Source organism: Pantherophis guttatus, chromosome 4 (genome assembly GCF_059756535.1).
Source record: "Pantherophis guttatus breed Tessera chromosome 4, ASM5975653v1, whole genome shotgun sequence".
Lineage (NCBI taxonomy): Eukaryota > Metazoa > Chordata > Lepidosauria > Squamata > Colubridae > Pantherophis > Pantherophis guttatus.
Genome location: NC_142066.1, coordinates 5,286,842 through 5,339,095, shown reverse-complemented (window position 1 = coordinate 5,339,095; position 52,254 = coordinate 5,286,842). Strand labels below are relative to the sequence as shown.

The following is a 52,254-nucleotide window of genomic DNA, read 5'->3' as shown; positions in this document are numbered from 1 at the left end:
TTAACGTTATGGAAAAGTTGTAAAATGGGGTGAAAACTCCCTTCCCCGTCTCGCTCAACGACCGAAACGTCGGGCTCAACTGCGGGTCGTAAGTCAAGGACCCCGCCGTTAGGCTTCCTATCCTACCTATGTGCCGGGTTTCCAGTTTAAACAGAACGTAATTACCGAGTTGACAGCGAATCCCTCCGGCCAAACCAATTTAATTTTTATTTCGCTTTTCCGCTCCGTTGAGATTCCGCAGACCACCAAATCTGCTCTCCGCCGGCCGTGTTAGTTGGCACCGCCTTGCCAAGGGAACGGTTCAAACGCTCCCTCGCTCTCGCCAACCGCCCGGCCGGCTTTGTTTGCCGTGTTTCTTTTTCCCCGATCTTACTTTTTTATCCTGGAGGGACGGATCGGCTCCCGGCTTCAGCAAAGCTTCCTGCAAAAGCCGATGCAAAGCTTCCCATTTTAACCAGTTGGCACTGTGCATCTGCAATTCCTTCCTGGCCTGCGAGAGGAGAGGGGAAGGAGGGAAGGGGGGAGGGAAGGAGAAAAAGGTTTTAATAAGGGCAACGGGCACTTGCTCAATTACATTAAAGAGCCGCTGGCGGGAACGGCAAGCGAAGGCAGTTCCCGGGCTCCGGCCCAGATAATCATGCCAAGACGAGGATCCACCATCTTTGACCGCAAAACAGCAGGTTGTTGTTTTTTTTTCTGGAGCTTGGCTGGCAGCCACTTCTTGTTTTAGAGTGTGGGGTGTGCATATACATGGGGGAGAGGGAGGGAGATAGATAGATAGATAGATAGATAGATAGATAGATAGATAGATAGATAGATAGATAGATAGATAGATAAGGTAGGTAGGTAGGTAGGTAGGTAGGTAGGTAGGTAGGTAGATGATAGGTAGGTAAGATGGTAAGATAGAGAGAGCGGTAGGTAGGTTGGTAAGACAGACAGACAGACAGACAGACGGATGGGTAGGTAGGTAAGATAGCTAGGTAGGTAGGTAGCTAAAATGGTAAGATTAGATAGATAGATAGATCGGTAGGTAGGTAGATGATAGGTAGGTAGGTAGGTAAGATGGTAAGATAGAGAGAGAGAGGTAGGTAAGTAAGATGGTAAGATAGATAGATGGATGGATGGATGAATAGATAGGTAGGTAGGTAAGATGGTAAGATAGATAGATGGATGGATGGATGAATAGGTAGGTAGGTAGGTAGGTAGGTAAGATAGAGAGAGAGGTAGGTAGGTAAGATGGTAAGATAGATGGATGGATGAATAGGTAGGTAGGTAAGATGGTAAGATAGATAGATGGATGGATGGATGAATAGATAGGTAGGTAGGTAGGTAGGTAGGTAGGTAGGTAGGTAGGTAGGTAGGTAAAATGGTAAGATAGAGGTAGGTAAGATGGTAAGATAGATAGATGGATGGATGGATGAATAGGTAGGTAGGTAGGTAGGTAGGTAGGTAAAATGGTAAGATAGATGGATGGATGGATGGATGAATAGATAGGTAGGTAGGTAGGTAGGTAAAATGGTAAGATAGATGGATGGATGGATGAATAGGTAGGTAGGTAGGTAGGTAGGTAAGATAGAGAGAGAGGTAGGTAGGTAAGATGGTAAGATAGATGGATGGATGAATAGGTAGGTAGGTAAAATGGTAAGATAGATAGATGGATGGATGGATGAATAGGTAGGTAGGTAGGTAGGTAGGTAGGTAAAATGGTAAGATAGAGGTAGGTAAGATGGTAAGATAGATAGATGGATGGATGGATGAATAGGTAGGTAGGTAGGTAAAATGGTAAGATAGAGAGAGAGAGGTAGGTAGGTAAGATGGTAAGATAGATAGATGGATGGATGAATAGGTAGGTAGGTAGGTAAGATGGTAAGATAGATAGAGAGATAGAGAGAGGTTGGTAAGATGGTAAGATAGATAGAGAGGTAGGTAGGTAGGTTGGTAAGATAGATAGATAGATAGATAGATAGATAGATAGATAGATAGATAGATAGATAGATAGATAGATAGATAGATAGATGGATGGATGGGTAGGTAGATAGGTAGGTAAGATAGATATATATATGTACATATCTATAGATATATAGATATGTGTGTGTGTATACATATATACACACATATATGTATACATACATACACACATATGCCTATACATACATATACACACACATACATACATATACAAACATATATACACATACACATATACATACACATACATAGACACATAGACACACACACACATACATACATATAGTGGTGGGATCGTCCCAGTTTAACAACCGGTTCGGTGATCGCACGCTTTGTGTGCGCCCGCACCTAATGCAGGTTGCGCGCGCCTGCGCATTTCGAACAAATCTTCACTTCAGGGTTTCTTCGGAGGAGTAACACAGCTGATTCGCGCGGCAATCCGTTCTGCCACGCGAATCAGCTGAGAAGATAAAAGGTAGGAAAATAGCGCGGGTGGGCGGGCCCATCTGATCGTTGGGGAGAACCGGTTCGCTCCCTGGTGATCGTCGGAGCTACCAATTCACCCGAACCACCCGAATCTCTTTCTCTGTGTATAAATATATATATATATATATATATATATATATATATATATATAGAGAGAGAGAGAGAGAGAGAGAGAGAGAGAGAGAGAGAGAGAGAGAGAGAGAGAGAGAGAGATTACCCATCTACGTCTCTTTCTATCCACTTATCTCTCTCTTTTTCTGTCTATATCTATCTATATATACATAACTGTCTGTCTGTCTACCTATCAACTTTAGATAGGTACATAGACAAATATATAGGCAGAAAGAGATAGAGAGATGGATAGGAAGAGACATACACAGATGTAAAGGTTCCCCTCGCACATGTGCTAGTTGTTCCCGACTCTAGGGGGTGGTGCTCACCTCCGTTTCAAAGCCGAAGAGCCAGCGCTGTCCGAAGACGTCTCCGTGGTCATGTGGCCGGCATGACTCAATGCCAAAGGCGCACGGAACGCTGTTCCCTTCCCACCAAAGGTGGTCCCTATTTTTTCTACTTGCATTTTTGACGTGCTTTCAAACTGCCAGGTTGGCAGAAGCTGGGACAAGGAACGGGAGCTTACCCCGTTACGCGGCACTAGGGATTCGAACCGCTGAACTGCCGACCTTTCGATCGGCAAGCTCAGCGTCTTAGCCACTGAGCCACCACGTCCCCTATACACAGATGTAGATAGATATAAATTGATGGATAGAGATAGAGAGAGAGTGAGAGTAATAAAGACAGAAACAGGGGAGGGGGAACAGGCAGGTAGATAGGTAGATTACCTGTCTACTGTTACATCTCTTTCTATTCATCTCTATCTCTTTCTGTCTATATCGATCTACATCTGTCTATCTACCTATCTAAGTTTGTAGGTAGGTAGATATATAGATTGATATAGACAGAAAGAGATAGAGATGAATAGGAAGACATAGAGGTAGACAGAGATGGAGAAGGAGAGGAAGAGAGACGGGGAGAGAGAGAGAGAGAGAGAGAGAGAGAGAGACTGAGGCACCATGTTAGAAAGCAGGAGGCCATGAGTTCTAGTCCTGCCTTAGGGACAAAGCCAGCTGAGTGACCTTGGGCTAGTCACGCTCTTTCAGCCTACCTTGCAAGGTTGTTGTAGGTAGGTAGGTAGATAGATATTGATAGATTAGATTAGATAGATTAGAGAGAGAGAGAGAGATGATAGATAGATGACTGCAATAGATTATATATATATATATATATATATAGAGAGAGAGAGAGAGAGAGAGAGAGAGAGAGAGAGATGATAGATAGATGAGCGAGAGAGATGAGTGAGAGAGATGAGCGAGATGAGAGATGAGATAGATTAGAAAGAGACAGACAGAAAGATAGATGACAGAGATATATTATATATAGAAAGATAGATGATAGAGATAGATCGATAAATGAGAGATATGAGAGAGATATAGATGATATAGATAAGAGACAGATAAATAGATAGATGAGAGAGACATAGTTGAGATAGATAGATGAGAGAGATAAAGATAGATGAGAGATGAGAGATAGATATAGAAAGAGACAGACAGAAAGAAAGATAGATGACAGAGATATATTATATATAGAAAGATAGATGATAGAGATAGATCGATAAATGAGAGATATGAGAGATATAGATGATATAGATAAGAGACAGATAAATAGATGAGAGAGACATAGTTGAGATAGATAGATAGATGAGAGAGATAAAGATAGATGAGAGATGAGAGATAGATAGATATAGAAAGAGACAGACAGAAAGATAGATAGATGGCAGAGATAGATTATTTATATATATATATATATAGAGAGAGAGAAAGATAGATGATAGAAATAGATAGATAAATGAGAGAGAGATAATAGATGAGAAAGAGAGATAGATAGATATAGACAGACAGACAGAAAGATAGATAGATGGCAGAGATAGATTATTTATATATATATATAGAGAGAGAGAGAGAGAGAAAGATAGATGATAGAAATAGATCGATAGATAAATGAGAGAGAGATAATAGATGAGAAATGAGAGATAGATAGATATAGACAGACAGACAGAAAGATAGATAGATGGCAGAGATAGATTATTTATATATATATATATATATATATATATATATAGAGAGAGAGAGAGAGAGAGAGAGAGAGAGATGATAGAGATAGATCGATAGATAAATGAGAGAGAGATAATAGATGAGAAAGAGAGATAGATAGATGACAGAGATAGATAGATGAGAGAGAGAGGCAGGCAGGCAGGCAATGTATAGAAGCTGTAATAGACTATTCAGTTTAGGGACACTGAACACAGACTATTTGGCAAGCAGACACCAAAACACCTCTTTTTTTCAAGTTTTCTTGGAGTGCCAGCGGGGAGAATTAACTTCATTTCAGGCCTGCTGAACATCCTGAGTCCAAATATGCCCCCCCCCGCTTTTAATCCAGAAAAGAACGGAGCTACCCGATTCACAAAACCCGACAAGATCTCTGAACTGAATAAACACGCTGGACAAAAGGCACACAGATTTTCTGTCCGTCCTCAGGAATCGGATCGAGCGATTTAACGCACGATTTCCCCCGATGACTTCCGCCGTCTTCTTGCGTGGCTGGCTTAGCTGCTGTATGTACGTCACGTGCTATCATAAATGAAACATACGTCCGCCTCAAGAGAAGTCGAATCCCGCAGCTTACGTGGGTAAATATTTTCCTTTGCGGCGTTTGTTTTAATCTCTCTGTACTGCAGAGACGATCGACGGGATTTCTCACACGCCGAGCGGGGAATATGTGATCCATTTGCTCATTCTAAGCTTAAGATCTGCAATGCAACATAATCCCCCGTTCCCCTTAGGATCTTCCTTAAATTCTACCTCATCTCTTTCAACCTTGGTCATTGAAGAGGGATGGACTTCAATTCCCAGAATTCCCCAGCCAGCCTAGCTGGCTGGGGAATTCTGGGATTTGAAGTCCACCCGTCTTCAAGCGTCTTAAGTCGAAAAACACTGATTTAGATCCTAATCTTCCATTTCTACTAGGAATATTTACGAGAACATATACCAAAGAAATAAAATATCTGATTTTACACATCATTAACACATTTTACACATCAGCTTAACATATTTTTAAAATATTTTTAATTGGTTTGTTATTTTAAATTGGGGCCAAATTAATATATATCTTTTTAATTGTTTTTAATGTTTGTATTGTATGTTTTTATCTGGCTGTACACCGCCCCGAGTCCCTCGGGAGAAGGTGCGGTATATAAATTCAAAATAAAATAAAATAAAAAAATCATAACAGCAGCTCGGGCTTGAATAACATATGCACAAAAATGGAAACGGGAAGAAACACCGACAGATGAAGAAGTGATTAAAAAAAAGTTTTAGAATATGCTGAGATGGACAAGTTAAGAAAAGAAATGAAAGAAAAAGAAGAGATTACTATTACAATTTGGAACAAATGGTACGAATGGCTTGAGAGCAGAAATAAAGAACACCACAAATAGGGGAGAAGATAAAATGTAAAATATGTATGTAACAAATTTATATTTATATTTATATTTATATTTATACATACATACATACATACATACATACATACATACATACATACATATATATATATATATAATATATGTATTTTAGCTAATGGTTTTAAGGGGAAAAAAAGTTAAGCATTAATGGGAGGGCTTCCGGGTGAGGGGGGGTTGGGAAGGCTGTTTTCGTCCTCCCCAGGTTTCTAGAAAGGCTCTTGAGGCTGGGGAGAGTAAAAAACAGGCCTTCCCCACCACCACCCTGAGGCCCTCCAGAGGCAGGAAACAGCCCGTTTCCCTACTTCTGGTGGGCCCAGAAGGCCCGAAAATCAGCTGGCCAGCACGCACATGTACGCCAGAGCTGAGCTCACATACCCACCGATATGGCTACGCGTGCCGTAGGCTCGTCATCATGGGTGTAGGGTCTCTTGCTTGGGCGGGGGTCAGACTAGATGACCTTACAAGGTCCCTTCCAACTCTATTAATTTCTTAAAGACTACCTGTATGCCGACTATTATCCACTTCCTTGCTCTTCCCTCAACCCCCCCAGCCATCTCTCATCTCACCTCTTCCAACGGTTGGGCCAAAGCGATGGTCATCCCCGAAGGATCGATGTGTTTTTTCAGACCCGTAAGGAGGTTAGCCAAGCCAGGATTAGCCGAGAGATCATCATCCGTCAAAGAGCACGGGGGCAGCTGGCTCCTACAATCTGCGGAAACAGACATAGGCGGTGGAGGAAATAAAGCTAATTTCCCCCCTTTTTAAATTCTTTTTAACGTTCCCTCCCAAAAAGCCAGAGGGGGATGATCTGGTTGTAGGAAATTACCGTTCGCAGCTTCCGAAGTCGCCATTCCTTCCCGTTCCTCGGGGGAAACTGCCAAAAAAAAAAAAAGGAAATAAAATCGGAAACAAGATCTGATGAAAGAAAAAAATGGCCGGGAGATAAATCCGGCGGATTCCTTTCGGGTGTACGGATTTATAAAAAGCATGTAATGATCATATCAGATTTTTTTTTTTTTTAAATTCAACCTGCTGCCCTCCGGGTTAATTAATTCACCAGGGGAAAGGGGGGGGGGGTTAGGATTCGAACTCGTGCCCATTGGAAGGGGCTACCGATTAGAGAAGAAGCGGAATCTTATATTATAAATAGGGGGTGACGCCATGTTTTGGGGAGAGGATGACGGGTTGATGTTTCCCTCACAATTTGAGCCAAGCCTCTCCTTTCTCACATGGTACGGAAGATAGCTAGTTTAAGGCACCAGGCTAGAAAGTAGGAGACCATGAGTTCAAGTCTGGCTTTAACCATGAAAGCCGGCTGGGTGACTTTGGGTCAATCACCAGGAGACTGGGAGTTCTAGTCCCACTTTAGGCATGAAAGTTTGCTGAGTGACTCTGGGCCAATCACCGAGAGACTGGGAGTTTTAGTTCCGCCTTAGGCACGAAAGCCAGCTGGGTGACTTTGGGCCAATCATCAAGAGACTGGGAGTTCTAGTTCCATTTTAGGCATGAAAGTTTGCTGGGTGACATTGGACCAATCACCAGGAGAGTGTGAGTTCTAGTCCTGCCTTAGGCATGAAAGCTGGCTGGGTAACTCTGGCTCAATCACCAGGAGACTGGGAGTTCTAGTCCCACCTTAGGCAGGAAAGACAGTTGAGTGACTCTCTGGGCCAATCACCGGGAGATGGTGAGTTCTAGTCCCACCTTAGGCATGAAACTGGCTGGGTAACTCTGCCCCAATCACCAGGAGACTGGGAGTTCTAGTCCCACCTTAGCCAGGAAAGACAGTTGAGTGACTCTCTGGGCCAATCACCGGGAGATGGTGAGTTCTAGTCCCACCTTAGGCATGAAAGCCGGCTGGGTAACTCTGCCCCAATCACCAGGAGACTGGGAGTTCTAGTCCCACCTTAGGCACAAAAGCCAGCTGGGTCACTTTGGGCCAATCACCGGGAGATGGTGAGTTCTAATTCTGCCTTCGACACAAAAGCCAGTTGAGTGACTCTCTGGGCCAGTCACCGGGAGATGGTGAGTTCTAGTCCCACCTTAGGCATGAAAGTTGGCTGGGTAACTCTGCCCCAATCACCAGGAGACTGGGAGTTCTAGTCCCACCTTAGACACAAAAGCCAGCTGGGTGATTTTGGGCCAATCACTGGGAGATGGTGAGTTCTAGTCCCGCCTTAGGCACGAGAGCCAGCTGGGTGACTTTGGGCCAATCACCAGGAGACTGGGAGTTCTAGTCCCTTCTTAGGCACCAAAGCCAGCTGGGTGGCTTTGATCCAGTTCCTCTCAGCCCAGCCCGCCTTCTAGGGCTGGCCGAAGAAAGAACGTTGGGTACATTCGCCATCTTGAGTCCCATTTATAAAATCAGTAAGGGCAGAATAAAAACAAATCAGTGGCAATTAAAAAACAAACTGCCACCCCAGAGATCCAACCCAGGCAAGTGCACCCTCCCTGCCAATCCTAACAGAGATCAGAGCATCCCAGGGCTGCCAAGGGGCACCCGAGGTCATCTAGTCCAACCCGCTGCGTAGGGCAAATGGGGAAAGGGCTTTATTCTGATTTTTTTCCCCTGTCCCCAAGGAAAATCTCTCCCCCACCCCCAATAACTTTCAGCAAGCCTTTGCATCCTCTCCCACCCCCATTTCCCAAAGCCCCCCCCTCCCTCTCCTAGCTGGTCCTTTGCTATAATACCCTGCCAAGCAGCAGGCAGCAATGCAACCGGTGAAGCTCTCCTTACTCCCCCCCCCCCCAGGAACTGCAAAGCAATTGCAAAGCCAAAAAATATTAGATTTCAAGATTAACAAACTCCCCCCCCCAACGTGCATCTCCCCCCCCACTCCCCAAATTCTTGCCCCCCCCAGGACACCCCCCTCCCTTCCCTAACAAAGCCCTGGAAGGCCAACCTGTGACGTCACGGGAGGGCGTGGCCGCTCTACCCGCCCTTTTTTTCTTCTTCTTTTTTTGCCCCGCGCGCTCGATGAAACGCTCACCCCCCCCCCACCAGCCCTCCGCCTCGCGCGCGCCGAGAATTCCAACCGAAAGGCTGGCGGGGAGGGGATTGGTGGCGCCGAGGGAAAGCGGCCAATGGGCGAACGAGAAGGGGAGGCGTGGCCTTGGGCAACGAAGGCGGGTCGGAGCCGAAGGAGGGACTCCGAGCGTTTTTTTTTTTTTTTAAAAAAAGCATCCTGATTGGTCAGCGCCCGGGTTTATTTCCCTCCAGCCATCCAGAGGGGGCGCTGTCGGACTCTTTCCTTAGTCTTCGGCGTGGAGTTGGCTCGCCTTCTCCAACCGGGCGCCCGCCGTTCAATTCTTATCAGATCCGCCTTGCAAAAGGAAAAATAATAATCCGGATTTTTTTTTAAAAAAAAAAATTTTTTTTCTTTGGCTTTTTGAATGAGCATCGGGATTTTTTTCGCCGCTGGGACCTGGGAGCTCTGTCCTCCGTCGTCTAGATGCAAAAAAGACCCATCATCCCCAGCCAGCAATGGGCTTTGGCAGGGATGAATGGGACATTTTAAGAGATGAAATTTCTCTGCGCAGGAAAATCGGAATTCTTGCATGGAGAGTAATTTCCATTCGAATTAATATTACTTATATTAATTAATATTACTTAATTAATATTAATTAATACTCTTCCTGATCTCCCCAAAATCCTGGATTCCCCCCAAACCTCCCACTATTTTGCTTTTTCTGATGGATGAATTTGCAAAGAATCAAATAAATACAGAATAATTCGAGAGAGACTGGATGTAGCTGGAGAGCTTTTTTTTATCTGCCTTCTTTGGAATAGATGATGCTTGGCTCATCCGAAGACCCTTGTTTTCAAAGTCAGAAACTGGCTAGAAACCAGGAGACGGGAGCTCTAGTTCTGCCTAGGGCAGGGGTGTCAAAACTGGATGATTTTGGGGGGGGCCCAGAAGGAGAAAGTGAATTCTAGTCCTGCCTTAGGCACAGAAGCCGACTTTGGGCCAATCACCAGGTGACAGTGAGTTCTAGTACCGCCTTGGAGATAAAAGGTGGCTGGGTGTCTGGGCCAATCACCAGGTGACAGTGAGTTCTAGTTCCGCCTTGGAGATAAAAGGTGGCTGGTTGACTTTGGGCCAATCACTAGGTGACAGTGAGTTCTAGTTCCTCCTTAGAGATGAAAGGTGGCTGGGGGTCTTTGGGCCAATCACCAGGTGACAGTGAGTTCTAGTTCCTCCTTAGAGATGAAAGGTGGCTGGGTGTCTTTGGGCCAATCACCAGGTGACAGTGAGTTCTAGTTCCGCCTTGGAGATAAAAGGTGGCTGGGTGTCTTTGGGCCAATCGCCAGGTGACAGTGAGTTCTAGTTCCGCCTTGGAGATAAAAGGTGGCTGGGGGTCTTTGGGCCAATCGCCAGGTGACAGTGAGTTCTAGTACCGCCTTGGAGATAAAAGGTGGCTGGGTGTCTGGGCCAATCACCAGGTGACAGTGAGTTCTAGTTCCGCCTTGGAGATAAAAGGTGGCTGGTTGACTTTGGGCCAATCACTAGGTGACAGTGAGTTCTAGTTCCTCCTTAGAGATGAAAGGTGGCTGGGGGTCTTTGGGCCAATCACCAGGTGACAGTGAGTTCTAGTTCCTCCTTAGAGATGAAAGGTGGCTGGGTGTCTTTGGGCCAATCACCAGGTGACAGTGAGTTCTAGTTCCGCCTTGGAGATAAAAGGTGGCTGGGTGTCTTTGGGCCAATCGCCAGGTGACAGTGAGTTCTAGTTCCGCCTTGGAGATAAAAGGTGGCTGGGGGTCTTTGGGCCAATCGCCAGGTGACAGTGAGTTCTAGTTCCGCCTTGGAGATAAAAGGTGGCTGGGGGTCTTTGGGCCAATCGCCAGGTGACAGTGAGTTCTAGTTCCGCCTTGGAGATAAAAGGTGGCTGGTTGACTTTGGGCCAATCACTAGGTGACAGTGAGTTCTAGTTCCTCCTTAGAGATGAAAGGTGGCTGGGGGTCTTTGGGCCAATCACCAGGTGACAGTGAGTTCTAGTTCCTCCTTAGAGATGAAAGGTGGCTGGGTGTCTTTGTGCCAATCACCAGGTGACAGTGAGTTCTAGTTCCGCCTTGGAGATAAAAGGTGGCTGGGTGTCTTTGGGCCAATCACCAGGTGACAGTGAGTTCTAGTTCCGCCTTGGAGATGAAAGGTGGCTGGGTGTCTTTGTGCCAATCACCAGGTGACAGTGAGTTCTAATTCCGCCTTGGAGATGAAAGGTGGCTGGGTGTCTTTGGGCCAATCACCAGGTGACAGTGAGTTCTAGTTCCGCCTTGGAGATAAAAGGTGGCTGGTTGACTTTGGGTCAATCACCCGGAGACAGTGAATTCTAGTCCTGCCTTAAGCATAGAATATAGCTGGGTGACTGGGCCAATCACCTAGGAAACGGTGACTTCTAGTTCTGCCATAGAGATGAAAGCCAGCTGGGTCACTTTGGGCCAATCACCAGGTGACAGTGAGTTCTAGTTCCGCCTTGGAGATAAAAGGTGGCTGGGTGTCTTTGGGCCAATCACCAGGTGACAGTGAGTTCTAGTTCCGCCTTGGAGATAAAAGGTGGCTGGGGTTTTTTGGGCCAATCACCAGGTGACAGTGAGTTCTAGTTCCGCCTTGGAGATAAAAGGTGGCTGGTTGACTTTGGGCCAATCACTAGGTGACAGTGAGTTCTAGTTCCGCCTTGGAGTTAAAAGGTGGCTGGGTGTCTTTGGGCCAATCACCAGGTGACAGTGAGTTCTAGTTCCTCCTTAGAGATGAAAGGTGGCTGGGTGTCTTTGGGCCAATCACCAGGTGACAGTGAGTTCTAGTTCCGCCTTGGAGATAAAAGGTGGCTGGGTGTCTTTGGACCAATCACCAGGTGACAGTGAGTTCTAGTTCCGCCGTGGAGATAAAAGGTGGCTGGTTGACTTTGGGCCAATCACTAGGAGACAGTGAATTCTAGTCCTGCCTTAAGCATGGAATATAGCTGGGTGACTGGGCCAATCACCTAGGAAACGGTGACTTCTAGTTCTGCCATAGAGATGAAAGGCAGCTGGGTGACTTTGGGCCAATCACCAGGAGACAGTGAATTCTAGTCCTGCCTTAAGCATGGAATATAGCTGGGTGACTGGGCCAATCACCTAGGAAACGGTGACTTCTAGTTCTGCCATAGAGATGAAAGGCAGCTGGGTGACTTTGGGCCAATCACCAGGTGACAGTGAGTTCTAGTTCCGCCTTGGAGATAAAAGGTGGCTGGGTGTCTTTGGGCCAATCACCAGGTGACAGTGAGTTCTAGTTCCGCCTTGGAGATAAAAGGTGGCTGGGGTTTTTTGGGCCAATCACCAGGTGACAGTGAGTTCTAGTTCCGCCTTGGAGATAAAAGGTGGCTGGTTGACTTTGGGCCAATCACTAGGTGACAGTGAGTTCTAGTTCCGCCTTGGAGTTAAAAGGTGGCTGGGTGTCTTTGGGCCAATCACCAGGTGACAGTGAGTTCTAGTTCCTCCTTAGAGATGAAAGGTGGCTGGGTGTCTTTGGGCCAATCACCAGGTGACAGTGAGTTCTAGTTCCGCCTTGGAGATAAAAGGTGGCTGGGTGTCTTTGGACCAATCACCAGGTGACAGTGAGTTCTAGTTCCGCCGTGGAGATAAAAGGTGGCTGGTTGACTTTGGGCCAATCACTAGGAGACAGTGAATTCTAGTCCTGCCTTAAGCATGGAATATAGCTGGGTGACTGGGCCAATCACCTAGGAAACGGTGACTTCTAGTTCTGCCATAGAGATGAAAGGCAGCTGGGTGACTTTGGGACAATCACCAGGTGACAGTGAGTTCTAGTCCCACTTTAGGCATGAAAGCCGGCTGGGTGACTGGGCCGATCACCAGGTGGCAGTGAGTTCTAAATCCATTTTATAGAGGAAAGGTGGTTGAGTGACTTTGGGCCAATCACTAGGAGATGGTGAGTTCTAGTTTCACCTTAAAGTTGAAAGGAGGCTGGGTGACTTTAAGCCAATCACCAGGAGACAGTGAGTTCTAGTTCCGCCTTGGAGATAAAAGGTGGCTGGATGTCTTTCGGCCAATCACCAGGAGACAGTGAATTCTAGTCCTCCCTTAAATATGGAATACAGCTGGATGACTGGGCCAATCACCTAGGAAACGGTGACTTCTAGTTCTGCCATAGAGATGAAAGGTGGCTAGATGACTTTCAGCCAATCACCAGGAGACGGTGAGTTCTAGCTCCGCATTAGACATGAAAACTGGCTGGGTGACTGAGCCAAACACCAGGAGATGGTGAGTTCTAGTCCTGCCTTAGGCATGAAAACCCAGCTGATTACTTTGGGTCAATCACTAGGAGACGGTGAGTTCTAGTTCCGCCTTGGAGATAAAAGATGGATGGGTGACTTTGGGCAAATCACTAGGAGACAGTGAATTCTAGTCCTCCCTTAAGCATGGAATACAGCTGGGTGACTAGGCCAATCACCTAGGAAACGGTGACTTCTAGTTCTGCCATAGAGATGAAAGGTGGCTAGATGACTTTCAGCCAATCACCAGGAGACGGTGAGTTCTAGTTCCGCATTAGAGATGAAAACTGGCTGGGTGACTGAGCCAAACACCAGGAGACGGTGAGTTCTAGTCCTGCCTTAGGCATGAAAACCCAGCTGATTACTTTGGGTCAATCACTAGGAGACAGTGAGTTCTAGTTCCGCCCTGGAGATAAAAGATGGATGGGTGACTTTGGGCAAATCACTAGGAGACAGTGAATTCTAGTCCTCCCTTAAGCATGGAATACAGCTGGGTGACTAGGCCAATCACCTAGGAAACGGTGACTTCTAGTTCTGCCATAGAGATGAAAGGTGGCTAGATGACTTTCAGCCAATCACCAGGAGACGGTGAGTTCTAGTTCCGCATTAGAGATGAAAACTGGCTGGGTGACTGAGCCAAACACCAGGAGACGGTGAGTTCTAGTCCTGCCTTAGGCATGAAAACCCAGCTGATTACTTTGGGTCAATCACTAGGAGACGGTGAGTTCTAGTTCCGCCTTGGAGATAAAAGATGGATGGGTGTCTTTGGGCCAATCACCAGGTGACAGTGAGTTCTAGTCTCACTTTAGGCATGAAAACTGGCTGGTTGACTTCGGGCCAGTCCCTTTCCCTCTCTCTCAGCCCAGCCCACCTCACAAGGTCGTTGTTCTGAGGAAAATAACGGGAAGAAGGAACATGGTGTGTGTTTGCCGCCTGAAGTTATTTATAAAAATAATAAAGGTGGGATATAAACCGAACAAGTAAATAAAACCAGATTAAACAGGCTCTCCCACCAACGAAATATAGATCCAGGATGTCCATATCTTTCTAATGATCCAAAAATATTTTCTAATTTTCACCAAGAAAAGTAAATATAAAAAGACAAGAACGAAGAAAGAAAAGAAACACGGATACGGAGGGATGAGAGCCGCGGGATGAAAGAAAAAAGATTTTTGTTGGGTTTTTTTTCAACATTGAAAAAAATCACGAACAAAAGGTCCAGGTCCTTCTCATGATCAAAACGGTGACCGGAAATTTCGTTGTTAAGCAAGGAGGTTGTTAAGTGAGTCATGTTTAATTTTATGACCTATAAGCAAATCACGGCAGAGAACCAGGCCGTCATTAGGCGAATCTGGCATTCCCCCCATTGACTTTGCTTGTCAGAAGCCGGCTGACCAGGTCGCAAATGGGGTTGGACTAGATGACCTACAAGGTCCCTTCCAATTCCGTTATTCTGTTAAATACATTCTCTTTGACAAGTGCCCAAATTTTCAATCGTCTGACCGCGACGGTTGTAAGTGCGAGGAAGCCGGCTGTCGCTCGGTCCTTTTTTCTGTGCCTCTTGTAACTTCGAACGGTCACTAAACGAACCGTCGTAAGTTAAGGACAGCCCGTTTTGTACACTTGGACCGTTCCTCTGTTTGTAGTACTGACAAGAACCACCAGGGGGCAGCCAGGGCTCACCAAGACACCCGTCTGATTGCCGGAAACACGGAAATGATTTTAAGCGGATCCTTTTTTCTCTTATAAACAATTGATTTAATCTTTCTGCAAATAAAACGGAGATCTATGGGAATGCGGCCAAAAGGATTTGCAACTCGTTGACGGAGGTCATCCATCGGTGCCCAAAATCTGTCACAGCTACCATTCAGGAGGCACAAATAGATAGGTATTCCCCGGGTTTACGACCACAATGGAGCCCAAAATCTCTGCGGGACATTTGGTAAGGGACTTTGGCCCCGTTTTACGACCTTTCTTGTTAAGTGAATCGCAGCCGTGGTTAAGTTAGCCACCCGGTCGTTAAGCGAATCTGGCTTCCTGCCCATTGACTTTGCTCGTCGGAAGGGTCGCAAAAGGGGATCACGTGACTGCAACGACCGTCGTAAGTCTGAACCAGTTGTCAAACGTCAGAATCTTTGAATCCGGTGATCGCGGCGATCCTGCCCAGGTCGTAAATGTGAAAAAGAGCCATGAGGGACCTTTTTCGGGGCCATTGTAACTTTGAACAGTCACTAACCGCCCGCCCAGAGAGTCCTCGACTTAACAACACCTCATTCAGTGACCATTCATAGTTACGACGCAGGGGTGAAATCTATTTACCTTCTTTACCGGTTCGGAAGCAAGCAAGCGCATCACAGGCGTGGGCAGACCTTCTGTGCATGTGCAAAATCTTCTGAGCATGCCAAAAACCTTCTGCGCATGTGCAAAATCTTCTGAGCATGTGTAGAAGGTAAAAAAGACATTACTTCCTGGTTACAACCAGGAAATAATGACACCCGGCCGGGTGGATGGAGCTACCCTCCGCCGTCGCTACCAGATCGCCGAATCACCGGCCAAGATCACTACCGGATCGAGCGATCCGGTCCAATCAGGGAGCATTTCACCCCTGTTACGATGTCACTGAAAAAAAGTGACGACCATTTTTCACACTTAACAACTGTGTTGTGGCCCCGCCCTCTGAGCCTGTCCCATCGGAGGAAGAAAGCTCCGAGCATGAGGAAGAGGAGTCAGCCAGGCCTCCCTCTCCAGGCCCCTCCCCTCTGGCATTGTCTCAGGTGCCGGCCGAGGGAGAGGAGATTAGCAGGGAGACAGGTGGCTCGGATCAGAGTGACGGAGAAACATCATTCCTGGACGCACGCCTCCGAAGGCGTGATAAACGATTGCAGCAGCTCAAGAGGCGTGCTAGGGATTAGAACTGAGTCACTGGACCACACCCCAGAGACTATATAATAGAGGGTAGTGGTCAGTGATCCTTGTGACGAACAAAACTAACCTTGGATAGTCACTAAAGCCTCGTTCGGAACTGCGGAGAGAAAGATTTATTGTTGTCGGACATTTGGAAGCTGAGTATTTGTCTTTCTGTTTTTCTGTGAAAATAAAGGCACTTGGCAGGCTGCCAAGTTGGAGATAAAGAAACTGGGTGCATTCCAAAGTGTTTCCTTAACCCTCGGCTGGCTGTCTTTGTGTGTGTGTGTGGACGGGGACAGATCAAACTGCTGTAGGCATCTCCACAGTCAGCTGATCAAAATTTGGAGGCGGGTCACTTTTTTTTCAGGGCCAATGTAACTTCGAACGGTCGCTAAACGAACAGTTGTAAGTTGAGGACTACCTATACACAACCCAGCTCCTTTCCTGGTGTTTTTTATTCAGCAGGCCGTCGTACAAAGGAGCCAAAGAATCCTTACTGGTCCTTTTCTACTTTGATCTCCACAAAGGAGCTGAGCTCGGGATCGAAAGCTTTGTGGGTGGGTACGTGGGCCAGGGTGCCCGTTTTGGGGTCTTCCTCCTGGAAGTGGGGGTTGTAGAGCTGCGGGGGCAGAAGCTGGACTTCGGCAGAGGGGAGGCGTTCGGAAGGCGGCCCGTAGACCCGATTGGCTTTGGTGCCGTGCTTGGAGTTGGCATCCAGACGGTAGCAGAGCTGGCTGAGAGGCGTCGCTCGGAAGCGGGGCGGTCGCGCCACCCACACGCCGGCTTCGCGGGCGCTGTCTTCCTCATCCGACATCAGTTCTTCGGTGACCCCTCGCCACAATCGTTGCTCTTCCGAGCCCAACAACTGGGCCACCCCCGAACGGTTGGCGAAAAGCTTGGAAAGGGAGGAAAAAAAGAAAAAAAAGAGGAGATTCCGATTTATTTCGGCAAGAAAAACAAAATGCACAGGTACAGTAGAGGTGTTATGTCAAGAGTTTGCGCAGATCTATCACGTGTAACAACCGAGAAGCAAGAACAACCGACAGTGGTTTGTATCAAATAGTGGTCTTTATCTACACTAGGAATATAGGGATACTATACATACACGTGCTACAAGCAGTATCTAAACAAACAGCAATTACAGCAGGGAAGAAACTCCACGAACTGCGAACGCTCTATTTTTATTTATTTTATTTTATTTTTAATTTGATTTATATGCCGCCCTTCTCTGCCCTTCTCCGGAGACTCATCCAAGACCTCAGTGCCTTCCACCGTGCCCTTAAAACCTACTTTTTTCCAGCAAGCCGGGCTGGCTTAAGAAGAAATTTTTAAATGTTTTAATTGGTTTGTGAGTTTTAATTTTGGGGCCAAATTTATATATATATTAATTGTTTTTAATATTTGTATTTCATGTTCTTAATTCTGGCTGTACACCGCCCTGAGTCCTCAGGGAGAAGGGCGGTATATAAATTGGAAATAAAATAAAATAAATGCGTTAAGCAATAGCCTTCATACTTTTGTATATTTATACAAAGTCAGCTTATTGCCCCCATAATCTGGGTCCTCATTTTGCCTACCTTAGAAAGGATGGAAGCATGAGTCAACTTTGAGCCTGGTGAGATTTGAACTTGCAGTAATTGCAGGCAGCAGATATAAGTGGATGTTAATTAGTCTGCTGAGCCACCAGAGCAGGGCCTCCTCATATTACACAGGCTCTTAAAGGGATAACAGCCAAAAATCCTGCGGAGTCATTCCCATCGTTGCTCCAGCTGGTCAGCTCTCTTAAATTATTACCTTGACATGCTACCTCGCTCACTAGTAGTAACTGTGAGGAGGATCTTGGAGACCTAGTGGACAATCGCTTAAATAGGAGGAAAAAGTCTGTAGAGAGTCTCAGTCATCCAGGTCACGTTTGCCCCAAAGGTGGTTTTTCAAGAGGCAACTGGACTTCCTTGTTTTTTCTTTTGAAGACGTTTCGCTTCTCATCCAAGAAGCTTCTTCGGCTCTGACAGGATGGTGAGGAATGGAAGGATTGATATTCCTTGCAGACAGCTGTTCATTTGCATCCTTTTTAGAGGGTCGTTGAAGCACTTGGAGGTTTATCTGTGTCCTCAGGGTTACCTGAGTAGTGCTCCTGGTCTTCAAAAGAAAAAAACAACAACAAGGAAGTCCAGTTGCCTCCTGAAAAACCACCTTGGGGACACTAAAAGAGGAGCCAGCCGTGTGCGGCAGCTGCCAAAAAAGCCAACACAGTTCTAGGCTGCATAAACAGAGGGATAGAATCAAGATCATGTGAAGTGTTAATACCACTTTATAATGCCTTGGTAAGGCCACACTTGGAATATTGCATCCAGTTTTGGTCGCCACTATGTAAAAAAGATGTGGAGACTCTAGAAAAGAGTGCAGAGAAGAGCAATAAAGATGATTAGGGGACTGGAGGCTAAAACATATGACGAACGGTTGCAGGAACTGATTACGTCGATTTTGATGAAAAGAAGGATTGGGGTGACATGATAGCAGTGTTCCAATATCTCAGGGGCTGCCACAAAGGAGAGGGAATCAAGCTATTCCCCAAAGCACCAGAAATCAGGACAAGAAGCAATGGATGGAAACTAATCAAGGAGAGAAGCAACCTAGAACTAAGGAGAAATTTCCTGACGGAGAGAACAATGAATCAGTGGAACAACTTGCCACCAGAAGTTGTGAGTGCTCCAACACTGGAAGTTTTTAAGAAGAGGTTGGATAATCATTTGACTGAAGTGGTATTAATAAATACTGACAAATAGTCTCTTCACACGACATTAACCTCTGAGGTAACTTCTTTATTAACTTTATTGACTCTGAACGATCTCCTCAGAACTCAGAACTCAACTCGAATAATCGCTGACAGCTCTTATATACCGGCTGTCAGCGTGGTTAACCAATCACAAAGCATTACCCTATTATCCGTTCCAATAGGGGGCACAACCTAGGGAACCTGCTCAGTACATAACAGGTATAGGGCAAGAGTCTCAAACTCAAGGCCCACGGGCCAAATCCGGCCTATAGGTTGCTTAGATCTGGCTCACGGCGCCGCCCTCGAAATAGCGAAGGGCCAACCCGCAGCTTCCTCTCCCAGTGAAAATGGAACTTGGAAGGACCGGGTGCCGCCTTCCCAAGCTCTGTTTTCGCTGGCAGAGGATAGGTTACCGGCAGAATTTTATAAAGAGTTTGAAGAAACTTTGATCCCAAAACTACAGAAATTGTATAATAAGATATTACATGGAGGGTGATATTCCCATGTCCTGGAATAGAACAATTATATCCTTAATCCCGAAACCAGGTAAAGATTTATTCAGCCGGTTTAGACAGGTTCGCCCGAACCGGTAGCGGAAATTGCGGGCTCTATGCCATCCTATTGAGGCACGGTTTTGAGGGCGGGTGCATATGCGGAAGGCTGGGCGCATGTGTGGACGGGGCGCGCATGCGCTCACATTTGTGAAAATGTAGGGAAAGTAAGTGAATACTACCACTGCACCACAGGGGCACCCTCCCCAAGTGATGTCATGCTGGCCATGTCCCCCTGCCCACTCCCCGACCGCCTCGAGGTCAAACACAACCCTGATGCGGCCCTCAATGAAATCGAATTTGTAACTAAAAGACTAGAAGACCTCCAAGGTCCCTTCCAAATTCTGTTATTCTCTTCTATTCCCTTCCCAGATTATCACCCCTGCCCCTGCCCCTGCCCGTTGCACACCTGTCCGTCCACCTCTCTTTCCAAGCGATCCTGGACTTAGGACCACAAATGAGCCACCAAGGGTCTGAAATGCTCTTAGGGTCTCCTGCTTGAGCCGGGGGTTGGACTAGAAGACCTCTAAGATCCCTTCCAGCTCCGTTCCGATTGAATTTCCGTTGCTGAGCATGAGAATCGTTACAAGTGACTTTTGCCTCGTTTTACGACCTCTCTTGCCACGATCGCCGAGTGATTGTTAGGGTAGTAACCTGGTTGTTAAGCGAACCTGGCTTTCCCCGCTGACAGGAGGGCGCCAAAGGGAATCGCATGACCACGGGACACCTGCAACAGTCATAAATACGAAGCACTTGAATTTTGATGCCGTGATCACAGGAACGCCGCAAAGGTTTGCGGAAAATGGGCCTAAGTCACTTGCTTTCAGTGCCATTGTAACTTTGAACCAGTGGTGGTATTTGGCTAGTTCTATACGGTTCAGACAAACCGGTAGTGGTGGCGGAGGGAGGTTCCATGTAATCACGTCCCATTTTTTACGATCTGCGTATACAGCGCGCTCACCAGTGGTGGGTTCCTCCTGGTTTGGCCCGGTTCGGCTGAGCTGGTAGTGGTGACGATATGACGTCATCGAACCAATTCTGCCCCCCGCCCCCCCCGCGTTATTCTTACCTTTTATTTGGCCCCACCCCCAATCTATTGCTGCCTCCTGAGTCCCAGCTGATCCTCTAGAAGGAAAAAAACTGTTCAAACTCTTGCCGCGGGGCTTCAAAGGGCCGCCCTACAGCTGATCAGTGGTAAAAGGCAGTTTGGTGGTAGACCGGTGCCTCCAAAAACAAATGAGTAGACCGGTGCCTACAAAAATAAATGGGTAGACCAGTGCCTCCAAAAACAAATGAGTAGACCGGTGCCTGCAAAAATAAATGGGTAGACCAGTGCCTCCAAAAACAAATGAGTAGACCGGTACAGCTCTGCAAGCAGTTAAAAGCCTGGTAGACCAGTACCTCTGCTAAATCCTAAAGAATTGTCACATGACCATCAAGCCACGCCCACAAAATAAGCCATGCCCACAGAACCGGCAGTAAAAAAATTTAGAACCCACCCCTGGTGCTCACATTCGCGAACCGGTAGCAAAGGTAAGTGAATACCACCTCTACTTTCAACGGTCACTAAATGAACAGTTGTAAGTCGACTACCTGCATTTTCTTTGCATGCGTGCAAGGCTCGGCTCCCTGCCCCACATTTGGCAGAGTGGGTTCCGGGAAGCAATCCCCTGTCAATGTGTCAGAAACCCAGGCGGCTTCGCGGATCGGATGACCGTGACTAATTCAAAAGCTTCTTGGCAGGTGGAAGGGTGAGAGGGTTTGAAGCTGGCGGGTTCCCTTTGCCAGCCCCCCCCACCCCACTCCGCAGCTGCTGCTGCTGGGGAGGGGAGGGCGGTCTTGGGTGAGGGAAGCTTCCATCGATCACAACGACCAGCTCAATTTTTCCGCCGTTGGAAAGCCAAAGCGAGCTCTGGCTTTGCCGAACGCTATTGGAAAACCGGTGGATTGCAGACAAATCGCAGGCTGTCATCCCAATTTTTGTTGTTGTTGTTGTTGTTGTGGCCTGTTGGCCGCCGTCCCCTCCAGCAGCCGAATCCGACGAGGGTGGGAGTCAGGGTCCGCGTCAAGGCAACCTGAGAGCTCCGAGGGGGAAGAGGAAATGGAGCTGGCAGAGAGAGAGAGAGAGAGAGGCGGAGCCTGGGCCGTCCGTCAGCCCTCAGATGGAGAATCAACAGCCCCCAGGTCTGGAGGTGGCTGATGAGGTGGCTGATGAGGAAGAGGAGGAACAGCTGGGTCCAGTGCCTGATGCGCGGATGCGCAGAGGAGAGGAGAGCAGTGGAAATCTATGGTTTAGGTTTAGGTTTTATTAAATTTGTATACCGCCCTACTCCCGAAGGACTCAGGGCGGTGAACAGGCACAGGATAAAATACAGAAATACAAAAGTTAAAAACAATTTAAAACCAAATTAAATAATTTGGCCCACGACAATTAAAATCCCAATAAATTTAAAACAAATTTAAATTTAAATTTAAAATTTAAAAGAAAGGGGAGAAAAATTAGGCCAGGCCGGCTTGCTGAAATAAGAGGGTCTTAAGAGCACGGCGGAAGGTGCGCAGATACGGGATCCTCTGTATCTCCAGGGGGAGCTCGTTCCAGATCGAGGCTCATTCCAGGCTCTCCCCTTAGGGGCCGCCAGTCGATATTGTTTGGCCGATGGCACCCGGAGGAGCCCCTCTCTATGGGAGCGTACTGGCCGGTGGGAGGCTATTGGTGGTAGCAGGCGGTCCCATAGATAACCAGGTCCTTAGCCATGGAGCGCTCTAAAGGTGATAACCAAAACTTTGAAGCGCACCGGGAAGACCACTGGGAGCCAGTGCAGCTCGCGCAGGAGAGGTGTTACACGGGAGTGCCATGTTGCTCCCATAACCACCCACGCGGCCGCACTCTGCGCCAGCTGGAGCCTCCGCGTGCTCCTCAAGGGGAGCCCCATGTAGAGAGCATTACAATAGTCCAGACGAGAGGTGACGAGGGCATGAGTGACTGTGTGTAGGGAGTCCCGATCTAGAAAGGGACGCAACTGGCGCATCAGGCGAACCTGATGAAAAATCCTCCCGGTCACGGCCGTCAAGTGCTCTTCTAAAGACAGCCGTGAATCCAGGAGGACCCCCAAGTTGCGAGCCCTCTCCGTGGGGGCCAGTGATTCGCCCCCAATAGTCAGCGATGGTGTCATCTGTCTATATCGGGACGTTGGAAACCACAGCCACTCGGTCTTGGATGGGTTGAGCCTGAGCCTGTTCCTCCCTATCCAGATCCGCACGGCCTCCAGACACCGGGACATCACTTCAAGGGCATCGTTGGGGTGGTCCTTGAGATGGAAAAGCCACCACTGCTATCGAAGTACCACCCTAGCTCTGGGGATAAAAGGCAGGGGGCGGAGATGAATAATAAAATATTTGGGAATATGGATTACTGCAAGGTATTCCTCCTTAAAAGAGGATAATTACAATTACAGTCCATTACTACAAAAAATAAAGCAGGACATAGACAGATGGAAGAAGTTAAAACTGTCCTTTACAGGTAAGATTTCAGCAATTAAAATGAATATTCTCCCCAAGATTATATTTCTAATTCAAACTATTCCAGTGAACATTGATAAAAAATATTTCCTAGATCTGGAAAGGAAGGTGCGAGACTTTTTGTGGGAAGGGAAGAAGGCAAGGATTGCATATAAAACACTGCAAGGGAAAAGAAGCATGGGTGGCTTCGGATTACCCGATTGGCAAGTTTATCAGAAAGCGGCCAAATGGGGATTTCCGGTTTGTTCGCCGCCAGCGAAGACGGTCTCCTTTTAAGGACCTCCAGCCCCGCTGTCTGTAGAGCCGCTTCGATACCTAGAAGCGGCTTGAAAACTCCAAAATCCGAAGGATTGCAGGAGGAGAGAAGGCAAGGCACTGGTTGAGCCCCTGCAAGCCCCCAGAGAATCGCTGCTGGGGAGGAAACAGGCGCGGCTCCCTTTCAACTTGCCAGACTCCGGACGGCGTGGGACGATTCTGCTCTCCGCAGAACAAGCTGGCTGCTGCAAACGTTTTATTTGAATGAATCCAACTTGGGAAGAAATTAGACAAAGATTTTATACGAAAGTACCGATTTGGCTCTCAATTATGGCGGCTTTGACTACCTCTAATAAAAGGGATATTTTGAAATTTGGCACGTACAAAGATATATTAGATGAAAATGGTATTCTTAGATCACGAGAAATACTAAGTAATCAAGGTTTCAATTTAGACTGGTGGAGCTACCTGCAGATAAGCTCTAGATATCAAAAAGATAGGGATCAATTTGGTATAGAGACGAAGTACAACAATTTGGATAAAATTATGTTGGGGATTGAAAAGAAAATGCTAGCGAGATTTTACAACCTCTTATTAGACGAGGACAGAGCAGAAGGAATAGCTAGGAATCAACTAAGCATTTAGGGAAAAAAATATTGGCTATAGACTAAATTTCAATGACTGGGAGGAGGCTTGGAATAGAAATTATAATCTTACTAAATCAGCAATTTACAGGGAGAACCACTATAAAATATTTCACAGATGGTATCTAGCCCCAGCTAGACTAGCAAAAATATTTCCCAGTGCCTCAGCAATTTGTTGGAAATGTGGAAAGGAGGTCGGCACCTTCTTTCATATGTGGTGGTCCTGCCCGGAGACAAAAAAGTTTTGGACAAAAATACGAATTTGACTACGAGAAATAGTGGAAGAAGATATAAAACTTTCCCCCGAAATCTTTTTATTAGGAATGATGGGAGACGGACTCTCTAAGGACAAGATACAATTAATTATACATGTTATAACAGCAGCCAGAATAACTTTTGCAAAATACTGGAAGGATAAACAAACCCCTCCAGAGATGACAATAATAAATAAAATCCTAGAATGCGCAGAAATGGCAAAATTAACTAGTGTTCTTAAAGACGATGAGAATTCAAAATTTAAGGCAGTATGGGAAAGGTAGTACAAATGGTGGAATAATAGAACAAGACTATAAGGATATGTCTATCTCTAATAATGATAGATTTGAAGATACTTGATATGTACATAATGTAAATATGTAACCGCACAACACCTCAGATGTTAACTGAGATTTGATGTTTTCTTTTTAAAAAAACTTTTTAAAAATCAATAAAGTATTATAAAAAAAAAAAAAAAGACGGACGGATTTGTTAGCCTGAGGTGAGAGAGAAACTTTTTGCTGGATGGGGTTGCCGGCGCTCCTAATTAAAGGAATCTTTGAGTTAGCTTCAGAGGGTTTGTCATGTTTCGGGAGTTTTTCTCTGCTGACCGTCTACCAGCATTTTGGGGAATTAAACCCTCCTGATCTGGGAGGGGGCAATTAAAATGAAATATACAGACCGCCTTCGACTTACAACCCCAATTGAACCCAACCTTTCTGTTGCTAAGCGAGACGGTTTTTACGTGTTGCCCCGTTTGATGACTTTTCGGGCCCTAGCGGCCACTGCCATTGTTAAGTGAGGACCACGGTTGTTAAGTGAATCTGGCTTCCCCCTTGACTTTGCTACTCAGAAGGTCGTAAAAAGGGAATCAAGTTATTCCCGGGGACATTGCGACCGTCGTAAAGACGAGTCAGTTCCAAGCGTCTGAATTTTGAGAATGTGATCATGGGAATGCTGAAAGCGTGAGAAAATGGTCCTAACTCACATAGCAATAAAAGAGCTTTTTGGGACTACTTGTGTGTTTTAATGACTCAATAAGCCTAGGTCACAACAATAAATCACTTTTTCCAGCAAACTTTGAATCGTCATTAAGTGAACACTTGTAAGTTAAGGGCTACCTGTATACAGATACTCCTCGATTTACAACCTCAATTGAACCAAGGTAGTTGTTAAGTGTTGATCTGGGAGGGGCCGTTAAGATTCAATACAGGTAGCCCTCAACGTACGACCAGAATTGAGCCTTAACCGTTGTTAAGTGAATCCTTGCCATTTTTGCAAGTTAGGAACACGGTTGTTAAGTGAATCTGGCTACGCCGTTCACGTTGCTTGTCAGAATGTCACAACTTTTGATCCCATGACCCCAGGACACTGCAACCGTCATAAATGCGAGCCCCTTGCCAAGCGTCCGAATTTTGATCATCTCACAACTCCAGCTCCCAGACTCCAACTCCCAGAATTCCTCAGACAGCAGGGAATTCTGGGAGCAAATCGGGAGGGTGAGCTGCTGCTTGGGAAAATAATATTTTTAGCGGGGGTTGTTTTAAGAAGCCGGAAGCCTCTCGCCTGTCATCTTAGGCAGATTAACTCTGGAAAAAAAAATCAAATTTATTTCTCGGAGACGTCCATTCATAACTTAACAAGATGATAACCGTAAAAAAAGATCCCAGAGACATTTTCCGATTAAAGACCTTGCTTGTTTAAGCAAAGGATAAAACTTAAATCATGTCTAGTCTTGTAAAAGGTTCGTTTTAGAATTTTTATGCTCTTTTTCCAACATAAAAAGTATTATAAGCCTGCTATTGCTTCCTGGCCCTGAATTGGATGATTAAGAGGCGGTTGAATTATTCTTTTTTACAAAATTATCCTATTCTAAAGGTTGAGTGGTGCGGTGGCCTAGAGGTAGAGCTCTCGCCTCACAATCAGGAGGTTGTGAGTTCGATCCTAGGTAGAGGCAGATATTTCTCTCTCTGGGCACACTGAGAATATATCTGCTGGGGGGGGAGAAAAACTCGGCATTGGTGACAGGAAGGGCATCCGGCCAGCAAACGCTCAGCTCCATTCAGTTGCCCAGACTCCACCCCAAAAAGGATTATGGGGTCGTTAAAAGAGGATGATCCTATTCTGAGGGTTAAATAAATTGAATAAATAATAATAATAATAATAATAAATGAATTATTGGGTGGGGAAAAAAAGCTGAAATTGGCAGGAAGACCCTACTAAATTAGGTTTCTTTACCTCCAAATGAAAATAGACTTTTTCCACGGTATCAGTAAGGAGAGGAGACAAGGAGGAAAAAAAAATGCTAGGCCATCTCTACAGAGATATCACAATTTATGTGATACCGTTGTGGTTTTCTTTTGACTCTGCAGCTTGTTGTTGTCGTGTTTACATGGAAGCATGGATAACGGCAATGATCTGGATCCAAAATAGATAATTATCTATGGAAGAGCCACTAGATTAAGAAAGAACAATCATTATTAGCTCAAAATCCCATTGACTTCAAGCATCTACACCAGTGATGGCTAACCTTTTTTGCCGTCTCATGCCAAAAGCGGGGATCGTGCGGGGGGCGGTGTCGCACATGTGCATGCCTACACCCATAATTCAATGCGGCTCGCCCCCCGCGCTCCTCCCGTTTTTGGCATGCGATGGCACGGTGGGCATGGTAGGCCCGTTTTACGCCCTCCCCAGGCTCCAGAGGCTTTTTTGGAGCCTGGGGATGGATGGATGGATGGATGGATAGATAAATAAATAAATAAATAAATAATTTTATTTCTATACCGCCCTTCTCCCGAAGGACTCAGGCCAATGTACAGCCTATTAAAAACACAAAGATCAAAAATAATTAAAATTATTACATAATTCGGCTGAAATTTAAAACCCCAAAAATTTAAAACCCAATTTAAAAATCATTAAATTGATAGCCTGGCTTGGCGGAACAGCAGGGTCTTGAGGGCACAGCGAAATACACGGAGGTCGGAGATCTTGCGCATTCCCGGGGGCAGTTCATTCCACAGGGCAGGGGCTCCCACAGAGAAGGCCCTCCCCCTGGGTGTCGCCAGCCGACATAACTTGGCAGATGGCACCCTGAGGAGACCCTCTCCGTGGGAGCGAACTGGCCGGTGGGAGGCTGTTTGTGGCAGAAGTCGGTCTCGAAGGTACCCGGGTCCTATGCCATGGAGCACTTTAAAGGTGGTGACCAACACCTTGAATCGCACCCGGAAGACCACTGGGAGCCAGTGCAGCTCGCGCAGGAGGGGTATCACGCGGGCACAACGGGTTGCGAGACCACCTTCTGCCGCCAATAGCCTCCCACCGACCGGTTCGCTCACACAGAGAGGGCCTCCTCAGGGTGCCATCGGCCAGACAGTGCCGGCTGGCGACTCCCAGGGGGAGAGCCTTCTCTGTGGTGGCACCAACCCTCTGGAATGACCTACCCCCTGAGATACGCACGATATCAGACCTCCGGACTTTTCGTCGGGCCCTGAAAACACACTTATTCCATCTAGCCGGGCTGGCTTGATCCCATCCTCTCAGTTTTAATTGATTCGGTTTTAATTGGGTTGTTTTAAATTATTTGGGCCAAAATTATTTAATTGTTTTTAAATTGTTTTTAAATTTTGTATACTATGTTTTATTTTGGCTGTGCACCGCCCTGAGTCCTGCGGGAGAAGGGCGGTATAAAAATATATATAAATAAATAAATAAATAAATAACCACCTGCGCGGCCGCATTCTCGACCAGCTGGAGCCTCCGAGTGCTCTTCAAGGGGAGCCCCATGTAGAGAGCATTACAATATGGTGAAAACGGTCGCCCCACCCCACCCCCGGAGGCCCTCCGGAGGCCGGAAACAGCCCTTTTCCTGACTTCCAGTGGCTGCGGAAGGCCTGAAAATCAGCTGGCCGGAGCACGCATGCGTGCCCACAGATATGGCTCCACGTGTGATAGATGCGCCATCACGGGGCTAGGCCATGTTTCTCAACTTTGGCTACTTTATGTCGCCTGGACTCCAATTCCCAGAATTCCTCAGGCAGCAGGGAATTCTGGGAGTTGAAGTCCACAGGCCTTAAAGTTGCCAAGTTGGGAGACCCCCTTGGTCTCGTTTTATTGCACAGTTTTGATCGGCCCCTGGTGCGATACGACATGACACCATTCCTCTTTATTGACGTTGCTAAGTGAAACATTTGTTAGGTGAGTTTTGACCCGTTTTACGACTGCGGTGTTAAGTGGATCACTGCATTTGTGAAGTTAGTCACAGGGTCATTAAGTGAATCTGGCTTCCTTGTCAGAAGGTTGCAAAAGGGGATCGTGCTACCACGGGGATGCAGCGAGGGTCGTAAGTGTGAAAAATGGTTCTAGGCCATTGTAATTTGGAACGGTTGCTAAATGAACTGTCGTAAGTCGAGGATTACTTGCATGTTTACGCTGCGATTAACTGCAAAGGGGAGTGACTAAAACTTAAATCTAAATTAAATCCAGTGAGGCTTAATCTCACCGTAATGTTGATAGACTGCCAGCCTCATTGTATATCAGCCCTGGCAGATAATGGAGCCAACAGTTCGGTAAATACAATTAAAGAGAGGTCGTAAAAATAGAAGTTTGCATTTGAAAATAAATACGGTTAAGGCTGGAGTTGAAAAAGAGTCCAACATTTTATGGAGTCTAGGAGAATTCCCCTATATCTGTGATGGCACGCGTGCCAGAGGTGGCATGCAGAGCCCTCTCTGTGGGCATGTGCGCCATCGCCAGTTGCTCTTCTGGTTTCTAGCACGCATGCCAGCTGGTCTTCGCGGGCACCGGAGCGCCGGAAAACACCCCGAAAAATGGCCAAAAAAACTGCCGTTTTCGGGGCCGTTTTGGGGCCGTTTTCTGAGGTGTTTTCTGGGCTATTTTGGAGCCATTTTGGGGGGCATTTTCTGGACCATTCTTCAGGCCAAAAAACCCCAGAAAAACGGCCTGAAAATGGCCCAAAAAGCAGCCTGAAAACGGTCCGAAACTGGCCCCCCAAACGGCCAAAAAACAAGCATGCGCACGCCAGTCAGCTAGTCTTCACGGGTGCTGGAGTGCTAAAAAATGGCCTGAAAATGGCCCAAAAAATGGCCGAAAACCAGGGAGTTTTTGGGGGAGTTTTGGGGCCATTTTTCCAGTCGTTTTCCGGGCCATTTTTCAGATAAAAAACAGCCCGAAAAACGGCCTGAAAATGTCCCGAAAAATGGCAAAAAAACCCTGTCGTTTTCCGGGTCGTTTTGGGGCTGTTTTCCAAGGCATTTACTGGGCCGTTTTGGGGGCTTTTGGGGCCCAAAAAACTCAAGGTAAATCGTTCCAAACTCGATTGCAGAAAATACGACTTCAGTAACAGAGTGGTCAATGCCTGGAATGCTCTACCTGACTCTGTAGTTTCTTCCCCAAACCCCCAAACTTTAACCTTAAACTGTCTACTGTTGACCTCACCCCATTCCTAAGAGGTCTGTAAGGGGCGTGTATAAGTGGACCCGCGTGCCTAACGTCCCTGTCCTAATATTCCTTTTTACTTACTCTGTTCATGTATTCAAATTATGTTTATACTTTTACCTGTTATCTTATATATGCTTGACAAATAAACTTATGATTATGATCATTCCCCCCAGTCCTTCTTTTCCTTAAACTAGATCTGTCCAATTCCTGCAACTGTTTTTCGTATGTTTTAACCTCCAGTCCCCTAATCATCCTTTTTGTTCTTCTCTTCATTCTTTCCAGAGTCTCAACATCTTTTTTTATATTGTGGTGACCAGAACTGGGTGCGATATATGTGTAAAAAGGCTTAGGGGGAATAAAGATAATGGAATAACAGAATAATAGAATAGAGATGAATAAAAATAATGGAATAACAGAGTCGCAAGGGACCTTGGAGGTCTTCTAGTCCAACCCCCTATTCAAACTGAGGGCCTGTGTTGTGGCTCCGTTATCTGACCCTGTGTCATCGGCAGGAGAGGACTCCGAGAGTGAAGGAGAGGAGTTGGCAAGGCCTCCCTCTCCAGGACCCTCCTCTCTGGCAATGCCTTCGGTGTCCGCCAAAGGGCAAGAGATAGGGCCGGGGCCAAGCACGTCCACGCAGCCACAGGTGGACAGTGATGAGAGTAATGAGTCTTGGCTGAATCCTCGACAACGTCGCAGAGATAAGCGCACGCAACAGAAGAAAAGGCGTGCCCGAGATTAGGCTGAGTCACTGGACCACATCCCACAGGGTATAAAAGGGAGCGTGGTAGCCAGTCAAACCTTGTGACAAACAAAGCTGAAAGCTTCCACGCCATTCTGCATTGCCGGACTTTTGCTATAGACTTTGCTGGATTATATTTGGACTTAAGTTACTTTGTAATTATTGAACATTTTACTTTGATGTACCAGAAGCGGAGAGAAGTTATCTCTTCCCTTCGTGAGTAATAAACTCTTGGCAGGCAGCCACTAGGTTGCTGCCAAGTTCCGTTATCATAAGGAAAAGGATTTTGTCGGCTGGTTTGGTTTTTAACTCTTGGACATCTGTTGGTGTGTGTGCGTGTGGGACGGGGACAGAACAGCCTGATGCCATTTCAGATAAAGTGTTCTCCAATGTCTTCTTAAAAAATCTCCCGTGATAGAGAACCCACAACTTCCGAATTAACCACTGATTAATTGTTCTTTCATGAAATTTCTCCTTCGTTCCAGGTTGCTTCTCTCCTCGCTTAGTTTCCATCCATTGTTCCTTGTCTTGTTTTTTTTTATATTTTTGGTGCTTTGGAGAATAGGTTGACCCCCCTCGTCTTTGTAGAAGCCCTTCAAATATTGGAACGCTGCTATCATGTCACCCCTAGTCTGTCTCTTCATTAGATTAAACTCAGTTCTTGCAACTATTCTTCATATGTTTTAGCCACCAGTCTCCTAATCAGAGCTGGTATTTATCCCGAACCGGCCTGCCCACCTGCCCTGTCGCTATGATGTCCTATTTAGCCACGTTTTCGAGGCTGGGCGTATGCGCGGAAGCTGTGCACGCGAATCGAGCGTGTGACGAACCGGCGGTAACCATATCTGAAAGCCACCGCTGCTCCTAATCATCTTGGTTGCTCTTCTCTGCACTCTTCCCAGAGTCTCAACATTTTTTTTATAGTGTGATGACCAGGGATGGGTTCTAAAATTTTTTACTACTGGTTCTGTGGGCGTGGCTTATTTTGTGGGCATGGTTTGATGGTCATGTGACAATTCTTTAGGATTTAGCAGCGGTACTGGTCTACCAGGCTTTTAACTGCTTGCAGAGCTGTACCAGTCTACTCATTTATTTTTGGAGGCACCGGTCTACCACCAAACTGCCTTTTACCACTGATCAGCTGTAGGGCGGCCCTTTGAAGCCCCGCGGCAAGAGTTTTTTTCCTTCTAGACGATCAGCTGGGACTCAGGAGGCAGCAATAGATTGGGGTGGGGCCAAATAAAAGGTAAGAATAACGCGGGGGGGTGGGGGGCAGGGGGCAGAATTGTTTCGATGACGTCATATCGTCACTGCTACCAGCTCAGCGGAACCGGGCCGAACCAGGAGGAACCCACCACTGGTGAGCGTGCTGTATACGCAGATCGTAAAAAATGGGACGTGATTACGTGGAGCCTCCCTCCGCCACCACTACCAGTTTGTCTGAACCGTATAGAACTAGCCAAATACCACCACTGGTTCAAAGTTACAATGGCACTGAAAGCAAGTGACTTAGGCCCATTGTCCACAAACTTTTGTGGCGTTCCTGTGATCACGGCATCAAAATTCAAGTGCTTCGTATTTATGACCGTTGCAGGTGTCCTGTGGTCACATGATTCCCTTTGGCGCCCTCCTGACAAAGAAAGTCAGCGGGGAAAGCCAGGTTCGCTTAACAACCGGGTTACTACCCTAACAATCACTCGGCGACTGTGGCAAGAGAGGTTGTAAAATGAGGCAAAAGTCACTTGCAACAATTCCCATGCTCAGCAACAGAAATTCAATCAGAATGGAGCTGGAAGGGACCTTAGAGGTCTTCTAGTCCAACCCCCGGCTCAAGCAGGAGACCCTAAGAGCGTTTCAGATCCTCGGCCGAACCGGGCCGAACCGGGAGGAACCTACCACTGCTGATGACCAGAACTGGATATAATATATATGTGTAAAAAGGCTTAGAGGTGAACAAAAATAATAAAATAAGAGAGTTGGAAGGGACCTTGGAGGTCTTCTAGTCCAACCCCCTACTCAAACACCTTATGCCATTTCAGACAAATTGTTCTCCAATGTCTTTCTTAAAAAAAACCTCCAATGATGGAGAACCCACAACGACTGAATTAACCACGGATTAATTGTTCTTTCATGAAATTTCTCCTTAATTTCTGGGTTGCTTCTCTCCTTGATTAGTTTCCATCCGTTGCTTCTTCTCCTTCAGGTGCTTTGAAGAACAGGTGGAAAATTCTCCCCTCTTCTTTGGGGCAGCCCCCTCAAATATTGGAAAACTGCTATCATGTCACACACACACACCCCAAGTCCTTCTTTACACGAGACGACATACCCAAAACATGTGGAATTGCCAAGGCTTACCCGATACCTCCTGCTGCGTAATTTCTTCTCCTCTTTCTCCTTAAGCCCTTTGAAAGGATTGAGAGAATTCCGATATTCGCGTCGCTTGGTCAGAAAGTAGGCCACGCAAGCACCTAAAGAGGAGAAAATGTTGTCTGGGCACAAGTGTGCAGAAATCAGCAATCCAGAATTAGGGGCTAGAATAGCTGGAGGCTGCTATAAATGCGTTTCTGCGTACACAATTCAACATTTCAAATATCATCCATCAGTTGCGGACTAAACGCCGGCAGCTATTGCTAAAGCCGAAGAAAATTTTCGGCTTAGCGAAGGACAGAGATGTTATTTTTTTTTTTTTTCAGTGGGACAAGGGGGATAAATTTGGAATGCAGGCAGTCCTCGACGTACGACCACGATTCCAGGCCCAGATTTCCACTGCTAAGTGAGCAAGGCGTTCAGGGAGGTTTTGCTCCATTTTACGCCACAGTTGTTAAGTGACTGACTGCCGTTATTAAGTGAATTCGGCCAGGCATAGAGGCGGGGCAGGCCCACCCATCCGCAATTTCCGTTATCAGTTCCCCCAAACCGGTCCAAACCGGCTGAATACCACCACAAATCCGGCTTAACATTGACGTTGCTTGTCGGAAGGCCGCAAAAGAGGATCACCTGATCCCGGGGACTCTGCAACCCGTCATAAATCAGAACCGGTTGCCAAGAATCTGAATTTTGATCAGGTGATCGTTGGGGATATTGCAATGGTGTGAAAAACGGTCCTGTTTTTTCAGTGCCGTTGTAACTTCCAACAGTCACTAAACGAAGCATCGTAAAATGAGGAGTACCTGTACATTCTAGCATTGAAAAATTAAAAAAAAAATACCTCAACTCACCTTTTAGTTCCTTATCTGTGTAATTATGGTGATTGGAGACCAATTCGTGTTTGAGTTTTTCCAGCAAAAACTTCACTACCGAGATATTCCAGGATGATTTAATACTATAAAAGAGGGAAGAGAGTTAAATATTCAGATTAAGAATGAGGAACTTCAAAAATGGTACTAAAAAAATTAGCATAAAACCACAATCATCATCATCTCCTTTTAACGACCCTGTAATCCCTTGCGGGGTGGAGTCTGGGCAACTGAATGGAGCTGAATGCTTACTGGCCGGATGCCTTTCCTGTCGCCAATGCGGAGTTACATATATTCAGCAGATATATTCTCAACATGCCCAGACAGAGAAATATCAGCCTCTACCTAGGATCGAACTCACAGCCTTCTGTTTATGAGGCAAGAGTTCCACCTCTAGGCCACAGCAGCACTCTAGAATAAAATCACAATAGTATCAGTAAAAGACCAATACTGTACTTAGAATGCACGGGAAAAAGACATGACTTTACGGAATGAAATACAGTTAGTCCTCAACTTACAACAGTTCATTTAGTGACCGTTCTAAGTTACGACAATGCTGAAAAGTGACTTATTGTTGTGATCTAGGCTTACTGAGTCATTAAAATACACAAGTAGTCCCAAAAAGCTCTTTTATTGCAACAGCTGTGAATTACTTTCATTCACAGCTGAGTCCCAATTAGTTGCAAAAAGTCCTTTGGGAGAAGTCCTTCGGGATAATCACCAACCTTTATCTCCTTTGACACGCTGCCAAAGACCTACTTGGCAAAGCCACACAGAGCCCAGAATCAAACAGAGATGCCGACTGGGAACAGAATTAACAATGTTGCTTTCCTGCAAAGGGCCCACGTGCCTTTGCTCCTCTTTTAAGCCTTATGGGAGGGACCAATCATCTCCAGGCCTTACTCCCGAGTCGTCCCTTTTGCTTTAGCTGCTCTTGCCTTCTGGCAGCTCTGCGCATGCGCGCACTGGGAACAGGCTCCTCCTGTTCCTCTGCTGTCCGACTCTGGAGGCTCCGGAGTCCGCGCATCACTCCCAGATGGTTCTGGCCCCATCTCTACCTCCAACGCAAAGCCCTCGTCCGGGCCTTCTCCAGACTCCAGGACTGGCCCATGTTCCTTCCCAGCCTCCTCACTGTCTGACTCCACTGCCAGGTCCGCAAGCTGCTGGCGGACCACAACACTTATGGACATTTTTCACACTTGGAACCATTGCAGCATCTTTGCGGTCATGCGGCCAAAACTGGGACGCCTGGCAAATGACTCATATTTACAACAGTCACAGCGTCCAGGGTTAACATGATCCCCTTTTACAACAGGCAAAGGCAACGGGGAAGCCCGATTCACTTAACAACCGCATGACTAAGTTGACTGCAGGGATTCACTTAACAACCGTGGCAAGCCAGGTCGTAAAATGGGGCAAAATTCACTTAGCTGTCTCGCTTAGCCACGGAAATTTGGGTTGCAGTTGTGGTCGTTAAGTCGAGGACTAACTGTGCAATTTTTACATTTTTCACAGGAAAGGACTGCTCTCCTTTGATAAAATGCTTTTTGGACATAATCAATAAATCAGACTCTGCTGATAACAACGAATTACGGGATCCATTTTCTTAACGGAAGCAGGCAGCCAGATAAATGGAAGAAAAATGTTTGCTGGGCTTGTGCATTAGACAACAACAAAACACCCATTGTGACCCACAGCATTCACAAGTGATAAAAAAAAACACCACACTATCAGTATGTCATGCCCCTGTTGGAGCCTGAATCTGCGAAGGAGGACAAGCCGGAGCTGGAGCCGAGGGAGATCCAGGGGGCAGCTTCGATGGCTTTGGAGGAATGTGGGGAGGAGCAGGATGAGGCAGCCCAGGGCCCCTCAGGATTGGGACGGCTTGCTAGCAGGGACGACCGAGAGAGGGCAAGGAGTGGAAACGAGGAGCGATGGAGCTCAGGAGATGAGCAAGGACTTCCCCCTCCTGATCCACAAGCATGGAGAGAGGAGGGAAGGCAAGAACAGGGCAGGCCGACCCGACAACTTGGGAGGAAAGCGCCCCACCCCTCTTCCCAAGGCACGCCTGGGGACTGAGATTTAAGGGGATGTTGTGGGGAGGGGCATTTGTCGGGAACAAGTACTGAATTAATGACATTTGTGTGCCATTATACAAGTCTGGCTTTTGCAGGACTGCTTTCTTCTTCCCTGCTTCGTGGACTCAGTGCCTTGTTCCTTGCTTCATGGACTCGTTACTTTCATCATACGGCCATCATAAATAGGAATCCGTTGCCTAGTGTCTGAATTTTGAACATGTGACCACGGGGATGCTGCAATGGTCATAAGTGTGAAAAACGGTCCTAAGTCCCTTTTTCCAGCACTGTTGTAACTTCGGACGGTCACTAAACACATGGTTGTAAGTCCATGACTATCTGTAGCAATAGCGATAGCACTTATATACCGCTTCACAGTGCTTTTACAGCCCTCTCTAAGTGGTTTACAGAGTCAGCCTATTGCCTCCAACAACCTGGGTCCTCGTTTTACCGACCTCGGAAGGACGGAAGGCTGAATCAACCTGGAGCCGGTCAGGATCAAACTGCTGGCAGCAGGCAGAGTCAGCCTGCAATATCGCATTCTAACCAAATGCACCACCACGACTCTTTTTACTTGTAATTAGCAATGCCTGATTTTTCCTCACCTTTCCGCACCGTCAAACCGTTTTTCGTTGGCGATGTGGTTGTGAACGTTGTGGACCAATTTCTACCAAGGGAAAGAGAGAAGAATGTGAGGATCGGCTGAACTACCGTGTTTCCCCGAAAAGAAGAGCCACCCTGAAAATAAGCCATAACCTGATTTTTAGGGTGGGCCTAATATAAACCCTACCCCAAAAATAAACCTGGGGATCGATGTGGCCAGCATAACAGGCGGAGAGCGTGTGAGGGCTGACGGTGGTTGGTAGCTGCTGCAGTCCATCGGCCCCTTGGCGCAGCGCAGATAAGTCCGAGCGCGGAGGCAGAGGCGGGAGAGAGACAACCGATCCGGACATGCTGCATGGCTGCCTGGCTCATGGGAGCATCGCGGGAGGCTTGCGCAGTGGCACTGGCAGCAGGTGGACACAGAGGCACAGGGGTGGAGGCAGGCGATTCCGACGTCCTGCATGGGCGCCTGCCCCGGTACAGCCGCAGGGAAGCCGAGAAACGGTGGGACAGAGTGGGCGGTGCATTAGATCACCTGCCTCCCCCCACCTCAGCCTCCGTCTGACTCCATCGCATAGTTTTCGGGATTAGCTCCGTTTAAAAGTCCCGAAGCTTCCAGTATTCCATCATTTCTCCATCCGGGCGAAAAGTGTTTGAGCATCTATGGGGCACTTGGGAATGGAGAAAATCGCTAAACATTTTTCACCCAGAGGGAGACGAAACTTTGTCTGCTTGCTTCAAAGCTTCAAAGATTCCAGTATTCCGTCATTTCTCCATCCGGGCGAAAAGTGTCCTGTAAGCTGTTGCGGTCGCGAGCAAGCAGATGGGTGGGAGGGAGCGGGTGGGCGGCTGAAAATAAGACCTAATGAGTCTTTTGGTCCAAATATTCGGCGAAACACGGTATTATGTTATTGGTCCCAAGTGATGAAAAACACAATTCAGACAAGCTTTTTGGGTCTGAACGGTACGTGCCTTGTGGGTCATAAGCTCACCCCAAGGAAGGGAATCAACTCACGGATAAGACCAGATCCCTTTTGCGCCTGGCGTTCTTCTGCCCGAGGTTTCTGCTCCTGCAAGGGAGACCCGCGAAGCCTACACAGAAATGGGGTTCGCCGTTCGTGGCCTCTTCGTGCATCGTACTGCTGGGGGACCCCTCCGGACAGGAGAGGGGCTCATCCAGAGGTTGGAGAGTTGGCTGATGGGCCATCTGTGGGGTAGGAGAGGAAGGAGGAACATAGACCGGCGGCATTGGGGCGTCTCCTGCAGGACATTCCTCGGCTACCTGGCGGGAGAGGGACAATTATACACGTCTGCAAACAAGTATCACCTTTGCTGGAAGTCCTCGGCTTATGACCACGAGGGAGCCCCAAATTTTCATTGCTAAGCAAGACAGTTGATGAGTATAAGTACAGGTAATCCTCTACTTACAACCACAATTGAGGCCAGGATTTCTGTTGTTAAGGGGAGACATGTGCTAAGTGAGTTTTGCCCTGTTTAACCATCTTTCTTGCCCATGGACTTTGCTTGTCAGAAGGTCGCAAAAGGGGATCCCGTGACCTTGGGACAAAGCAACGGTCATAAGTATGAACCAGCTGCCAAGCATCTGAATTTTGATGTCCAGGACATCATGGTCGTAACTGTGAAAAATGGTCCTAGGTCACTTTTGTCAGTGCCATTGTAACTTTGAACCGTCACTAAATGAACTGTTGTAAGTCAAGCGCTAGCTGTATGGTCACTTGGCAACTGGCATGCATTTATGACGGTTGTAGCACCCCAGTCATTTGTGATTGCCTTTTGCAATCATCCCAGATAGCTTCCGACAAGTAAATCAGTGGGGTTACCGGGATCGCTTAATGAACATGATTCACTTAACAATTGCAGCAGATCAGGGGTGGGTTCTAAAATTTTTTACTACCGGTTCTGTGGGCGTGGCTTATTTTGTGGGCGTGGCTTGATGATCATGTGACAATTCTTTAGGATTTAGCAGAGGTACTGGTCTACCAGGCTTTTAACTGCTTGCAGAGCTGTACCGGTCTACTCATTTATTTTTGCAGGCACCGGTCTACCCATTTATTTTTGCAGGCACCAGTCTACCCATTTATTTTTGCAGGCACCGGTCTACTCATTTGTTTTCTTTTAACACCGATCAGCTGTAGGGCGGCCCTTTGAAGCCCCGCGGCAAGAGTTTAAACATTTTTTTTCCCTCTAGCCATCAGCTGGGACTCAGGAGGCAGCAATAGATTGGGTGTGGGGCCAAATAAAAGGTAAGAATAATGCAGGGGGGGTTGGGGGGGCGGGGAGCAGAACCGGTTCGGTGATGTCATATCGTCACCGCTACCGGCTCGGCGGAACCGGGCTGAACCTGGAGGAACCCACCACTGCAGCAGATTCACTTAACAACTGTGAAAAGAGAAGGTCGTAAAATTGGGCGCTGAACAACCAGCTCGCTGAGCAATAGAAATTACGGTCGCAGGTCGAGGACTATGAATACAAATGCAAAATCTACATGCTAAATGCTCTGAGCACGCATTTACAAAGCAAACCTTTTCGGATTGCCCGCAAATGAAAATCGTGCCAGGCCCAAATGAGCACTGGAAGCCGGGAGGCGTTTTTCCTCATCCCGCCGGAAGATTTTCTGCACTCTTTTGCTGCTAACCCCACCCCCACCCTACCCGCCCCCCCAGCTTGGTCCAAATTCTTCATTTGCCCCGAACAGCACCAAACCCAGTTCCAGTTCGGCTTAGGATGGCGCTGCCAACTATGCCACTCTTTTCAGTTCTTGTTGCAGCCTCTCCAGTCCGGATTTGGCGCAGCTCCCAGACCACCCCTCTCTGGAGGGCCGGTTGGCAAGAAGCGCGAAAAATGCCATCAACTATTCATGATGCCATCTGTGCCCGACTGGAGGGACGGGATTATGGCGTGGATTTTTATGGGGCGGGAGAGATGGAGGCCCACGATTTTAGGCTACGTACTCCGCCAAGGGCCGGCACGGGCGAGAAGGCCAAAGGTTCAAGTCGCCCCACTGCAGCTGACGCGGCACCCAACTGCTTCAATTCTTCGATGACCACCTGGACGCCATTCCCGAACTCTTCGGCCTCCAATTCCTCCTCGTTTTCGGGCTCCTCGGAGACCTGCAGGGGGCTGGCTTTGAGGGCCACAACAGGCCCTTGGCGCAGGGCCGCCACGTCTTCCTCGAGACGTCTCAGGGCTTCGTTGTTGGCCTTCGCCAAGCTGAGGGCCAGTTCGGCTAAGCTGACTGCCTTTTCGACCCGCTGGTAGATGACGTGGAGCAGCTGTTCCGAGGACTGGACCGTCAGCCCCGTACCCGTGATGGTGATGGGGGTGCAAGGAGGGGACGAAGGAGGCGGGGGTGGTGGGGCCGTGACGGGAGCCCCCGGCTCCTGCTTGCAAGTGCAACAGCAGCATTTGGCTTCATTAGCGTGGGGCGGGGAGAACAAGATGGTGGCGCTGAACGACATCAAGACCGGGATCTCAGAGATGGTACAAGGGAGGACAACCCTGGTGCGGAGTGGAAAACCTCAGGATGTGGCTCGGCCTGTAGACACCAGGCAGCCGAAGGAACGAATCAAGGAAAATAAAGTAGCTGGATGAGCGTAGCTTAGCGTTGGCCATGCAACTTGGCCAAGTAGCTTTTCTGGAACAGCCCGGAGATTTCGAATCAGGGTCTCTAACCAATTTCTGCCAGCCAGGCGGACACAAAAACCAGCCAAATGGAGCAAAAGAGAACCAGCTTGGTTTAATGGTGAAGGCATCAGACTAGAAGCCAGGAGGCTGGGAGTTCTAGTTCAGCTTTAGCATGAAAGCCAGCTGGGTGACTTTGGGTCAATTACCAGGAGGCTGTGAATTCTAGTCCTACTTTAGGCATGAAAGTCGGCTGGGTGACTTTGGACTAATCACCAGGAGATGGTAAGTTCTAGTCTTGCCTTAATTATGAACGTCACTGGGTGACTTTGAACCAATCACCAGGAGGCAGTGAGTTCTAGTTCCACCTTAGACACAAAAGCTGGCTGGGTGACTGTACCAAAAACCAGGGGACTGTGAGTTCTAGTCTTGCCTTCGTCATGATAATTGGCTGGGTGACTTTGGCCCAATCACCAGGAGATTCTGAGTTCTAATCTTGCTGTAGGCATGAACACCAGCTGGGTGACTTTGGGCCCCTCCCTTTCTCGCAGCCCAGCCCACCTCACAGGGTTGTTGCTGTTGTAGGGAAAATCGGTGGAGGACGGGGCGTTGGGTATGTTTCACCGCCTTGAGTTATTTGTAAAAATAATAAAAGTCGGTGTAGAAATCAATTAATAAACATTAATAAAGTGGCTGAAGCCACCTCCATCTTAAGGCTTGATTCAGTGGCTCTTCAAAGCCGAAAACACTCCTTCAAAACAGATCCTTCAGCGTCTCTCGCTTTGCCGTTTCATCTGAATTGTAGTGTCGTCTTGGCTCTCATTCCGCAGCATCGGAAACTCTATTAACTCACTGCTGACCTCTTGTAAATTTTATTCATGGCCTCCTGAGTGTCTTGTCAATGGACTCTCGCAATTAACTCGGAGCAGAGAGGGAGACGGCGGAGGAACTACCGAACGAGAAGTGGGATTTTCAAAAACAAGCATTTTCCCGCTTAACAGAATATTCGGCAGCTTCCGGGACAGTCCGAAACTTATCAGAAAATCCGGATAAAGCTTTGATTAAATGTCTGCCATATTAGCACATTTAGATAATCCTCGATTTACAACCATTCGTTTAGTGTCCATTGGAAGTTACTATAGCACTAGGGGGGGGAAAGTGACTTATGACCGTTTTTCACACTTAATGACCACTGGTCACGTGATCAAAATTCAGACGCTTAGCAACCGGCTCGTATTTATGACGGTTGCAGCGTGCCGGGGTCACGTGATCCCCTTTTTGCGACCTTCTGACCGGCAAATGGGGAAAGTCAGATTCACTTAACAACCATGTTCCTAACTTAACAACGGTGGCAAGAAAGGTCGTAAAATGAGGCAAAACTCATTTAACAACAGTCTCGCTCAGCAACCAAAATGTTGGAGTTCCATGATGGTCGTAAGTCGAGGACTACAATGTATTCTGAATAAATCTGGCTGCCCCAGCTTGATATTAGCAAAATTATGGGCATTGTAGTTCAAAGGTAATGCAGGTAGTCCTTGATTTACAACTGCAATTGAGCCCAATTGTGAGTTCTGCCCCATTTTGCAACTTTTCTTGCCCCACTAGTTAAGTGAATCACTGCAATTGTTAAATGAGTAAGACCGTTGTTAAGTGAATCTAGTTTTTCCATTGACCATGCTTCTCAGAAGATTGCAAAAGTTGATCACATGATCCGGGACACTGCAACTGTCATAAGTATGAATCAGTTGCCAAGCATCCAGATTTTGATGAGATGACCATGGGGACGCCACAACGGTCATCAGTGTGAAAAATGGTCATAAGTCACTTTTTTCCAATGCTGTTGTAACTTTGAACGGTCACTAAGCAAACTGTTGTTAAGTCGAGGTCTACCTGTACAAGTAGTCCTCGACTTACGACCACAACTGAGGCCAAAATTTTATGACCTTTCTCGCCAGTTGCTAGTAAGTGCGAAAACCAGTCCTAAGTCACGTTTTTCAGTGCCATGGTAACTTTGGTCACTAAATGAATGGTTGTAAATTGAGGACTACCTTTACTGTACCTTCAGGATCACTCTGACCCTTATCTCTCTCTTTTTCTCTCTCCCCTTTCTCTCTCTTTCTCAACCCTCTTTCTCTCTCCCCTCTCTCTCCTCTCGTCTGTTTTTCTTTCTATCCCCCTCCTCTTTCTCTTTTTGTTTTTCTTTCTCTCCTTTCTCCTCTCTCTATCTCCCCTCTTTCTCTTTCTTTCTCTCCTTTCGTCTTCCCTTTTTCTTTCTCCCTCTTTCTCTCTCCCCTTTCCTTTTTCTCTCCCCTTTTTCTTTCGCTTTCTCTGTCTCTCTCTCTTTCTCTCTCCTTTCCTTTCTCTTCCCTTTTTCTTTCTCTCTCTCTCTCTCCCCATCTCTCTCCCCTGTGATTTTATTTTCTTCCTGCTTTGATGAAAAGCGCCAGAGAATTGAAAACATTTCAATTAGTGAGCGATCTTTGAGTGAATCTGTGAGAAGAGCAGCCCCAATTTAAGTTGCCTCTTATTCACTAATCTTGTAAAACATCTCCAGGCCGTAACTAACTGGCTGAAGGGTAGACCCGTTACCTTTCGCCTGCATGATATATAACAGAGTTGGAAGGGACCTTGGAGGTCATCCAGTCCAACCCCATCCCCCTGCCCAAGCAGAAGACCCTACACCCTTTCTGACAAGATGGTAGTCCAGTCTCTTCTTGAAAGCTTCCGGGGACGAAGCTTCCCACAACTTTCGAAGGCAACTTCCATTCCATCGGTCGATTGTTCTCCCTGTCAGAAAATTTCTCCTCATTTCTAGGTTGAATCTCTCCTTTGATCAAGTCAACCTGACTCCTGGGTTCACCGATTTTTTTTCCTGGCTGCGGACACGGCAGGCTGCGGCCTAAACTAACAGCGGTGAAAACAAATCTTAAATCGGGGAAGACGGGCTCTAAAAAAGAACCCCTGAACGGCTTCCCGAAGCACGGGAGGTCGTGGGAATGCTAGGTCCATCTTCGGTGTGTGTGTGTGTAACTGGGATTCAAAATCCACAGACGGCTTTACAAAACCGACCAACAGACTTGGAAGGCACCTTGGAGGTCATCTAGTCCAACCCGGCCGGCCGGCTGGGAGACCCTACGTTCTTTCTGACAGACAGCACTCCAGTCTCTTCTTGAAAGCCTTCCCCATGATGGAAGTCTTCAACAAAAAAAAGAGGAAAAAAAACCACCAAGAAATGTCCAGTTGCCTTCTGAAAAAAGCACCTTGGGGATAACCATGTGAGAATCTTCCAGCGATGAACCTTCCCACAGCTTCTGAAAGGCAAGCTGTGATTGTTCTGTCAGAAAAAAAAAAAGAAAAACCATCCCGGTCGACCCGTTCACACGTCGCGCGCTCGACCCGGGTTCCGACTTCAAAGCCTGGGAAATGGAACGCCGCGGCGCCCAACGTTCCATCCCGCGTGTACAGCGGAGCAAGAAGCGCGCGCGCGCGCGAGCGCATACGAACTCGGCCAGCCACCGTGTACACAAAGCGAAGGGCTTCTTGCTCTCCGCCCCTTTTTCTTTCCCATTGGCCGGCGTGGTGGAGCCGGACGCGTCTGATTGGCTCCGAGACCTGGCGCCTTGCCTCGGAGACGAGAAAAGGGGAGAGGGGAGAAAAATGGGAAGCCCAAGAAGGGGAAAAAAAGGGGCCGCCTGAGGGAGGTTCGCGAGGCTGGATGCTTTTTTTTTTTTTTTTTTTCTCCCAAGGCTGCCTCTGCAATCCGGGACTTTCGGCTTCTCTCTGCTCCTTTGAGCCGGCCAGAGGGTTCCAACCTGCAAGCGATGAGTTCAAGGCTCAGATGCTTTTCCTAGTTGCTCCCCCTCCCTCCTCCTTTCTCCTGCTTGAGCCAGAGGGCTGGACTAGAAGACCTCTAAGGCCCCTCCCAGGTCTGCTCTATTCTGTTCTATTCTCAATTCTTTATTTTTATTTATTTATTTTATTTTGTCAAGGATATATAAGATAACAGGTAAAAGTTTCTCTTCTCTTCTCTATTCTCTTCTCTCTTCTATTTCTATTCTATTCTCTAGTCTCTTCTCTATTTTATTCTCTCTTCTCTTTTCACTTCTCTTCTATATTCTCTTTTCTATATTCCCCTATTCTATTCTATTCTATCCTATCCTATCTTATTCTATTCTCCATTCCATTCCATATATTCCATTCCATATTTTCTATTCTATTCTATTCTATTCTATTCTATTCTATTCTATTCTATTCTATTCTCCATTCCATATATTCCATTCCATATTTTCTTTTCTTTTCTATTCTATTCTATTCTATTCTCCATTCCATGTATTCCATTCCATATTTTCTATTCTATTCTATCCTATTCTCCATTCCATTCCATATATTCCATTCCATATTTTCTTTTCTATTCTATTCTATTCTATTCTCCATTCCATTCCATATATTCCAGTCCATATTTTCTATTCTATTCTATTCTATTCTATTCTATTCTATTCTCCATTCCATATATTCCATTCCATATTTTCTTTTCTATTCTATTCTCCATTCCATTCCATATATTCCATTCCATATTTTCTTTTCTATTCTATTCTATTCTATTCTATTCTCCATTCCATGTATTCCATTCCATATTTTCTATTCTATTCTATCCTATTCTCCATTCCATTCCATATATTCCATTCTATATTCTATTCTCTATTCTATTCTATTCTATTCTATTCTATTCTCCATTCCATTCCATATATTCCAGTCCATATTTTCTATTCTATTCTATTCTATTCTATTCTATTCTATTCTATTCTATTCTATTCTATTCTCCATTCCATATATTCCATTCCATATTTTCTTTTCTATTCTATTCTCCATTCCATTCCATATATTCCAGTCCATATTTTCTTTTCTATTCTATTCTATTCTATTCTATTCTATTCTCCATTCCATGTATTCCATTCCATATTTTCTATTCTATTCTATCCTATTCTCCATTCCATTCCATATATTCCATTCTATATTCTATTCTCTATTCTATTCTATTCTATTCTATTCTATTCTATTCTATTCTATTCTATTCCATTCCATATATTCCATTCCATATTTTATGTTCTATTCCATTTCATTCCATTCTATATTCTATTCTCTATTCTTTTCTCTTTTCATTTCTCTTCTGTATTCTCTATTCTATTCTATTCTATTCTATTCTATTCTATTCTATTCCATTCCATATATTCCATTCCATATTTTATGTTCTATTCCATTTCATTCCATTCTATATTCTATTCTCTATTCTTTTCTCTTTTCATTTCTCTTCTGTATTCTCTATTCTATTCTATTCTATTCTATTCTATTCTATTCCATTCCATTCCATTCCATTCCATTCTATTCTCTATCCCATATATTCCATTCCATATTTTCTATTCCTATTCTATTCCATTCCATATATTCCATTCCATATTTTATGTTCTATTCCATTTCATTCCATTCTATATTCTATTCTCTATTCTTTTCTCTTTTCATTTCTCTTCTGTATTCTCTATTCTATTCTATTCTATTCTATTCTATTCCATTCCATTCCATTCCATTCCATTCCATTCCATTCTATTCTCTATCCCATATATTCCATTCCATATTTTCTATTCCTATTCTATTCCATTCCACTGCACTGCACTGCATTGCATTCCATATTTTCTATTCCATTCCATTCCATTCTATTCTGCATCAGAAATAAAGCAGACCAGGATCCGTGCAACATTTCCACAAATGGCCAAAAAACCCAGAACACAGTCCTTGGTTGTATAAACAGAAGCACAGAATCTAAATCGCCTGAAGTATTAGTACCGCTTTGTAAATTCTTAGTAAGGCCGCACCTGTGTTGGTCACCGCCTTACAAAACAGATGTTGAGGCTTTTGGAAAAAGTGCAAAGAAGAGCAGCTGAGGTGATTTAAAGGCCTGGAGATGAAAAGAACGGTTTGCAGGAACTGGGAATGGCTCGTCTAGAGAAAAGAAGGACTTAGGGGGTGACATGATTCCGGTATTTGAGGGGCTGTCCCCAAAGAAGAGGGGGGGTCAAGCTATTCTCCAAAGCACCAGACGGCAAGATAAGAAACAAGGGTTGGAAACTCATCAAGGAGAGAGAAGCAGCCCGGAATTAAGGAGAAGCTTCCGAACAGTGAGGACAATTAACCCGTGGAACAGCTTGCCACCAGAAGTTGTGGCTGCTTCATCGCTGGAGATGTTTTAAGAAAAGATTGGACGGCCAACTGTCTGAAATGGCATAGGTCCATGATGGCAAATCCATGGCGCGTGTGCCACAGGTGGCAACTGGAGCCATATCTGTGGGCACGCAAGCGTTACCTCAGCTCCAGTGCGCATGTGCACGCCAGCCGCCTGATTTTCCGGCCTTTCTGGGCCCACCAGAAGTCAAGAGACGGGCCCGTTTCCTGCCTCTGGGGGTGGGTGGATGGGAAGGCTGTTTTCGCCCTCCCCAGGCTCCAAGAAAGCGTCTGGAGCCTGGGGAGGGCGAAAATACGGGCCTTTCAGGCCCACCGGTAACCGTTTTGCCGTCGCGTGCCAAAAGCAGGGGGAGCGTGGAGGAGTTGCGCGCACATGTGCGGGGAGACGTGGCGCTGGGGACGTCACTGAATTATGGGTGTGGGAACACGCGTGCGCTCTCCCCCCTCCCCGCTTTCAGCATGCAACGGCAAAAAGGTTAACCCCATTACACGGCGCTAGGGATTCGAACTGCTGAACCACCGATCTTTGGATCGACAAGCTCAGCGCTTAGCCACTGGGCCACCGCGTCCCTAACATTGATCGATCTATCCTTAGGAGATCAATTTCTCCCATTCGGAAGAATCCTTGCAGATCCACCACAAATCTTTTGCACGCTCACGAGGAAAGGTTCTCAAGCCAGATCTCCAAGGTTGCATGCAGCTCTATTCTGACCAAATCCTGCCTTGATTGGTTGCTGCAAAGTGATTGATTTCTAGCGAAGGATCTTTCCACGGCCCCCGGGGGTGGGTGGGGGGGCTTGCTTTGCTATCCCAGAATGAGCCAAAGACGCTCGTGATGAATAAATCCTATTTAAATTCAAGATTTTGAGGGGGGGGGTTTCCCCCTTTGCAATCTCCCTCAGTGGATCTCCCGCATTTCTGAAGAGTCCCCGAGGGATACCAAGTAAAGCTTTCAAGCCCTAAAATGTAATTTGCACCTGTAAGCTCCATTCGCTTATTTCTTTCTCTCTCTCTCTCTTTTTTTTTTTTTGGTTTCTGGCTCCAGGCCTCAAATCACCCCTTCCCCATTTTTTTACAACAAAAAATCCTGCCGCATAAAATCATACGGACCCTCCCTGTCAATCCCCCTTCATCACTCAGGCGCCGCTTCCTACGGCTAAAGATTGCCATTTCCCTGCAGGTTACCTCCACTTAAAAACACCTTTATTTATTCTTTTAACGGGCCATGGAAACCAAGCTCGGAAAAAGCTCCGTTAACCAGGCTTCTGGATTTCCGGAGGAGCTAGAATAAGCAGCCTAAGAAAGAAACCCTGGTTTAAAGTTTGGTAGTTTTGTGGGCTGAGGAGTTGGGGAGGAAAACGACAATTATAATACTGAATAAGCCCAAGATCGCCTCTCGCCAATCCAAAATGAAAACCCAAAAGGGAGATTTCATGAAATATTGCCCCGAAATTTCTTCATTGCTTTGCTGTTGTTCGTGAAAAAATCTTGCCCTGGGCCTTATCGCTATCATTGCCTTTTTTTCCTCGCTTTTCTAGCTTTCGGGGAACGGTGCCTGGCACCCCGATGATCCTATCCTTAAAAGGTAAAGGTTCCCCTTGCTAGTCGTTCCCGACTCTAGGGGGCGGTGTTCATTTCCGTTTCAAAGCCGGAGAGCCAGCACTGTACGAAGACGTCTCCGTGGTCATGTGGCCGGCATGACTCAATGCCAAAGGCGCACGGAACGCTGTTACCTTCCCACCAAAGGTGGTCCCTATTTTTTCTACTTGCATTTTTTTACGTGCTTTCGAACTGCTAGGTTGGCAGAAGCTGGGACAAGTCACGGGTGCTCACCCCGTTACGCGGCGCTAGGGATTCGAACCGCTGAACCGCCGACCTTTGGATCGACAAGCTCAGCGTCTTAGCTGCTGAGCCACCGCGTCCCTAACATTGATCCATCTATCCTTAGGAAGAATCCTTGCAGATCCACCACAAATCTTTTGCACGCTACCGAGGAAAGGTTCTGCAGAGCCTGATCTCCTGCACCCCGTTTTTTTTTTTTTAAGAAACCCAACAAGAAAATTCAAGTTCCGTCTATCCTGTCGAATGCCTATTTAGCTCGAGTTTTTACGCACAGCCTGTTTTATCGCTTCCAAATTCTCCCTTTTGGTTAGCTTCCTGCTTTCTCTGGTACACGTCAACCTGTCTAGCCATTTTGCAAATGTATATATATATGTGTGTGTGTGTATACACACACACACATATGTACACCTTTCCTGCCAATTCTTCCCCTGCCCTCATTCTGCTTCCTAGTTGTTTTTCTTATTGGCAAGGCCAAAAAACAGGGCAGACAGGGGAGGATTCTCCTTCCCATCATCCCCCCCTCCATTTCCCCCTTGATCCCGTCCCCTCCCCCCACATGCATGCATGCACACGCATCCCTGGGCAAAGGATACGCGAAGGTCGTACAGCTCTTTGTATTCGCCTGCGTGTCCATATGTGTGCAAAAAAAAAAGAGAAGGAGGGGGGGTTGTGCATCCTGTTGCCAACCGCCACACCCCCGTGCTCTCCCCCCTCCTGCCCTGATTGGCCAGTCTCCTGCACGCGCGCACACACAATTACACGCCAGAGCTGCACACGCATTCCTAAGCAGGGCCCCAGCAGGGAACGTCTACCAAATCTGGGCACCTTCAATTTTTTTTTTTCCCTTCTCCTTGACACGAACATTTCACCTCTAATTCTGGGTGCTTTTTAGATTGCTTCCCTTGCTGGCTCTAACAACAAGTGAATCCTTGACTTACGACTTACGACCACAATCAAGGCTGGAATATACCGTTGCCGAGACCGTTGTTAAGCGAGTTTTGCCCCATGTTTACGACCTTTCTTGACACAGGCGTTCCGTGAATCCCTGCCCGTCGTTAAGTCAGTACACGGTTGTTCAGCGGATCTGGCTTCCTCGTGGACTTTGCCGGTCGGAAGGTCTGCAAAAGGGGAATCCCGTGACCCCGGGGAAACCTCAACCGTCGTAAATACGAGTCGATGGTCAAGCATCTGACTTCTGATCATGTGACTCGTGAGGATGCTGCCCTGGCCATAAGTGAGAAAAATGGTCATAAGTGGTTTTTTTCAGTGTCGGCGTAACTTTGAACGGTTGCTAAATGAACTGCTACCTGGACAGGTAGTCCTCGACTTACAACACTTTATTTAACAACCGTTCAAAGTTGCGACGGCACTGAAAAAAAGTGACTTACGCGTTTTTCACACTTACGACCTTTCCAGCATCACCGAACAACCGGCTTCCTAACTTATCAACGGCAGCGATTCACATTAACGACAGTGGCAGGAAAGGTCGTAAGAGGGGGCAAAACTCACCGAACGACAGAAATCTGGGGCTCAATTGCAGCCGTACGCCGAGACCTGCCCGTATTTGCAAGGGGAGCTTTGAACCCAGGGCAAACTCCCCCCCCCGCATCCTTCTCTCACCTGTCTAGTAATCCACTTTGCAACGGTGCAAAACATTTTTACGCTTGGCCTACACTTTTGTTTTTGGCAAACTCTTTCATTCCTTCCTCTTTGTGAGCCGAAAAGCCGCGCCAAACAAAAGACGACACTTCAAAAGCCACCTTTGTTTAAGAAGAAAAGATTACAACACCTTTTCTACAAGCGTGGCCTGCCTCCTCGTCCTTTTTACTCCCCCGAAGTTCGCAATGATCTTTTCCCTTCACATTAAGGTCTAGGCGTTGGACACACACAGTGCCAAGTGAAGAAGGAAGGAGAAAGGGAAGAGAGAGAGAAAGAAACAGAGAGAGAGACAGAGAGACAGAAAGAGAAACACGAGAGAGATACAGAAAAAAGACACAGAGAGAAACAGCGATACAGAGAGAGAAAGAGACACAGAGAGAAACAGAGATAGAGATAGAGAAAGAGGGAGACACACAGAGAGAAACAGAAAGATAGAAACAGATACAGAGAGAAAGGGAGACACACACAGAGAGAAACAGAGATACAGAGATACAGAGACACACACAGAGAGATAGAGATAAAGAGGGAGACACAGAGAGAAACAGAAAGATAGAAACAGAGAAACAGATAGAGACAGAGAGAAATAGAAACAGAGAGAGAGAGAAACAGAGATACAGAGATAGAGAAAGGGAGACACAGAGAGAAACAGAAAGATAGAAACAGATACAGAGAGAAAGGGAGACACACACAAAGAGAAAGATAGAAACAGAGATACAGAGACACACAGAGAGAAAGAGATACAGAGATAAAGAGGGAGACACAGAGAGAAACAGAAAGATAGAAACAGAGACACACAGAGAGAGAGAGAGAAACAGAGAGAAAGATAGAAACAGAGACACAGAGAGAGAGAGAGAAACAGAAAGAAAGATAGAAACAGAGACAGAGAGACATACTCAGAGAGAGAAACAGATAGAGGGAGACACACACATAGAGAAACAGAGGAAGATAGAAACAGATAGAGAGAGAGAAAGAAATAGAAACAGAGAGACAGAGAGAGAAACAGAGACACACACAGAGTGAAACAGAGACAGAGAAAAAGAGAGAGAGAGAAATACAGAGAGAAAGAGAGAGAGAGACATACACACACAGAGAGAAACAGAGACAGAGACAAGAGAGAGGAGGGGAGAGAGATGGAGGGAGGAAACGGATGATTGGTACTGTCCACCTTGGAGAAAGATGAGAGAAAGGCAGAGGATTATCTAAGGCCTGAGCCTATCAAAAAGGACGTTGAGGCTTTGGAAAAAATTCAGAGAAGAGCAACTAAGATGATCAAAGGCCTGGAGACTAAAAACATATGAAGAATGGCTGCAGGTTTTGGGTCTGGCTAGTCTAAAGAAAAGAAGGATTTAGGGGGGGACATGATAGCAGTATTCCAGTATTTGAGGGGCTGCTACAAAGAAGTGGGGGTAGGGTGGGGTCAAATTTTTCTCCAAAGCACCGGAGGGCAAGACAAGAAACAATGGTTAGAAACTAATCAAAAGAGAAGCAACCTGGAATTAAGGAGAAACTTCCTAATGGCAAGGACAATTAACCAGTGGAACAACTTGCCACCAGAAGTTGTGAGTGTTCCATCACTGGAGGTTTTTAAGATGAGATTGGACAGTCACTTATCTGAAATGGTATAGGTTCTCCTGCTTGAATAGTGGGCTGGACTAGAAGACCTCCAAAGTCCCATTCTATTCTATTCTGTTCTGTTCAGTTCTATTCTTTCCTTATTCTGTTTTACTCTATTCAATTCCATTCTGTTCTATTCTATTTAATCTACTCTACTCTACTCCACTCTACTCCATTCTATATTCTATTCTATATTCTTCTATTCTTTATTCTATATCCTTCTATATTCTATTTTATATTCTTCTATTCTATTCTAGGGAATGCGGTGGCTCAGTGGCTAAGACGCTGAGCTTGTCAATCGAAAGGTCGGCAGTTCAGCGGTTCGAATCCCTAGCGCCGCGTAACGGGGGTGAGCTCCCGTTTATTTGCCCCAGCTTCTGCCAACCTAGCAGTTCGAAAGCACGTTAAAAAATGCAAGTAGAAAAAATAGGGACCACCTTTGGCGGGAAGGTAACAGCGTTCCGCGCGCCTTTGGTGTTGAGTCATGCCGGCCACACGACCACGGAGACGTCTTCGGGCAGCGCTGGCTCTTCGGCTTTGAAACGGAGGTGAGCACCGCCCCCTAGAGTCGGGAACGACTAGCACGTATGTGCGAGGGGAACCTTTACCTATTCTATTCTATTTTATTCTATTCTGTATTATTCTATTCTGTTCTGGTTTGACTATTCTAGTCAAAAATAGCAGGCAAACCTAACTCACTGGAGTTAAGAAATGCGCCGGGTTCCTTCTTCTGGAAAAATACATCCATGCACGATGACCTTTGGGGTGCCGTTCGGCCCAAAAATAAAACCTTCCAATCACATCCCCATCGCCATTTGCATTCTGTCTGGGCGAGAAACTTTTAAAACTATAGGTAGTCCTCGTCCTTACGAACGGTTCATTGAGTGATCGTTCCAACCTGCTGCAAACGGCATTGGAAAAAGCGAATTGCGACCGTTTCCACTTC

The 52,254-nt window shown here is 46.6% G+C and overlaps 2 protein-coding genes across 3 annotated transcripts in view; both read right to left on the bottom strand.

Annotated features, from left to right (window-relative positions):
- HAUS4 (HAUS augmin like complex subunit 4) overlaps positions 1 to 9,140 on the bottom strand; it is a 22,139-nt gene extending 12,999 nt beyond the window's left edge. Inside the window, exons 1-4 of one of the 2 annotated variants that reach the window (XM_087891700.1) lie at positions 8,935 to 9,140; positions 6,861 to 6,908; positions 6,601 to 6,743; positions 374 to 490 (exon numbers count right to left, since the gene is read on the bottom strand). In XM_087891700.1, coding sequence (XP_087747826.1) covers positions 374 to 490; positions 6,601 to 6,743; positions 6,861 to 6,885 — 285 coding nt within the window. In that variant the 5' untranslated portion in view covers positions 6,886 to 6,908; positions 8,935 to 9,140. The other variant, XM_087891701.1, reaches the window with a different exon arrangement.
- A 5,891-nt stretch (positions 9,141 to 15,031) lies between these two features.
- Positions 15,032 to 48,696, bottom strand: C4H14orf93 (chromosome 4 C14orf93 homolog). The gene is made up of 7 exons (XM_087891699.1): positions 48,629 to 48,696; positions 39,290 to 39,873; positions 37,333 to 37,599; positions 36,320 to 36,381; positions 33,622 to 33,725; positions 32,759 to 32,871; positions 15,032 to 17,099 (listed from the first exon to the last, which is right to left on the bottom strand). Exons 2-7 carry the CDS (start codon positions 39,794 to 39,796, stop codon positions 16,698 to 16,700), a joined length of 1,455 nt encoding a protein of 484 aa, XP_087747825.1. The 5' UTR covers positions 39,797 to 39,873; positions 48,629 to 48,696; the 3' UTR covers positions 15,032 to 16,697.
- Positions 48,697 to 52,254: the final 3,558 nt, after the last annotated feature.

Excerpts from the sequence above, each read along its gene's own strand:
- C4H14orf93 (XM_087891699.1), bottom strand. The coding sequence starts at position 39,796 with ATGTCGTTCAGCGCCACCATCTTGTTCTCCCCGCCCCACGCTAATGAA. Across the intron at positions 37,600-39,289 it reads CCGTGCCGGCCCTTGGCGGA|GTAGCCGAGGAATGTCCTGC; the intron begins GTACGTAGCCTA and ends CTCTCCCGCCAG. Across the intron at positions 17,100-32,758 it reads TACGCAGCAGGAGGTATCGG|CTTTTCGCCAACCGTTCGGG; the intron begins GTAAGCCTTGGC and ends TCCCTTTCCAAG.